Source organism: Natator depressus, chromosome 13 (assembly GCF_965152275.1).
Source record: "Natator depressus isolate rNatDep1 chromosome 13, rNatDep2.hap1, whole genome shotgun sequence".
NCBI lineage: Eukaryota > Metazoa > Chordata > Testudines > Cheloniidae > Natator > Natator depressus.
In genome coordinates, this window is record NC_134246.1 from 14,421,786 (window position 1) to 14,493,874 (window position 72,089).

General features: G+C 38.9%; 1 protein-coding gene across 1 annotated transcript; it reads left to right on the top strand.

The window, feature by feature from the left end:
* Window positions 1–17,609: 17,609 nt before the first annotated feature.
* Window positions 17,610–54,008, top strand: ZNF217 (zinc finger protein 217). Its single transcript, XM_074969949.1, has 6 exons — window positions 17,610–17,706; window positions 35,098–36,881; window positions 42,279–42,404; window positions 43,311–44,909; window positions 50,368–50,496; window positions 51,890–54,008. The coding sequence occupies exons 2-5, from the start codon at window positions 35,474–35,476 to the stop codon at window positions 50,475–50,477; spliced, it is 3,243 nt and encodes a 1,080-aa protein (XP_074826050.1). The 5' UTR covers window positions 17,610–17,706; window positions 35,098–35,473; the 3' UTR covers window positions 50,478–50,496; window positions 51,890–54,008.
* The last annotated feature ends 18,081 nt before the right edge of the window (window positions 54,009–72,089 follow it).

Consider the following 72,089-nt stretch of genomic DNA (forward strand, 5'->3'; position numbering starts at 1 on the left):
TGTGGTTAACTATAAGCTCATGCGCTGGATTGGGGCTCAGCAAACAAGAGTTCTATTCCCGGCTCTGCCACTGGTCTGCTAGATGACCTTAAGCAAACTTCTCTCGCTCTCTGCCTCAGTTTCCCCATCTGAAAAACTGGAGATAATGATACTGACCTCTTTTGTAAAGCCTTTTGAGATCTGCTGATCAAAAGTATTTTTATACTTAAAACTGAACATGTGCTTAGGTGCTGCCTTAACGGGGATGGGCTTAACCATGTGCTTAATTGCTTTCCTAAACTGCTTGTGTGCTGAGGTTATTGCATTATACAAATATATGTAATTAGCTATTTGCATGTATACCATGCAATGCAATTATGAAAATTTGGCTCCTTACTCTTAGTTATCTGTTAGTTTACAAAGAAAGGACCCTGATCCTACTCAGTACCAACTGCTTCCTGCAAGGTGCTCAGTGTCGTTGGCTCCCAATGGTTTCAATAGGAGTTAAGTATCTGGCTCATCAGGAGGTCTGGAAGTAATTAATATTTAGATAAAATGCACATTAGAACATAGGAAACATTAAGAGTATAACAATATTCCATGCTCATTTCAGTCTCTTAGATCCCCACCATTACAGCCACAGAGTATCCAGTGTTACTTTCAAGACTGATTTTGTTAGGTGAAATTTAGGTGAATCAGCACCCCAGATTTTATTGTTTTCACCATAGCATTGAGGGTTGGTATTTTAAATTTCACAAAGTAATTTTTAATTTTGACCAATTATTTTCTCCTTCCTCCCCAAGGTCTTTGCCGTGAGGTCTGGGAACATCATTACCTCAGGAAGACCATTTCCTTTCCACTGCTGCTCATAATTACAAAACAGTTAACTGAATACAGAAGAAGGGAACCAAACCTGCTACCCTAATTCACAGGAGTAACTGTCCAGTGAGTTATCCCAATGGACCAAATCTTGAGGTCCAGTTTGCCTCAGTGAAAGTTAAGAACTCGATCCTGCAAAGACATCCACATATGCATAAGCATGGGAAGTCAAAAGGGACTACATGAGTACTTACAGTTAAGCATGTACATAAGTCTTTGCAGAATTGGGGTATAAGGACATCAAGAGTCAATCCCACTGCCTTCAATAATATTAGTCACATGAGCATGGGTATGAGGACCAGGTTATCCAGTTGTACAAAGAAAGATTCATAGATGTGTGTGGGGGGGAAATATTATTCAAAATATAATGAAAGATGCAAAAACAGTGACTAATTATCACTGTTCCTGAAAGAAGCAACCTAGATGTCAAGTAAAAAGGAAGGTCTCTTCTTTCTTCTCTCTTTAATCTATAACAATGAATTTCCTTCCTGATGGCAAGAGAAGGGTGTAGGTAAGGACTGAGAGATGGGTGTATTTGCATATTCTGTGAGAGATGCAGGATATCACACAGAGGCAGAGAGAGTAAAGAATAGTGATTATGTGGAGACACTGACACATGAATGTTATTGCCCCTGCTACAGGATTTTTGATAGCTAGATCAATATAACATTGGCTGTCCTTGCAAAACAGAAACAGTCAATAAATAAATTTTCCTGTATTTTTCTAGCTTACTACAATGGAGAAATAATACAGGTTACTAAACAACTGTCACCTTTGATTAGCAAATCTAATTAAATGTGCATGTGTTTGTTTCTCTGAGATCATTAAGCAAATTAAAAGATAAAGGAAAGGAAAACACTACAAGTGAACTAGATCTGAATTTTTTCAGTTTGTGGAGACATTTGACCTGGGGGAGGGGGGGTTTTGGTGGGGTTTTTTTTGTTTGTTTTTTTGTAAATGCTTCTGTGGTGTTTACAGTTTGTCTATTGGGAAAATGTGTTATTTAAAATAAACCTGCACTGAGGCAATTCTAAATTGTCACTTGAGTTTCTAGGATTTCAATCAAACTAAAACTATCTTCACATAGTCTTGGATGAAGCAGGTCAACAGATATGTTGTTTCAGTGATTTTCTGGTTTTGCAGCACCATTATGCGTCTGATTTTTATTATTCTGTATCGTATTAAATGAGTAATGGCCAAGTCCATCCACTTGACTGGGACTAATTTCCTAAGCCATGTGAACAGGATTTGTCTCTATTCAGGTCAATCCACTGTCCTTTTAGCAGGTCAGATTTATTTAAAAATAATATTGTACAGATTGTTTGTCTTTTAAATTGCTGGTCTCTGCGAACTAAATGAAGAATCTAAGGGCTTTTTTTTAATGTGGAGAGGTGACATTTTTTAATGGATTTTCCTTCCAAAAAGACAGAAATTCCCCAGTGGGTTAAATCCGCCTCAATTTTCCATCTAAAATATGATCTTCTTTTGTACCCTATTTTTAAAAATTGAATTCTTTTGCTATTGCCAGAGCAGTGGGCCCAATTCTTGATTACACCCTGTACCTTCACTCAGGTAAGAAATGGCTTACTCTGCATTTCCTGGGTATACAGGGAACATTTTTCAGGATTAAAAAGAGTAATGAGCTGAATCATCCCCTGTTCTGTGCAAGCCTAGAGCAGTCAAACAGAGGCAGTGAAGTTCAGGATTGGTGACATTCCTGGGAAGGAAATCTCTACTAGGTTCCCCTGCAGCCTGATTGTTGCTTGGGGATTATGGGGTTTGCTCCAAGGCCATGGGATCCTCCCCCAAAGCCAACGGATCCCATGGATCTGTGTGGGTCATAGGGGCTCAGCAGAAGACCAGCGAGATTCTGTGCCTCTAACATATCTGGCCCCTGGTAATGCCACTCCCTGGAAGTTCAGTTTAATTGGAGTCATATTACCCTGCCCCTTAAAAAAGGAGATACCTGCACACAGAAGTGCAGAAAAGATACACTATATTGTCTGGGTAAACGATGCATATCTCCCTGACCCCAAACTATTTAGTACTTGCTTCCTTTTGTAGGGATGATCCCACTGTGCTGCTGCTCCAAACTCGATTCTTCCTGTGGCTTAACTGACATGAAGCTTGGGTTCCTTAGAAGGTTATAAATGTGCAAGGATTATGCAGTGCGCTTCAATGGGTTTCTATGCTCGGTTTACTGGCTCTGCCACTGATTTGATGAGAGACCTTAGTCAAGCCACACATCTCTCCAGACCTTAGATTCCTCATCTGTAAAACAGGGATAGAGATACTTGCCTACCTTTTGTAAAGCCCTTTGAACTCTAGGCACAAGTACTTCTACTGTTCAAGTTGTCCATGAATTTTATTTAAATGGTGTGGTATCTTAGTTAAGGTTTATCCCACAATAATTGAATTGTGGCTCTATAAATGGGCCACCCCTGCATAAAGCTAAAAGGCTCCACAAAACTTGCTTATTTTTTGGCCTGTTTTTAAATCCAACACTCTTTTTGTCTGTGTGTGTACAGTGCCCACCACAATGGGGTCCAGGGTCATGACTAGGGCTCCTAGCAGATAATAATAATAATTAATTAACAACACATAAGTCTAGAATATTGATCCAGTGTACTTGTCACTATTGTCCTACTGTTCAAATCTTGTTTAGATATACGCACACACACAAAACTCCGTTTAGTCCCTTGAAAGATTTCCAAATCAACAAAGGCTAGGTCAGTTCAGAGAAGTTTTCCTTGCTTATAAGCATTTTATTCAAGGAAAGTATTTATGAAACTTAAGTGATAGCTATCTGGGGTAGGTGTATCTTGAGCAGTGGTGGGCAACACGTGGGCCATGGTGGGCCGCCAGACAGTTTGTTTACATTTGCACGGCTGCCCGCAGCTCCCACTGGCCGTGGTTCACGGTTCCCAGCCAATGGGAGCTGTGGGAAGCAGCGTGGGCTGCAGGGACATGCTAGCCACCACTTCCCACAGCTCCCATTGGCCGGGAATGGCGAACCGCGGCCACTAGGATCTGTGGGTGGCTGTGCAAATGTAAACAAACCGGCAGCCCGCCAGCAAATTACTCTGATGGGCCACAGGTTGCCCACCACTGATCTTGAAACTAGTGCATTAACATGGATTTTACATAGCCATTTATTATTATTATATTCAATAAAAAACATATTTACTGAAGCAATTCCTTCACTATGTAGCATGTGGTTTAACCTCATTTTCTCAGAGCAATCCAGCCAGTGCCACTCGCTGTGAACCTTTGCATTTTTGCTGTGTTGAAAGGAGCACATGTCTGCAGGACAGATGGGATTTGTGACTTTCCTTACTAAGTTTTTTTTCCCCCTTCTCTCTCTCTCTCTTTTTGTTTTTAATTTTAACAAATTGTAGTTTTCTTTCTAAAGCAAAAAACAAACAAACCAAGGGAAGGCTGTACTCTGGAGTGCAGATGAGGAGCTTAGTGGTGACAGCTGGAGAACTGCACATGGCAGTTCTTTATTGCCAGTATTTTGTTGGGGCTATGGGAATTGAGACTACCATAAAATGGTTATTGACAATCATTAAATGCTCATGTATCCCATATTCTGTATACACACACACTCCTGCATACAAATAAAGTGTATTTACTGTAGCTCGTGATCAGAAATTACCCTCAATACACAACCAGAGAGAAACAGCGTGTGCTTCCTCTCTTCCCCTTACATAGGTGCAAAAAGACCCAAATAGTAGCAAACTGGAGGCACTGAGGGTGTGGAAAGGAAGTCTATAAAAACTCCAAAAGCAACAGAACTGGGAGTAAGGGTAGGAGTGGACAGAGGAGGACTGCAGAGAAACTGTGCTCCCTAAGGGCAGCACGAAAAGAGAATGGGGTCACGGAAAACTGGCATTGCAAAAGGGGTCTGAAAATTATATGATCTCCTTACTTCAAAGGGAAGTTCCGTATAGGAGTTAATAGCAGGATATAGAACCTTAGAATGTTTTGGAGATGGTGCAGGCACAAAATAAAGGAGAGAAGGGACCACATTTTCATAGTAAGTTGTTTGGCTGCACACTGATTTGATTGCACGGTTACCATAAGTACAGAACAGGTAATGGTGCATGCAGATATACCCAATTAGCTATTTCCATGTACAATTACCTGGTTTCCATTCACAATTACCTGGTTTCCATGCACAACTCTGACAGTTACATGCACAAAGTAGGTGTCCATGTACATATACATCTGGCATACTCAACTGCATTCACAACTTTGCTTGAAAGTCTGGCCTTGCATGTCCAATGTGTGAGTTGTGGCATCTCCCACTTTTGAACATATTACTTTGTTTCTCACACTTAATAAAACAGTCACATTTACTGTTAAGTCTCAATATTTGCCGGCGCTGTTATGTAAATGTACATACATAACACTGTTAAATGTTCCTATGTATTATCAATTTACCAGCTTTTCTAGGCTTCTGTGGTGCAGCTTCAAAGGGTTTAAATTTACCATACAGTATGAAAATGATATAATGCCTGTGACAAACTTTGCTGTGCTCCTCCTGCAGAAGAAGCAGGAAGTCTGAAGCAGGAAGCATTTTTTCACTCTCATGGCTTATAATGTCACTAGAAGCCCTTGATAAAGATATAGTTGCATCTGTTAGTCAAGGACATTGTCAGCACTAAAGTCTGATGTTAGCAGAACGATGGGCCCGATCTGCTTTCCAATAATACCAATAGCTGTTGCGTTACACAATACTTTTTATTTTTTCCCCCTGTAAGTATGCACGCACAAGTACTTTCCAGGTATTATATATAATCCAACTTTGGTGCCTTTGAATTGGATATTTTTTATAAATGACTTGCCTTCCTAGAGACAGTCACAGTCACAAGAACTGTGTGAATATAATACTGACTGACTTTTACATTATAACTATTTCTGTCCTGAAAGTCAATGCAGTTTTCTCTCAGGACGCTCCACCGTTTATGTGATATTTTCAGTTAAGCAACTGCAAGAGAAGTGTAGAGAAAAACAAATGCCACTGTACATAGCCTTCTTCAACCTCACAGAGGCCTTCAATGTGGTCAACAGAGAGGGCCTTTTTATTGTTCTGAAGAAATGGGGTTGTCCTCCACAAACTGTTGAACATCATTTGTTTTTTACATCAAGGTATGAGGGCAACTGTAGTGTATGGAAATATAGAACCAAATGCCTTTGAGATTAACAATGGGGTGAAAAAGGGATGTGTCTTAGCTCCTGGGCTCTTTGACATCTACCTTTCATTCCTGCTTCTTCATGCATTTAAGGACAGCAGTGATGGCATTCATCTTCGAACCAGACTAGATGGAGGCTTGTTCAATATTGCAAGGTTTAGAGCGAAAACCAAGGGGAAAGAGCTGGTTATGAGAGATTTCCTGTTTGCGGATGACGTGGCCTTGATTGCCCACAGTGAATCTTCCCTGCAAAATCTCTTGGGTAGATTTTCTGCATCATGCAAAAGCTTCCGGTTAACAATTAGTTTCAAGAAGACTATGATCATGTACCAAGGAGTGGAAAAACCAGTGCCTGATGTCACTCTGGAAGGTAAATCTCTTGCCATTGTTGACAGCTTTTGCTACCTGCTTTATATGATCAGAAGGAATCTAAGCTTCAGACTGAACTGACTAAGAGAATCGGAAAAGCAGCTAAGAATTTCAGGCTATTACAGAACCGTGCATGGAGTAACAGCAAATTATAGACAAAGGTGAAGATGTGAATCTATGAGACGTGTGCAGTCATCCCTGCTTTATGGTTCAAAAACCATGACTACATATCATTGCCACATCAGCAAACTGAACAGCTTCTACATGAAATAGCTGTGTAAGATTCTGAAAATAAAGTGAGATGACAAAATACCAAACACAGAGTGCTGGAGCGCACAAGATTGACACACTTAGAAACGACTATCAAGAAGAGGAGGTTGCGATGGCTCGCTCATGTCAGGAGAATGGGAGGAGACTGTATCCCCAAGAATATTTTGTACAGTGAGATTCGGGATGGCTCTAGAAAGCGGGGTTGCCCTTTATGGCTGTACTACTACGTGTAAAAACGATATGAAGTCGTTCAACATCAATACAGAAAGCTGTGAGGAGCGCACAGAATCCCATCCAATTTGGAGGGAATAGGTGGCACTGGGCGCAGCTCAACATGAAGTGGCTTTGTTCCAGAGGATGGAAGCAAAGTGAGAAAGAAGAAAGTAGAGTTCTGCAATCTTGGACTCTAACTCAGACAACACACGGAGCTGTGAAATTTGTAACATGATGTGTCACTCCTGAATTGTCAACCTTGGGGGCGGAGGGATAGCTCACCGGTTTGAGCATAGGCCTGCTAAACCCAGGGTTGTGAGCTCAATCCTTGAGGAGTCCATTTAGGGAGCTGAAGCAAAAATTGGGGATTGGTCCTGCTTAGAGCAGCGGGTTGGACTAGATAACCTCCTGAGGTCCCTTCCAACCCTGATATTCTATGAAATAAGAAGGTTCATCAGACACCTGATTAGACCTCTTACGCATATACCATGATCCAGTTTGGATTGACTGTGATATTGGAGGGATAAATATGATGTCAAAATCTCAAAGGAACACTTGTAGGCTAAAAAAAACCCATTTAGAAACATTTAAAATCCCTATGTAAGCTGTGACTAACAATATTTTAGATGAATAAACTGAAATAGGTTTGCATTTTAAATTTATTTTTCTCCATATATTCTGTATGCAGTGTTGTTCCTCGGATATTAAAGAGACAAGGTGGGTGAGGTCATATATTTTATTGTACCAATTTCTGTTGGTGAGAGAGACAAGCTTTCAAGCTTACACAGAGCTCTTCAGACAAGCTCTTCAGAAGTTGGTTCAATATAATATATTACCTCACTCACAGTACATGCTGTTTATTTATTTATTTTCATTTATCACCAGTTAGACAGGAAAATGTGTCACCTTCATCTTCGTATATAGTCAAAAATACATAATCCCTAGTATAAGTTTTAACTTTCTGGCTCTCACATATTAGTATAACACCTCAAGGTCTTCTCTGAAAAATTTTCTTCTTCCTGTTTTTTTGTTGTTGTTTTTTTTTAAATCATGGAAATATTTCTAATGTTGGGAAGTTTTGGAGAAAACCTATCTTAGGAAAAACCTGAATCTGAGATAATATTTGACATGGGTGTCCATTTAAAAATATGTTCATTTAACAGAAAAGGCTAAAAGAAGGCAAATCTGCCCATGGATTGTTCTGAATAACAGCCTAACGTGAGTAGGCTGAGGGCAGAATGTCATCCTATTCAGTATACCTACCAGATTTGCAGAAAATCCCTAAGAGCCCAATCCTGAAGCATGGAGACCATCCTTGTTGAAATATGCTAAGCCTCAGTCCTGGAATAAACTCCCCCTTGGAGGATCTCTGCAGTTGGGCATAGCCCCACTGACTCCAGTAAGCCTCCATGCAATGGGATTCTGCCCAACATTGCAGGACTGGGGCTCCCAACAACAGACACAGGTTTATGTTCACAAGAAAAAAAAAATCTCTCTAAGCATGCTAGAACCCGGAGTTAGATTCACAGCTGCTATAAATTAGTGTAGCTCCACGAAAGTCAATGGCACTGCGCTGCTTTGCAACAGCTGAAAATCTGGTCCATGCACATATCTAAACTGTTTCTTGCTGGCACCACTGCAACCATGTTTACACTAACATTTCCCTTCAAATTTCCCAGCCTCGGTCTCATGCTGACGCCACTGCTGATAGCAATAGTGGGAACAGATAAGTGTAGACAAGTTTCTGGTGGCATCTAGAGTTTTAAAGCCAGCAGTCAATCTACACTATTGTTCCTACTGTTTGTCTATACTAGAGCTCCTATTTTTGACACTACTGGTAGTCTTCTGCCAGTGGCAGGGTAACAGTGAGAAGTTTGAAGACAAATACTAGCGAAGACATAGCTATTGTGTAAAGAGGAACTAGTATTATGCTACACTTACTGTAATTTGGCAAGTTTTTCCTGTGCTATCTTTCTCTCATAAAGTATCTGCACATGATCTGGGGTAATAGAAATCAGCTGGGACCATTAACAACATCTGTGCAGATTTTGCCTCAAATCTGTGCAATTGTGTGGGAGATTTGAGCCCATATCTGTGAGATTTTGTCAGGCATTATGGCTAAAATCTGCAATTTCGGCCAAGAAACTGCATGTAGAACCTAATCTTTCAAGTTGCTGAGAGCTTCCTGGAGCAGCTAAGTGTGTTCAGAGCCCAAATAAAGTAATTTGATCGAAATGGCATTGCCGATGCTCAGCACTACTCAGACTCTTTATTGGAGATCTCTAGCTGTACAGCATTGCACATGCATGCCAGAGCATTATTCCTGCAACTACAGGGAAGGGAAAAAAAATCAAATAAACACAACAAAAGTACAGGAAAAGGTTCAGGTCACTAGTCAATCACCAAAGAAAACAACCAGTAATGTTCAGAAGCAAAGGGATGTGTGCCTAAGGTATATGAACATATATACAATCTTTTCAAAATGTGACATACATCCAATGTCTATGTGAAGTATATTTGAAGCTACTATCTCTGACTCTGATCAAGGAATACTTGTTCTCATTAACGAGCATTAGAAGCCAGTGGGATCCAACAATATACCATGCCTTTGTCAACTGTCATGCTAATGACCCATTTTAAACAGTCACTCATCTCTTTATATCCTTTCAAATGCACATTTTTATCATATCAACTGCAAGGCATTCAAAATGTTCAGAAGCACCAGGATTTTTGCTGCATTGGAGATCTGAGACAGAAGTGCTGATGAAGGGACAGCAGCGGCTGTAAGAAGAAAAATAATAATAATAATAATAAAAGATAGAGCTCAGGGAATTCTTTCTGCTATGAGACTATGGGGAGAAAGAATGTTGAAGACCTATGAGAATTATCATGCCTCTTCAGGACTGATCAATACCATCTTACATTTACATAGTATCTTTCATTCTGTAGGATCTCAGTGCAGTTTACAAATTAACACACGATAGGTACTTCTAGTTTATGAAAGACAGATTAATTTTTTTATATTGTGAAAGTTATTATTATTTTGGGGTTTTTTTTGTAAAAGTGCCTCTTGCATCCCATCCTCTTTGACCTAGAATCCTATCAATAAATACTGCAGTGGCACTTCAATTGAGCAAGAGGGCAGCTTCTAAGGTAAATATTTTTCTAGAGTAAGACTAAAAACCTCACCACATTGTGTCTAACTCTAAGGATTGCATCTCATATAGCCTTGTGTAATCTTACACCTAAAGAACCTTTACAAAATGAATACTTTCTTAACTCTAAATTAATATGCACACATAATCTTAAAAACAAAAGGAGGACCTGTGGCACCTTAGAGACTAACAAATTTATTTGAGCATAAGCTTTCGTAAGCTACAGCTCACTTCATCGGATGCGCTATTTTAAAGTAGATATATATTTGTTGCTTGTTTGAATTGGTGTCCTTGGTCCAGTTCCTAAAGATCTCACCCATATCACAAAAATACAATCACAATTAGCAGTAATTGTTGCTTTTCTTTTCTTTTTTTTTTTCTTGGGCAGTTTCAGCCTTTGAATGTAGAGTGAATGTACCATGAAATATAACTACAGCACCTTTTCATTTTCAGAGGTGGTTCCCCCAGAACTGGGGAGTTTTGTGAAATTTTGTGTGAATATTTCCATCATTTCTTCTTTTATGTTGTACATATTCTTGTAGATGTCGATAAAATTTTGACCAAAAAAAAATATCTCTTTTTAACATCAAAGCAGGCAAACAAAGCAAATTTTCACTTTTGCAGTGTAAGTCGTCAGTGCCCCAAAGGGAATACAGATTAAAAAAAGTTTAACTCAACAGGTTTTTTGGTGGAAACAAATCCATTTTCCAGTACATAATAAGACAGGAAAAAAAGAACTGATTTTAAGTAGTTTTATATTTCACTTAGAGAATGATATGAGCTGCAAAATTCAGATGTGGATCCAGATGCAAACTTCCCCATTATTCAGGGTTGTTCAGATCTGGAATTTTGGTATGGACTTCTTCACTACTACTCTTGTTATGAATATTACACATATATTGGTGGGATGTCATGAAGAACTCTGCACTGTGCTGTCTCTGTTCTGCAGACAAATAAAGAACTTCAGTGTACAGGCCCCTGAAACCAGTAACGTGTTAGGCCCTGATCCCATAACTACTTACACATGTGCTTACCTTTACGCATGTGAGTAGTCCCATAGTGACGCATGTGTTTTCAGGAATCGGGCCTTAATATTAAAAGAAAGAATTTTTAAAAGAAATGGACATATGTAATCATAAACATGTTTATGTTCTTGCTTTTCTATAGAGAAAAGAAAGGATTTTATAAACTAACAGCAAGAGTATTGTAAACCCCAAACTAATCAGACAAAAAGGAAGACCCGGGATTAATAGTCTGTTCCCTGATCTGACTCTTGATATCCAGAGTAAAGGCCATGTGATACTAGGAAAGAAAAGTCGGAACCTGACCAATAACAAAAGTTATCAGTGTCTCAGGTACTGATAGCTGAATGCATTCTGGGAAATAGCTGTGGTTTTATAATCTCCATTTAGCATATTTCCTCAGGCAGACTTTTTTGCATAATTTACATTTTACCAATTTATTTGTATTAATTGCACAGGTACTCTGTGGTGAATAAATAACAGACTCCTGACCCCAAATATCTTACAGTTTAAAAACACAACTCAGCAGAAAACAGAACATATGCAGACACAGTGGAGTGCTGCCATCATAGAAAGAAAGCTTTGGGGGAGAGGTGAGTGGTCAAAAGCTTGAGTTTGCAAGAATAGCAAATATTTTAAGAAGTATGACAGCTTGTAAATGTCTCAAAGTAAACATGTTTATCAAAGCTCTGCTTGCATTTGCTATATCATACATCATGTACATTGTGATAAGTAAACAAGGAAGTTAGAGGACACTTAATATTTCAATCTGTTAAATAAAATTCATCAGAAAAAAAAATCAAAGACAAATGTAAAGCTTCAGATATACAGTAAAGGTATTATAAACATACCTGCCTACACTTGAAATTATGCATTTTCATTCACAGCGTGTGTATATCACTGAAGGAAACACTACCGTTTATTTTGCATGATAAAAATAAGATGATTCATGTTAAATTCACTACACAATGTAATTGAACCTACACATTCTGGACAAGTATTAAAATACCTACAAAGTGCATTTTTAAAGACTGCAGTCCTTTTAGTCTACTAGAATGCCAAAAAAAAAAAAAAAAAAAAGCTGCTCCTGATTATAGAGGGAGACTGGTAACTGAATATGTGTTGAAGAGATAGTTACTAATGCAGCAGGGAGGCACATTCTTGGTGGGGGAGGGGACGTGTAACCTCATGTAAGGTTACCGATCAGTAAAGAGGTACAGCATAAAATCGCTTCTTGGATTAATTGATGTTGCAAAAGCCTGATTGCTTGCAAGTCTCTCATCACTGTGTCATCTGGGTCTTCACTTAGTAAACCTAATCATGTAAGCATGTTAGTCAAATCTGACACCACCTCTCTGTACAAAACTGTCTCTGTAGCAGGCATTTCCTGTAAACATAGTACTGTGTGAGGCAAAAACATAGAAGTCAGCTGACACATGATTGGCTTTTCTTTTACTCCTCGCTGAAATAAAAAAGCAATTTGTATAAGAGAGAGGTCAAAAGACAAGTACACAAAACATTGCAAAAGCCTTCATCACAAGAGTCTATGTATTTATACGGTCCCAATCATTATAGTATCTATCTGAGCACCTCACAAACTTAAGTGAATTTTAACACTTCTGGGAAGTAGGGAAGTATTATTATCCAATTTTACAAATGGGAAACTGGTGCACAGAGATGAAGAGCTGTCTTGCCAACCCCAAATGATCAAAAACATGAAGCAGGCCCCCAAAATCATGATGTTTTTAAAAAATACATGTCTTATTTTTTATTTGCCTTCTGATGTTTGAGCCTTTAAATTACATGAGTCACGTCTTCAAGCTTTTCTCCACAACCATGAGAGCTAGAAACAATACAGTTTTAAAAAAAATGAAAGCTGAGATTCTCATCACTTGCCTCCAAGAGCAGGGGCTTTAGGAAAACCACCAAATTGTGCGAGACTCACAATAACGTTGTAAGAATTGGCAACACTAACAACACATGTCTAATGTCATACAGGAAGTCTGTGGCAGAGTTGGGACTAAGCTCAAGTCTCCTAAATCAGTGTTTATCAAACTTTTGTACTGGTGACCCCTTTCACATAGCAAGCCTCTGAGTGTGACCCCTCTTATAAATTAAAAATACTTTTTTATATATTTAACACCATTATATATGCTGGAGACAAAGCAGGGTTTGGGGTAGAGGCTGACAGTTTGCGATCCCCACGTAATAACTTCACGACCCCCTGAGGGGTCCCAACCCCCAGTTTGAGAACCCCTGTCCTAAATCCATTCCACTTTATCAGCCACAAGATGGTACAGCTGCCTACATATGAATCTAAAGTAAGGGAGTTCCCATCCAAAAGAGTGATCAGGCAGGTTTCCTACTCTGAGGTACAGAGTGGATAATTTAATTAACCTATGACAGACTTAAGTTTGGTTAAAGGCTTCCTGTTGCTCAAGCAGCTCTGATGTCAAGTGTCTCTCGGACAGTGTTTTCCCTTTGATGCACACACCCAGATCTTTACCAAAAGCTTTAAAAAGTGTTGCAATGAATTTTTAAAAATAAATTTAAAAATGATTTGTATGGGGTGGGAAGTGGAAGGTTGAGGGAGGGAAAACAACTTTATTTTATTTCTCTGTTCTCTTCTGGGTTTGCTGCAGTTATTCTAGTTTGTGACTAAACTGAATTTTGTGAGCCTATATATCAACAAATAGCATGACACTACAAAGATTGTCCTATCAGTCCTCCCTGTGCATTAGACTAGAAGTTTTCACTTCACACATAACACATAAATGAAATGGTTGCAGTGATTGCAGAAAGACAGCAAATATCGTCAACATAAGACAAAAGGAAGGGAAGAAAATATGATTTTTACAAGTTGCCCCTTGCCTGATATCAAACATTTCCAGACCCACAAGTAAAAATCATAGAGGCCATAGTGGCTAATCTGTAAAAATAAATAATATTTTCATTTCAGATTTCTAATGTAATATTATATGTTGCATTTAACAAAAGTGTTAACTTGTTCTGGACTTCTTGATTTTCCTGAAACAATCTTTCTGTTTTCTTACTCATCACTATCTGCTGATGACCTGATCTCTCTGACCTGCATTTATTTCTATTTGTAATATTGATTAGCATGCTACAGTTTAGCCAGTCTCAAAAAAACCCAAACCAAAACAAACAAAAAACAGGCCAAGTTGTGCCAGAAGATACATGGACCCAAATCCACTGATTTGGCACTTATTTGTATTTACATTGACTTCAAATGCTCACATATCTCAAGGGCAGAAGTTGACCATACATTTTCATTCTGTGGTGCTCTTACACACATGTAGCAAAATTTGTTTCTTCAGCCTCGGGTTCTGTTCACATCAGCAGGAAGTGCATCTGCTTTATTGGACAGCGGAATGTGGTCCATAGTGGTATTCAAAATGTTAGGCCCCAATTCTGCAAACACATATATACAACTGCACAACTCATGTGAGTAGTGGCATTCATTTACAGAGGACTACTCATACCAACAAGTTATGCATGTGGTTGTAGGATCAGAGCCCAGGTCTGAAATTTATATAGAAACAAATATTGCACTGCAACAACACAACCTTTTCCCCAATTATCACATATCATAATGGACACAAATACATGCAGCTTCTGCATTTCCTCTTAAGTCATATTTACAGTCACTATAGGTGAAATCCTGATCCCAGTGAAGTCAATTGCAACATCCCCCTTCACGTCAATAAGGCAAGATTTCATCCCAAAAGAGTTAAAGCTTAAAAAAAAAAGAAAAGAAAAAAGAAAGAAATAAAAAACCCAACACGTGTTCATATGTCTCTACTGCAAGCAATGTTGCCAACTTTCGCAATTTTATTGTGTCTTATGACATATGGTATTTTTCTGAAACTTGCAAATATGAATGCTAAAAGCTTTAAAACATTTGGAGTTGGCACCACTGACATGTCACACACACAGCTTAAGGCTATAGTATGCTACTTAATGCTTTGCCATGCTTCTGCCATTTTGAAGTACAAGCAACATGCTACAAAATTCTACAAAGATGCACAAACACCTACCTCAGGCACATCACAAAATAAAATAAAGTTAAAAAAAACCCTAACATGCTGATCCAGCAATTAAGTCTGTATGGGTCAACCACTGCACCCACACAGAACTTCCAGTGAGACGCCTCACAAAGTCAATAGCAAGATTGAAGCTTGAAGTTGCAAAAAACACATAAACAAAACCCTGAATTAACAACCCAAAGGGCCTAAATCCTGTAAACTGATACACATGGGGAGATTTTGACTTCAAGGGGCTCCTTGTGGGCACGTGGGGTCCACCTATCTGACCAGTTTACAGGGCCAGACTGTAGGAATATAAATAAACTTTAAAGTTAGCCCTTGTTATCAAGTTATTGCCTTGGTTACACTAGAGGTCCCTCCCAGCTAGTGGCTAATGGAATATAGAACACAAGTAAGGAAAGTATGGTTCTTTAAGGATCATCCAGTAGTATAGCTCTCTGTTTGCCAGTGACCATCATTCCCTTTGCTCAGAGACACCTATGAGGTAAAAATCCAGGGAGGTGAGACAGCATATAAAACTTTGAAAAAGGTTTTTGCTTGATCCCATGTTTGTTTAATTTGCACAATTGTCAACTTTCATTTCCAGTTGAATATTGGGGCCCAGTTTAGACTAGGAAAACAAATTGTGGTTTAAAAACTGTTAGCTAACACACCAGTTTAAGTGCCTCCACATTAGGGATTTCCTCTGTTTAAACCAGAATAATTTAAAAATTGATTTAATTTAAAATGATGAAGACAGGGCCTAATAGTATCATGGGTCTGATCCAAAGCCCACTGAAGTGTGGGACTGATTTCAATGAGCTGCAACTCAAGTCTCTTAAACTGTCTCGAGGAAAACAAGAGAAGCAACATAACTGGGAACTCACCCCTCCCTTACACCATTCACTTCAATAAGGTGCTAACTTCAGGGTCTAACTGAGACTGCTAACTGCTTTGCTAACAGTATTATGCATTCTATTTAATTATAGCATCTAAACCACTCAGTTGGAGCTGAGACACTTAAAAATATTATTTTAAACTCCCCATTACTTGCTACTTTGCTGAGTTCATTCCGTTTTGGCATACATGCTAATATCTTTTTAAAGAAATGTAACAACCCACGAACTTCAGCAACTGAGCAAATATGTGAGCAACCATCACAACATGTTGCAAGAGTATGGAATAAGCTCATGTTCTCCCTCTCTCTTTTTTTAAGTGTTACCATTTCTTTCCACTAGGTATGTTCCAAAATCTTCTTTCTTTAATTTTTCATTAATTTTCCTAAGTAAGGCTATGACTGGCAACACATTGTCTATCTGCTGCCTTTTTTATGTATGTGTGTTTCTCTATTGTGGAAAATGTGAATTTGTTCTAAACTTTTATTTATGTAAACTATTCTGCAGTAGCTAGTGGTCAACTGGAGCGTACTAGCAAGACAGAAAAAATATCTCTAGCTGTTTTCCCAGAATGATCACAACAGGAAACTAATGAAAAATACTCATATGTATGTTATTTACATTTGCTAACTTCCATTAAAATATACCATAGTAATAGTCCAAAACAATGTGCCTTATAATACTGTTATTGTGGACTATTAGTCTAGAATATTGTGAGTGCATATTATATATAAAGCCTTACAGTATTCTAGAATAATAGTTCCTTTATATGTTTTGTAATTCAGGAAGTTAGCTATCTATCTTCCTGAATTACAAAACACATAAAAGAATGAAAACTAATTTGCCCTTGATTTCTTAGCTGTTTAAGAGAAATATAAAAGCAAGTAATCCCATTCTTACACAGCTCCTTCAAAATGGAGTTACTTGGTAGCACAAAGGAAACAACTCAAATGGTGTTAATGGTCCCCATTCATAGCAACATTAAAGACAATTGGTTTGATTTTTCAGAGGTGCTGAGCAGCACCCGTTGAAGTCAACAAGACTTGGAGCGGCTCAGCATCTCTGGGAATCAGGCCAAAAAGGAGCAATTAGATATTCCTTAGCACTTTAATGGTCTCAGGTCTGTTTCCATTGCCTCCTATTATTCAGTGTATTTACAATTTAAAAAACATTCCACTCTGCATCTGCTCTCGCCTGCTCTCCCCCTTATATTTCCTCCCTTTTCTGTGCCCCTGCATCCCTACTGTTCCCCATTTTACCCCCTCCACCTCCCCTGCTCCCCCCCAATCTACCCCCGCACCCCCTTCATCTCCCCTGCTCCATCTGTTCTGCCCCCTCCAGCTCACTCCTTGTTCTCCGCCCTACTCCAACACTTAGTGCCTTGGTTTTGACACCTCCCACTTGTCCAGCACGTTTCCCTAGCTCCGCCCCTGTTCGAGCGCTGCAAGGGGGCGGGTTCGGGGCCCCTGAGTGGGCGGGGCTATCGGGAGGGGGCGTGGCTCTAGGGGAGGGGGGAGCACGGCACAACAGCTGCGGACGGAGGGGAGTAGTTTATTACAAACAGTGGCCCGAGCGCGCTGGCGCAGCGGAGTCCGGGCTCCTTTCAGCAGCACCACAGCGGGGCGGCTAGACCCTCCCTCCCCCTCAGGATGCCGGCTGGGGAGGCGGCTCGCTCCCAGGTGAGGGCGGGAGTTCAGCTGAGGGCACCCCCAGAGGGGTCAGAGCTGCTCGGTTGCCTTGAGGAGACACAGCCCTCAACCCCCCCCCCCCCCCATGAGGAGAAAGGGGGGGGAGGGGCTCAGCCTATCTTGAGAGGGGGGCGAGCGTTTTGGAGGGGGACTAACCGCCTCTTGAGACGGGGACAGAGCCCCCACCGTGAGAAGAGGCAGGTGGGGAGGGGGGTGTTTTGCATCTTAAATCAGCAAGGTGGCCCATCACCGTAGTATCTTGGCACCTTCTTTCCGGTGGAGGTGGGGTAGGGGGATTGGCCCCTCCCCAGGTGGGGGGGGCAGATATGTCTGTGGGGGGACATAACCCTCCCCTCCACCCCACAGATATGACGCCTGAGCAGAGGCGTAAAGAGGGTCAGGTGTGTGGAAGTAAAGCACAGCAGCCACCAATCCTCCCTGCCTGCCTCCCTCTCCTTCTTTCTTTCTCATTCAAGCCCCAACTCGTGTGTGTGTGTGTGTGTGTGTGTGTGTGTGTGTGTGTGTGTGTGTGAGAGAGAGAGAGAGAGAGTTTCATCCTCCACCAGGCAATGGAAGAGAAGGAGCAGCAGCAGGTAAAGAAACCGCTTCTCCTCTCCCCCCCCTCCCCCATACACTCTCCAGGGTCTGATCTTCATCCCAGAACCCCCTGGGAGGGAGGAAGAGGAGAAAAAAGAAAAGGCAGATGAAGAATGAGCATATCTTCTTTCGTCTCTTCCCTCCCACCTATAAAGTTGTCGCTCTCTCTGATTTCCCTCTTTGCTGCCTGGGATCACCTCTTCCCCGCCCCCCATTCTCTCTCTCCCTCTGTGTAAGTAGGTGCTTCAAACTTCCATTATATACCTAGGTATTTGTTTTAAATATTCAAAATGTCGACCTTTTTAATCGGGGCGGGGGGAGAGAACATTTCTTTGTGAGTCAGGGATGTTCCTGGAAGAAGGGTTTGGTTTGTAGTGAGTGTGGCTTATCGGGGGGTGGAGGAGAAGAGATTTGGTAATGAAAAGTTTATTGATCAGTCTTGTCAGTTTCCTTTTGTTTCATCTTACTGCCTGATATGTGAAGTCTAAGAGCCTCCAGATCACTTATTTGGTATTTTTTTCTCTTTCTTTAAACTAGGGGAAATAGGAAGTTTTAAAAATAAATAAATAAACCCCATCTGGTTTCTACAACAACAAAAGACGTTTCCAAACGAGGACAATACAATTCCTTAAGTGTTTGGAGATTTGATTTCACTCCCGATTTTTAATATTTGTTGGGAGGTATTGGATTTTTTTAAAAAAAAGTTATATACCGTTCTATTCCTGGGCATGTGTGATGTTTGTTTGTTTTGACATATAGAAATTCTAAAGCCAAAGCAAGCTCTTCTGTGTGCGCTCTGGTGAGCCATCCCATAAAATATGGTGTGTGACTTCTTGTAAGTGTTTGAACTGAAGTGTAATAGTTTTGAAGTGGTGGCCAACAAAATCTCTGTTGGGTTATTGATCTACTGATGAAAGGCGTTTGAATTTGAAAAGGGTTTAGTTTAGGGTTTAGTGTGTGTGAAGTTTTTTATTATTATTTTTAATGTATTGGTAGTTTTTTATTTCTAAAATGACCTTGAGGGTTTAAAAGTTACATCAGTTTCTACTCGGTGGGTTTGAGGGGAGGCAGCACTAGAAGGATCTATTGCAAAGCGAAAATAGAAATAGGAACTAAAGTAGATGCAGTGAAATGTTTTCTCATAGAAGTATGTGAAAAGGGAAGTTTCTGTAAGTCTGAATGAGAAAGAACGGGGAAATAACGCAGTTTCAAATGCAATGAGAGGATATCATTCTTCACATTTTATTAGGCCTTTAATGCAGGACTGATATGATCTCGGAGACACAGAAATTAAAACGCCTAACTACAAGTTGAATAGCAGGCATTGACTTGCTGACCAATGCTTACATTGTTGGGGGCTGGTTTTGTCTGCAAAGGTAGCAGAGCACAGGGCTATGACAATAGCTTGCAAATGCTTTCACGCCATGTTTTATTACTCTTATGAGCTCTTTTATTAACTGTACTTTGATTCCCAAACCTAATACTCTAATTTGTGATGTATTTAAGCATTTTCTCTGATAATGTGAAGGGGCTGTTCCAAATAAGTAAGATAAACTGCATTCTTCAGCAAAGGGGGAAGGGTGAATTCCCCCCCCCACTAGTTTTGTGAACTGATGAGTCAATATTTAATATCTGCGGTAGCAATGCTAGTGCGTGATGGATCATTAATGACTTAGTTAATCTAATATTAACGGTTCTTCTAAATTATAGAGAATACTAAATCTCTGATTTAATGCTTGAAATTCATTAAATCTTTTGGCCTTTTCTTTAAATCACTTGAAATTTCAGGTTGTGTTGTAAGTTTTAATACTTATAAGGAGGAATAGCAAATAACTTCAGAAACGTGGCTATTACAGTCATTGATTGATTTGACTTACAGCCAGGAAACTTCTGCATATACTGGAGTTGCTGATTTTTTTTAAAATATATATTATTTTTTGGGGGTAGGGAAGTTGGGGTTTTTTTTTTTTGGAATCATTAAAGTGTACATAACCATTTTAAAAACAGTAGATCTGATTTTAGTTAAGGTTGATTCAGTTATGTCTTCATCACTTTGGAGTTGGTTGAATGACTTGACGTGAGATTAAGCACAACAAAAGAAAAGGCAGAGGAACAACAGCTGCCTTCTAGTACTGGAGCACTAGTGCTCTTAGCAGGAAGGCATTTTACCTTTTAGTATTGTGTGGTGTCAAGTAAGTTTAAATGTTAATGTTTATATTCATGATATATCATATGAACATTCTAACAATAGATTTCATACTTAAGTTCTGTATGTTTAAAAACAAAATCTTTTAAAATCTGATATTAACTACTGGATCTATCTCATTAACTTTTCAGACAAAAAGTAACAAACGTTCACCACTAGTTTGTACTTGCTTAGTTACTGTGTGGTAAGAACTTTAAGGTGTGTCATTAATGGCAGCTGACGATTCTTGCAGAGAAGTCTTGTTTGTTTTAGGTAGGTGTTTTATACAGAATTTCCAGTGAGACAAATATTAGTACATTGACTGGACTCATTCTTTCTGAAAACTTACTGCAAGGCCTAGAAGAATAATTTTACCATGCTGTAATCAGAGTTTATTTTTAAATAAGTCATTAAGGATCACTGCACATTTTGAGGGCTTTTTCACTTTCTTCATTAAACATATATTCTCAGGTAGTACGTATCATATTTGCTTTTTTTTTTTAAATTATATTCTTGACCTACATTCTTATTTGTCAAAATGAAAACACACTTTTGTTGTAAATAAGTGGGTGTGAAATTGTTTTCTGGGTTTGTTTACATTAAGTGGCCTATATTTGTTTCTTGAAAACAAGGCTACTATAACAGGCTTTATAGAATAGCTTCTAGGTTTTAGAAGTTTGGGTCAGGAATACTTGTTTTAGATTCTAAATGGATAGCTCTGGGGTTTTTGCTTTGTTTTGGTAAGGAAGGAGGAGGGTGGGGGGGGTGAGGGCGGGTAGAAAGAGGAAGCTAATAAACTTCAGCACCTTTATCAGACCATCTGACAAAAGGTTACTTCATTTTGGCTTCTAGATTCCTTTAAACCCCATAATTACCTTCTGAACACTTCTTACTAATCTTCAAGATATTTGACTAGAGTATCTCCTTATTCATAATCTTGTGAATTTAGAGTTGAATTGATAGACGATTAATTGCTTGGTTTTTATATAAACGAAATCAAGTGCTAAGTTATCGCTGTTTTGCAGAGAAAGTGGTTTAAAAGAAAACTGGATTTCACTTGACTTTCAAAATGGTGATTACTGTAAACTTTGAGTTACAAGAATCGGAAGCTTTGTAATTAAGAAGCTCTGGGGGAATGATAAGTAAGATTTAACCTTTTTATGTCTAGTCTTTCCTGCCCTAATTTTTGTTGCAGTGATTAATGTCTTAGTACAAGACTCCTATACAAGATATAGAACACTCTCTATACTTAAAAACAAAACAAAAACATTAACACTATTGCTAATGTGTGGGAAGAACTGCTTTTTCTCCTTATCCCTTAGAGGTAAAGTTCCTTTCTTTAGGGGAATCTGGAAGAGGAGTTTGACCTTTGAACTTGCATGCACACTTCCACACTGCTTTTAGGATGATGAAATAACTAAGGATATTTGCCAGTGTCTTACACTTATTTTGTTTCATCTTTTTTAATACCTAACTGTTCAGTTTTTAAATATAGTAAATGTAGCACATTTCTGCCACAGTGGGGCTGCCATTAGCCAGGCTTACCACCCTGTGTTTGTTTTTGAGACTCCTGATTAGAAGGTCAGGTGTCTAATAAGATACTTGTTTCTGCTTCACATAATTACATTTGTTACTCCAAATTGTCTCAAACATGCCATTTACTTGGAATGAACTCCTGAGCATTTCTAAGGACTCTAACTTTTTAAAAATAACTTCCGTGAGAAAAAGTGAGAGAGTTTCTATTTCTATTGCACTAGCAGGATTAGGGCCCCATTGTGCTTGGTACTGTACAAACACTTAAAAGGACATGGTTCATGCCCCAAGAGCTTTACAACCTGAGATACAATGTGGGGAAGAGGATATATACCTAGTTTAAGTCTAAAATATGTTATATAAATAAAAATTGCACATCAACTATACCCAACTGCTTCTCAGCCTGTATTTAGTTGTGTAATTTCTTGTAGGTGTCATAGAAGGAAGTGGCTCTTGAAGGGTTTGGAATCAAGTTGACTTTACAAAACAAACTGCTTTAATTTCATTTTTGAAGTGAAAGAAAATATTTAAATTTTCACTTAGTTGCTGCTCAAAACACAATCACATGACAAGTTTGGTACCCATTAAATGGGTGGCTGCAATCTGTCTTGGGAAAACTTTCATTGTGGTCATATGACTTGATTAAGGACTAAGTTACTAATCTATTATGTATTCATACCATGTTTTATTCCTTGTTGGTATATTTGTTGATGAGCCTAGAAAGTGATGTGAAGTACCCTTTTGATTTGAAATTAAACTGGTGATAAGGTGTTTGCAGCATATGTGTTGGGTGAGGAATCCTATAAGAATGAATACAGGTGAGAAACAGGTTAAAAAGATTAAATTGTTATCAAATGGCCTTTAAGTGGCTATTTCAAGAAAAAGCATAAGAGAAAACGGCACAATTGGATATAATATGTAGAATATTTGGGGAAAGCCTATTTTGATAAGTCATGCTTAGTGGCTTGGGTGGATTTCTAAATATGGGATGTAAGTGAATAAATGACTGGATAACTACTTTCCTAATAGGTATTGTAGATTTTGTGCAACTAAACTAAAGTTCAAAATCTAATTTTGTTTATGCACAATGGGCACTCTAACATTTTATTACATAGAAAAATGTTTAAGTGCAATTCATCGCTTATCACATCATATAAACTGCATGTGGAAAACTGAAGACTCATCATTGTCCTTGTATCCAAACTTTACTTTAACTATAGTCATATTTGCCTAAAACAGGTGTTGGAGAAATTCCTAATTTATGCCAAGCTTTTTTTGAGGTGTGGTGGTTTGGGGGGAGGGGATGTACTAAAATCCACAATCTCATTTTGAGTATGGTGTCGGGGGGGGGGGGCGGGGAATAGTATAAGCTAGAGCTGAGGAAACATGGTTTTAACTGGTTGTTGCGATATTCATTCCTCTCTCCCCTTCCCCCCCCCCCAAGTAAGATAGAACTTTAAATCTTAAATTGCTGTCTAATGCTTTTAAAGGTCTACATTTTTGGGGCCTTTCTTTAAAATCATGCTCTTGGAAAATAGTAGACAATGTAGTTTAGCTTTGTAAGCTTGACTTCATAATATAAAACTGAGAACTGCTACTATTCTTTTATTGCATATATCCATCAGTTTGACACTAGTAAATTGATGCCTCTGATATGAGGGGCAGTTCAGAATTGTCACATCTATATCTCTGTAGAACAAGGACAATCCATGAGTTTCTGCTATAAGATCTACTTCCTGGGTAGAAAAAGGCAGCTACTAGATGTGTGTCTTCTAGCTACATTTCTAGCATGTTTCTGTTTTCTTAACATCATCAGTCTCTCACCCTGTGGCTGATTTGTGAGGGAGAAAGTGTCTGCCTTAGAGACCATGCACTTTTTTTATGGTGTAGCCAGAACACCATTTTGGATAAGCCTTGAAATCCATAGGTCCAAATTCAGGTGGTGGTTGAAAAATGATCCCCACTTAAAGCTTCTTGTTTGAGTGCATATTCTGCCTCTTCTCAGATTTCTGTTGAGGAAGGGGTCTGAGTTGCAGTCAGATGGCAGTATTGGGAGGAGATTAGTCTCTGCCAACAGTGGTTCCTCCACAGGCGAAAAGTAGTTTCCCAAGGCAAAGAGTAACTCTGGATACTCCTATGACCTCTTTAGCTGTACAGTCTAATGGTGTGCAAGTTGCCCCATACTAGGAGCTCTGGAGAAGCTCTTGGATACCCTTGGCAGGAAAGCAGTTGTCTCTCAATAGAGTAGTAAGTCTTTGAGCCCAACTCAGGGACCTGCAGCTTACCAGCTCTATCCACTGAGTGAGACTAAACGGGGCTAACATCTTATGGCTAAGAAGCAGAGAAGTCCAATCCTGTTACATCCTTGTAAAGGATATTTCTCCAGTTGAATGAAGTGAATAAATATAATACTCTCTATGAAAGATCAGATTTAAATTCTCTTGCTTCATCAAGGCTGCCTTGCGTGGAGAGAACAATATAGCTATTTTGAAAGGTAAAGTCTTGGTGCTGGTTTAAATGTGTGAAATTTTTTGACTTAATGGAATTGCATCATCTCATGGCAGCAGTGAAATGTATCGTAGGACTTATAAACAGTGATCAGTATAGTGCTTTCTGATGATTCTTAGTACATGTATTTGCTTCTTCATGATGCCTAAAGTATGTTTGGTTTCATGGACTATAAGAAATCCTTCCATCGTTCTGCCCAAATCTGAGAGAAGGAAAAGTTGGCAGTCGGAACAACACTTGTGAACTTTAAAAACAAATCCTTAACTTGTATAATTTTAGCCAGAATACCAAGAAGTGGACATTGACATTCAGTATTGCTCAGTGGATACTTGGATGCAGAAGAGAAGTTTGTGCAAACCTGTAACTTCTGATCTTCCTGGTTAAGAGTCATTTCATCCATTGGGTTGCAGAAGTTCTGTTGTCTCTCAAAACATTAAAAAGAGATTCCACACAGAGGTCTCTGTTGGGAATACCTTCAGAGATCAAATACTTGTTTCTATAGTATAGACCCCAAATTGGGTGGGGGAACTCATTCTCTGCTAGTTATTTCCAATTGGAGGACACGGCTACCTATAGGAAAATGTCTTTGACTTGCATTTATGCAGTCTGGTATACCCATGAACTTCATGTAAAATTATAGTATAAAAAAAGTAGAGAAGTTCACTAACTGTGTTCACCAGTATTAAGAGATGTTTGAATATTCTTTATCCTCCCTCACCCTCAGGTGCCTAGGTATCCACCAGTTTCCACCATGTCTTTGCTGGTTTGTTCAGGCTTCTGAGTGTCATGTTGATGGATTTGGCTTCTTTCTCTATTCTTGAGTATCACGTTTCATTTTCCTCTTTTCAGGTGGTGTCTGTATTATTTCTTGCCTTGGAAACCATGTTAGTGGAATCCTTAAAGCATGTCCTAAATATGTCCATTGTTTTCTTATCATATTTGATGTTTTAGATTGGTTTGTTCTACTTAGTTTCTGATGTTGCAAAAAATTCTTTCCAATAGACTCCAAAGATCTTGCATGAGCATTTACTTTTGAATGAATTGATCTTATCAATTTCTGATGTAGATTTCCATGACTCTGCCCTATAAAGGAGGGACAGACATGATACTGGTGTTAAAATTTCATATCAGCTCTTGTATAATGCATACTGTGGTGAAAACGTGTGTGGGTTGGCTTCTGCTCCCTCATATCCATATTAATATTGTTGTGGCAACCCAATGGTGTCAGACTGGACAATCTAATCATAGCTGATTTTCTAACAGTTCTTGCAAAAAAGAAAAACTTGAACCACTCTTAAGGGGGTTGGTTTAGTTAACGAGCTTTTAAATTTTGTTTCTAGAGAAACTTACACATGGAGGATTAATTGTAAGACCAATAAATAAAATTTCTCCAACTGTCCATGAAGCTTAATTTTATAGTTCATTAGGGCTGTGTCTACACTACACAGCTTTTAGCAACTTGGCTGTGTCGCCATAGCCGTGCCACTAAAAGTCGCATAGTGTAGCTGTTAGCTCTCCTGCCAACAAAAAACTTGTATCCCCAAAGAGCAGTGTTTGCGTTGTCAACGGGGGCGCACTGTTTGAATTTAAATTGGGGTCATATGTTGGGGTCATATGTTGTAACTTTTAGGTTGAAAAGATAGTCTTTTATTGTGATGTCTTCTGCAGCTGAACCACCCCCTATCCCCAAATACCCTCTTTCCTCTACAAGTGCTCATATTGTTCTTTATCAACAAACTGATCTGTAAAGAGCTTTTTATTTAAAAGGACTTTTGTGGAATTAAACACATGGCTTATTTGAAAATCACCTTTTTATGTAGGTGAGAAGAATGTGTCAGAAATTAATGAATGAATTCATTACACAAAGATGGGGTTGGAGTGTGTGAGCAATACTGTTTACCATGAAAAGAGAGCCTACATCTTCTCCCATTATAAGCCCAAATTTTTGTAAATACTAACATTTGAGTAAGACAGACTCAAATGTTACTTTCAATCTTACTTATTTAATACTATTTTAATAAATACTCATATTAAATAGAAAAGTTTATATCTTTCCTTCTGCAAAGTCAGTTTTAAAATATACTGACCTCCTGAGTCTAACTTTCAAGACATTTGCTTAAGTCATGCTGCTGGTGTCAAGTTGACTGCATGGGTTATGACCTTTGTCCTTGATACAGTAAGTGTATGCCATTCTAGAGATTTGTGCTGCTGCTGTTAATGCTTACAAGATGAAGAAAGGATAACATTATATCCAAAATGCATGAAGTTTTTTTTAATGTTTTGTGGTATGGGAGATGGTTGATTTCTGTTTATCTGGAGTTTTACTGCAGAAAGCAGGTTGTGGATTTGCCATCAGGATCCAAAGAGTGAAGAGACAAACTTGGAATTAAGTGCCAGATAGACATTTGGTTTAATGTTCTGCTTGACGGTGTGATTACTTTCTAAATGTAGAATGCCAAAATCTTCTTCTGCCTAACTCCTTGGACTATAAATGAAATGCCTATGAGCATTCAATATGATATGCATACAGTCCCTTGAACAATGGACTCTGTATTGTGTAGTGCCAGGACCTCCTGGCACTACACAATACAAATAATATACCCTTTTTTTCTTGCCCGTTTTGAATTCTTTAAATATTAGTTTTGGCTACTATTTGGGGATACTTTATAAACTTAATGATCCTTTAATAAGTAGTAGTGTGGCACAACTGGCTTTATAACAATCATGTACAAGTACAGTAAACAACATTCTCAGAGGTACTCTAGAAATGTAGGACCAAACTGAGCCTTGGCCTAATCGGGTACAGTTCCATTGATTTCAGTGGAGTTGCATTTACTCATGCCTGGGCTGTATTTGGTCCATTTGTACTTGAATATCTATGTAGCATAAAGCAAAGTTTAAGTAGGGTTACCATATTTGAACATTCAAAAAAGAGGACACTCCAACCGGAGGGGGGTGGGGGGCTGGGAAGGTTTGCTCATGCCCCCCGGTCCCTGCCCCAACTCCGCCCCCTCCCTGCCCCATTGGACCCCTTCCCCAAAGGCCAATCAGCATCTCCCTGCACCTTCCAATCAGCTGTTTTGTGGCATGCAGGAGGCTCTGGGGGGAAGGGGGAATAGCGAGGGCATGGTAGGCTCAGGGGAGGGGGTGGAGTGGAGGCAGGGCCTGCGGCAGACCCACGGGTTGAGGAGTGATCACCTCCCAGCACATTGGAAAGTTGGCACCTGTAGCTCCAGCCCCGGAACCAGTGCCTATGCAAGGAGCCACTTATTAACTTCTGAAGAGCCACAGGTTGGCCACCCCTGCTCTTAAGATCAACTGGTTGGTGACCGCTGCTCTAGAAGGTGGATTAATTCTGTCGACAATGGAGAAGCTTTCCTTCACTTAAGTGCAACAGCAGGCACCAATGCACCCTTTTAAGCATAGACCTGTTGTGAGTGTCACAGCTAAATACAAGATGAAACAGATTGCTTAGCATAAATAGTTAATACATTTCAAGTGACTGTTTAAGGTGAAGTGGCCCGTTAACACCCTGATGAGAGTATTAGGCTGTTTAGGCTTTCCAAGTTGTATCCAATAAACAACTGATTGTAATAAAATAGAGCACCGGCGATGGAATAAGGTGATATCAGTAGTTTATCTGTGGATTCATATTAGTAGCCAGTAACACACATGGTACTGTTTCAGTAGTGCCAAAAACATTCAGTTGCTTCAGATTACTAACAGGATTTTTGTTCAATGCTGGCATTATAGAGGACTTTTGAAGCCCTCTAAGTCCGTATTAAGATAGCAAAACAAGCTCAGCATATCAAAGAAATAGAAGACAGAATAGCTTTGAATCCAGCTCTTGGATTTAAGGGTCTGTTAATTTTAACTGTTTTTGAGGCAATCTCCTGTATCTCCGCTGGGAAAAACTAGAAGTGCTGGTATGGTCTTGGTTTTTAAACAGCTGTTGCGGTGTTTGTGGGATAAATAAAACTTTAATAGGGCTATTGATTGTTACTCCTGCTTTAACTTATGTTGAACAATACATAACTTTACTAGTAGCATAGTATAACAACTACTTTAGTACTAGGCACATAGTCATGCCTCCTTTTCTTCAGCTAATCTTTGGTGTGTGTTAAACTATAACAGAAAACTCAAAGGATGGTCTTATTTGACATGTCTCTTGCGGTGGGGGAGAAAGCATGTTGACTTATAGATAGAGAATTTTGAAGCAGAAAGGAGTAACAAGTGAAATGAAATTAGTCCCAGTAGGTCATCTCTAAAAGAACCTTTTTGAATACAGTATAAATAGTTTGTGTAATTTAATAAAAGGAAATCAAGCCTCTTCACTAGTCTTTCGGAAATGCTTTGAATGTCGTCTTAATGCATTTTTATGTAGCGGCCTTTGTTGTTTTATCTAGGTTAGGTAACAACAACTAAAGTGAAAACACACTGATCTCAGCCATTCATAACCATAATCCTAGAATATTCATCACCATAGAATCCAGAAATCACTATAAACCTGTAGACCTGATTTGTTTGTCTAAGGGTCACATAAGCAAATGTGTTGTGCACTAAAGTTTGCTAAACTCAGTCTCTGGTGGACTTTTGAAGGGATCAAGTTCAGTAGGGAGCATCCCTCAGGTGAGAGTAACTTGCTGCTTCTTTTGGTCAGTAAAACTGTTTTCACTGACCATTCCAAGAATCTTGCATAGCACATCCCATCTTCTGGGATGGATGGGTGATGGAGGCGGTATCAGTCTATAAGGCGTTTGAGCTCTGACTGGATCTTGAGACACTTACTAGGGTTTGTTTAGAAGCTGATGGGAAGGGATGTCAAGAAGCCCAGATTCCCTTTGCCACTCTGCTGTGAAGGTAGGAAAATACACATTTATCAGCTTTGAACTCAGGTTTCAAACGTGTAACTTTTCTCCCCCACCTATTAAAAGTAAAAACTTCCATTTCCCCACTCCAGAGACTTCTGCTCTGAGGCTGCTAGGTCATTATCACTTCTTCCCCAGCCTCTTGGCTGCAGTGAGGAACAGAAATAGTGAAGAGAACTTAGCTACTGTATCCTTTTCTTAGGACAGGTCTACACTACCGCTTATGTTGCTCAAACTTATGTTGCTCAGGGATGTGAAAAAGCCACCTACTGAGTGACGCAAGTTACAGCGACCTAAGCACTGAGTAACTTATGCTGACAGCAGCATTCTCTCCTGTAGGCATAGAGCATCATCACCTGTTGTGCTGCAGCTGTGTTGATGTAGCGCTCCTAGTGCAGGCTAGCCCTTAGTCTGCATTTTGGCATTCCAGTCAAGAGCAACTCCTGTGCATATCTAAACTGCAGCTCATAGCTTTCCCAGGTAGCACTGGTTTTAAACTGATGTGATTCTTGACAGTTTAACTGCTGCCCAAAGGATTCTGAAGAGCTGCAGTGCAGGGAAACAGCATTTTTGGTCCTTGACTCTAAGACCTTATCTTCACTAGGGGAAAAACTTTTTTTTTTTTAAATCACACATTAGCTCACAAGTGGTTAAAAATCCTACCCTGGCCAAGGCAGTTTGTAGTTTTCACCTGTGTTAGCAGGTTACAGCAGACAACCGTTTACCATGCCCAGCGAACCCAGGTGAAAACTACAAACTGCCTCGGCCAGGGTAGGATTTTAACCACTTGTGAGCTAACTTGTAGTCAGCTCTTCCTCGGTGCTTCTGCTGGTGGAGTCAGCCATTTGGGGTTTCCTCCTGAGGAATGGCAGGTTGTGCTATTGGCCCTTTTTGTTATCAATGTTCTGTTGTATCAATGTAGTCTTATTCTGAAAGTAAGTACTTGTAAACAGATTCCATGTTTGTCCCTCACTGACTTCCCAATTTACTTAGTTCAGTTTAGAAGTAAAAATGTTTTCATCACTGCCACTTCTGTTAAACTCAAACTGTATTCTTTTCTGTCTCATCTATCATCACAAGTATTAATACTATTGCCAACCAGATTCTACCTTGGGTTAATGTTGTTTCCAGTGGAATTGCCCAGTTGTAGCTGCAGGATTGGCCTTGCATTTGGAGTTCATATAATTTTGTTGATTGAACCAAAATGGATCCCAATTCAGTCTCTCTGCAGTGCTCACAAGAGTAAAAAGTAGTAATTGTATAACTAAATTAGATGGACAGTATTCTGAATGTGTCCATGGACCATGAGTTGTGTGTCAGTTCTAGATAGAGTAAAACAATGCTTTAATTCTGATTTTAAAAGTACATTTTTATTTTATTTAATAATTGAATAATTTTTAATATTTTGATTCCTTGGGGAAAGGATTTCCTTCACTGCAGTAGGAAATTGGTGCTGCTATTTATCTGAATTAAACCCTTGTCTAGTATTGATTTATTAATACTTGGTTTCCAAACATAAAAGGCATGCCTTACTTTTAAGATCTTTCTGACTGATGAAGGAAGTCTGAAATGTATCAGCCGGAAAACTCAGTCTTGTTTTAAAGATCACCTTTCAACTTTTTACTCTATTTATTTATTTTTTTTAACATTTACGGTTCACTTATCTTTTCCAGGTAGATTTGAATTAGATTCAAACTACCAGAGTCCATGTCTTGTTTTTTTACCAAAAATGTTATCTGTGACTAGATTTCATGATCTAAAAATTACAGGTGAGAGACTCTTTTCTAAAAGTAGCTCTTGTCATATTGAACCACATCTCTTTTGACAGCAATAATTGCCCTGGTGGTAGAGAAATATTTCAGACACTGAAATAGTAAGGCATGCTATATTTCCTCAGAATGATGTGTTGAGGGTTAGTAATGGCCAGATTTTCAGAAGTGCTCACATGGAAGCGCCCATTAAGAAAAATGGAAGCGACTAGGTGCTAAGAACTTCTAAAAATCTGGCCTAAATGTGTAAATTACTTTGAAAATCACATCTTAAATCTTCAAAGGAGCCAGGTGCCATGGCAGTGAGTCTGAGCCTATAGACTTGGGCTTGTGCTACAGCGCTTAAAAAAGTGGTATAGATATTCCAGCTTTTGCTTGGAGCTTGGATTCTGAAGAGTGAATTATTAAACTTGTGTTCGTGAAACTTCAAAAATTCAGTCCACTATTTCCCAACACATCCAGAGAATTCATTGTCTCTAAATGTTTCCAATCTGCAAGGAGTTTTTGGTTATCTTGTTGGATGGAAGTTGGGACTAAAATTGGCCCTGGAATTTGGTATGGAGGCCTTCACTTTCTACAAGAAAGTATTTTTTGCAGTTGGTGAAAGCAGGTTTTGGTCTGCTACTAGTTTCATGTTGGTATTTCTCAGTTACGTAGTACACTGCAAGAAGGATCAAAGGCAAGATGGAAGGAATATCCTTGTCTTCTGAATATTTGCTAAAATGACATGTAGATGAAACTACATGGAAAAGATGCTTTCCCTGTAACTGAGTGCTTCTAGAATTTCATTGCTACACAACAAATTGAGACTGTCTAGATGAAGTAGGTTCTTAACCCGTCTCTGGCACTGACGGCTTGACCTAGAACATATGTCAGTATGCGGCAGTTGCTGTTTAGAATGATTCTCTCATACACTTCAGAGGAACTTAATGTGTACACAGTATTAATGAATGGCAACTGTTTCTAAAATGGGCCAGTTTCTATATCTTGCCTGAATATTCACTAAAGAATTAGGGTTAAACTTATTTTTTAAAATATGTTTAACCCTAATTCTTAAGTAAAAAATCCACACCTGATGATAGCCCTCTTACCTAAGTGGCTTGCTGATATTGTGCTTCTAGCTGCTCAGATTTTCAAGCTGCCTATTCATCTGTCTGACAAATAACATATCTTCATTTAGGCAGCTTCCATTATACAACAAAGATCACATCTGAGCTCTGCCACAGAATACCGTTCTGTCCTGTTTCTAATAACAGTCCAGGGATGTTGCTGTGTGTGTCACTCCAAAGCCTAAAATGTCCGAGTCCGTGTGAAGTGATAGAAGCAGCTATAAGCATAGCTGAGAGCTTTTTTGTGTGTGTTCAGAATATCACCAGGTTGAATCATCACTGAATTTCATGGTCTGTTACCACCCAATTTTCAAGTTCTTGACCATTTTATCTTATGAATTACACTTGTGTGGCATACAGTTGCAGTAAGGCCTGTACCAAGTAACTATACCATGCAAAGAGTCTTAGACCACTGATATCAGTTAACCCCACCAAAGGCCTTTATTCTACGGCTAATTTGCATGCAACAGTCCCATTGGTTGTATGAAGGAGACAGCACAAATGGTGAATTACTTTGCCCAACTGCCACACCCGTGCACTCAGTTGCCACCTGCGCAAATCCCCTACATACAGATCAACACAACCACCTGCACAACACCACAAGCAGCAAACAAAATTGCCCCTCACAACAGCACATGCCACCCCCCACAGATCTACACAACCAATGCACACAGTTACCCCAAACACACACAGCCCCTCACTGCAGCAGACACTACTCATTTGAGATCCACGCAAATCCACACTTCTCCCATCACAACATACGCGTTCACTCACCCTTCCTCATACTTACCATAAAACGATAAACTTGAATGGCAAAACTGTGGATCCATCACTAGTATGTAAATACAGCTTAAATTACTGAAGACACTGAACAAAGCAACAAGTGGAAATATGAAATAAAAAGTTACTGGTGAGTTCACTTGTTTGTAATATATTTCAATATTTTATCTCCATGGAGAAATTTTGCGCATAGCACCAAAATTTTCTAAAAACAAAGCTGGCCCTATGTTACTATTGTTAGTGGACCTGACTTTTAACTAGAGTCAAAATTAATAAATGAAATCTTTATGACTGAAGTTCACTCTCAGAAAAGAAAGAGAATTAAAATTTAAGTTTACCATGTCATAGGTTCAACCTGCTTAGTTATTACAAGAATTCCAAAACTGTATTTAGACAGGAAGAGTTGCCTCGTGGCAGTGATGGACTGAGAATTGGGACCTCTGAATTCTATTTGAGGCTCTGGAGCCATCTTAGGCAAATAACTTAGTCTTTCTTACCTCAATTTCACAAGCTATAAAAAGCGTAAAATATTTAATTTACAGGAGTATGTTAAGGCTCATTGTTTATGAAAGTGTTTTTTGAGTTTTTCAGATGAATGATGGCACAGTAAAGAATGTTACAAACAGCATGTGCTAGAACACTGAAGGTCAAGTACATTTGGGGAAAAAATGATTAAATACAGTGTAAGTTTAGGTTGGATTTAGGTAGTGCATTAGTTAAGCCCAACCTAAATTTGACCACTTCTCCTCATCCAGATAAACTCCTGGAAGTGTAAACTCAAAAAAACTATTTTCAGGATACCGTTATGAGAACTGACATTATGTGGGGCATAATAATGTGCCACGCACAAACTGTCTGCTTTGAAGCATAGTAATTCAAGTTGTAACTTCTGAATCTCCTGTGGGAAATTCTTGATAAATAGTGGTAACTTGTGAAACTTCATGGTTTAAGGCAAACAAAATAATTCCAGAACTCCACACATCTGAAGAAAGCAGTGCATTCAAAATAAGTAGGTGGTGTGTATTAGTTTCTTTAAAAAAAAAAAAGAGTGCTTTGGACTCCGCTATATCATTTTTATTTTGACTGTTCAAAGAAGGTGACTTATTGCAGTGAATAGATTTAATTTGGTATGTAATTATGTTTACAAACTTATAGTAAGTATAACTGGTTACATCAAAAATTTTAAATACTATTTAAATGGTAAATGAGATTAAAAACATACAAATTATTTTAAGCACTTCTAAATTGGAAGCATTTGCGTTTACATTTAGAAGTTGCTGAGGTTTGTGTGTGTAATCTAAAATAGATATGTAAAATGGGATTCAAAATGAAGTGTCTGCAGTTTATGCACTTAAACACAATACCTAGTTCATTTTTGTGTACAATCTAATTCTTTAAGATTTTTGCAACAGAGTGACAGACTTTTAAATAGTGGCATTAGTGAGGCTATTGTTAGTACAGGAATTTATACTATCTGCCAGTAATGTGAAAATAACTTCAAGCTGATTTAAGTTTGGAAAAGTTTAGAATTCTCCTCCTTCCTTTTCATAGGCGATAAGGATAAAATCCAAAGTGTCTGTGTCTCTGTCAAAGGCAGTTTTCACAGCACTAATGTGTAACTACTTCAGCTTGTTGCATCACTTAAAAATGCATTAATATATTCACTGAAATATGGATTCAGCAGACTTGTAATCTGAAATATGGGACATTGTGAGTTTTTAATGTAGCTGGGTAAAATGCTTTTTATATAACAATTTAGTATAGAAATTAGCAGAAAAAAATGAGTTGGTGTTCAAGATTATGCAGCTTATTCCCAGTAGGTCAGGGAAGAGATGTAATCAGGTATTTCCCTAACCCTTCTTTATGGCATATTGGAAACATAGCTTGTATTTTGAATGAGTGCTAAAGACTTCTTCAATATAAAACTTATCTGTGTATTTGAGATATGATGTTTAATGTCTCTTTAAAAAGTCTTGTTTCATTTTTTGTTGTTTGTTAAATTTTAAAAGCTAGCTGTGGTTCTGTTTCTATAGGTGCCAGAGTTCTCTGTTCTGTTGAGCCTCTTGAATCTGTCCTGCACAATAGAAGTATTTGAAATATTACAAAGGGAGAAATAAGTACAACTGATGACTTCTACAGACTCTCTTTAAAGTTAAGTGAACTTAAACAGCAGAAAAAGTAGCTCAAGGAAACAAATCAATGGCTATACTTTGATTTTTATCTGTATTCATACACCATTAAATCTCCTTCGACGTGTGGCAAGACTTCCATGCAGTAGTCTTCTAGCCTAGCATATCTGCATGCATATGTGAGGAGAAGCTTACAAGTGTCCTTACTGTGATGGGAGAACGTCCCAGGAAGAACTGAGACATCACGTTAATACATGATAGGGAACGAAACCCAGGAAATATGCCAACTCAACCCCTTTTAGTATATATGGATGGACCGGATGGGATAGCCAGTACTGTTGGTGTGCAGATGGAGAACAATGATGCCTCGATGCTGATAAAAGGGACCAACACAATTTCTTACAAAAACGTGCAAGAGAAGTTCTTGACGCAAGCGGAAGGGTGTATGCCTTTGGATTGCATGTTTTGTGATCAGACTTTTAAACACCCTGAAGAACTTGGTAAGCATGTCTTAACTCAACATAGAACTACGCTTTGTGAACCAGCAGTTCTGCGTGTCGAAGCAGAGTATATTAGTCCTCTCGATAAATGTCAAGTTAGAACAGACTTGCCATCACCAAACAACGAGAAGGACAATGAAGAATTTAGCTGTGAAGTTTGTGGGCAAACATTTGATGAAGCTTTTGATGTTGAGACTCACATGAAAAAGCATAAGGACTCTTTCACATATTGGTGTAATGTATGTGGAAGAAGATTTAAAGAGCCTTGGTTCCTCAAAAATCACATGAGAACACATACTGGTAAACCTGGTTCAAGAAATAAGCTTCAACAAGGTTCTGAAAGCCCAGTAACAATAAATGAGGTGGTACAGGAGCATGTAACTGAAAATGTAACATCACCTTACAAAATCTGCATGGTTTGTGGTTTCCTATTTCTCAATAAAGAGAACTTAATTGAGCACAGTAAAGTGCACACCAAAGAGTCAGCATCCAATGGTGACAGCCCACAAGTCACTGATGGAGCCAATAAAGGACGACTGGCTCAGAGAGAAGAATTTTTGCAATTTTTGAACTTAAGACCAAATGTGACTTCAGAAAAGAGTAGATCAGAAAAACCTGTGAAATGGATAGCTGAACTGGATCCATTCAATACATATCAAGCATGGCAGCTCGCTACCAAAGGTAAAGTTGCTGTTGGCCATGGACAGATTAAAGAACCAGGGCAAGAAGGAAGTACAGACAATGATGATTCATCATCTGATAAAGAAGAACTTGGTGAAATTTGGAATACAAATAAAGGTAGCCAGGTTAGTCAGACTGAAAGTACTGGGAGGTCAAAAGTAAATAAAAGTAGCAGTTGTCCAGGAAATGGTACCCTGTCCCAAGACAAACTGAAACATCCCAATGTTGAAGTGCCTTCTATGGAGATGGATCCTAAATTGTCACAAAACAAAGAGAAACCAACACACTGCTCAGAGTGTGGCAAAGCCTTTAGAACATACCACCAGCTAGTTCTTCATTCAAGAGTACATAAGAGAGATAGGAGGACTGATACAGAGACTTCAGCCACTTCTAGAACATACTGTGCAGACTTAATTGTAACCCTACATGAAAATGGAGTAGTAGATCGAACAGAGGGAGGTTCTGAAGATGGATCTGAAGATGGACTACCAGACACCCTTCATTTGGGTAAGAAGTATATATGAACATTTTAGATTAAAATAGCATAGATATCTTTGTTTTGTTTTTTTGTACTAAGCAAGGAAATGTTAAATTATCTGCCTAATTTGTCCATCATAAACGATGACCAGATGATGATATAAAATGCTAGGGGGGTGGTATCTCCATTTTGAGATCTCATTAACATATATAAAATATTTAATGTCCTTCTATTTATGCTTTGGGTTTAGGAAATTATGATGGTAAATTAATTTACCAAACTGGATAGCAAGTGCAGGTAATGGTTAGGGAAAAAATTTACTAAAATAACTGGTTTAAAATTTTTTTTAAAAAAATAGACTTTTAAATAGTTGATTGCCACCGGAAAAAGAACTAGTTGTCACTACAGGCTTAAAATGAAATGCAGTGTAATGTACAAGCTTAAATTAGTGCAAAAAAAAAAAAAGTACTATCTAGGAAGAAAAGGAGTACTTGTGGAACCTTAGACTAACAAATTTATTAGAGCATAAGCTTTCGTGGGCTACAGCCCACTTCATCGGATGCATAGAATGGAACATATAGTAAGAAGGTAGGGGTGTGTGTGTGTATCTACATATACACATACAGAGAAGGTGGAAGTTGCCATACAAACTGTACAAAAGAGGCTAATATTTAATTAGCCTCTTACAGTTTGTATGGCAACTTCCACCTTCTCTGTATGTATATATATCTTCTTACTATATGTTGCATTCTATGCATCTGAAGTGGGCTGTAGCCCACGAAAGCTTATGCTCTAATAAACTTGTCAGTCTCTAAGGTGCCACAAGTACTCCTGTTCTTTTTGTGGATACAGACTAACACAGCTACTACTCTGAAACCTATCTAGGAAGAGAATTCTTCTTGAGAAACTGCTTAGCAACTATAGTCCAAATATAGTGACGTTCTTTTGAAAAATAATCATAGAAATGTAAGGCTAGAAGGGACCTCAGGAGGTCATCTAGACAATCCCTGAAAGGTGTTTGTCCAGTTTTTAAGAACATGCAATAATGGGGATTCCACAACCTCCCTTTGTAACTTACTTCAGTGTTTATCTATCACTATAGTTAGAATGTCTTTTTCAATATCAAACCTAAATCAGCCTGTTTTACAGATTAAACCAATTACTTGTTCTGCCTTCAGTGGACATAGAGAACAGTTGATCGCTATCCTGTTTATAACAACCATTAACATATTTGAAAACAATTATCAAGCCCCCAACCCCCCCCCCCCCCCGTGTCGTCTTGTCTCAAGACTAAACCTACCCACTTTTTTAACGGTTAATCATAGGTCAGGTTTTCTAAACTTCTCATTTTTGTTGCTCTCATCTGGATTATCTCTCCAATTTTTTCACAATTTAGTGTGATGCCCAGAACAGGACACAATATTCCAGCTGAGGCCTCACCTCTACTGAGTTGAGAGGGACAATTACCTCCTGTGTCTTACTTGCAACACTCCTGTTTTTACGCCCCAGAATATTAATCTTTTTTGCAACTACATCACATAGTTGGCTCAGTCAATATGTGATGCTCTGTAACCCCCCAAATTCTTTTCAGCAGTACTACTGCTACTACTAGCCAGTTAAACCTATTAAACCCTGCACTTGTCTTTGCTGAATTTCATCTTGTTGATTTCAGACCACTTCTCCAATTTGTCAAAGCTGTTCTGAATTCTAATCCAGTCCCCCAAAGTGCTTGCAACCTCTCTCACCTGGTGTCATTCTCAAATTTATTCAGCATATGCTCCACTCCTTTATCCATGTCATTTAATGAAAATATTGAATAGTGCTGGGCCCAGGACAGACCCCTGTAGGACCCTACTCAATACAATTCCACTGTTTGATAGCGAACCACTGACAACTACTCTTTGAGTATGGCCTTTCACCCACCTTATAGTAACTTCAACTAGACCACATTTCTCTTGTTTGTTTATGAGAATATCACATTGGACTGCCAAAAGCCTTACTAAACTCAAGATATATCACATCTACAACTTCCCTAATCTACCAGGCCAGTAACCCTATCAAAGAAGGAAATGCCATGGTTTGGCATGATTTGTTGTTGACAAATCCATATTGGCCATTCTTTATAACTTTCTTATCCCTTAGGTGATTGCAAATTGATTGTTTAATCATTTGTTCCAGTATCTTCTCAAGTATTGAAGATAGCTTGACTGGTCTACAATTCCCAAGTTCTTTGTTACCCATTTTAAAGATAGGTATTATGTTTACCCTTCTTCAATCTTATGGGACGTCACCTGTGCTCCATGAGTTCCGAAAGATAATCGCTTATGGTTCCAGTATTCCTTCAGGTAGTTCCTGACGTACTCTAGGGTGCATTCAGTCAGGCCCTGCCAACTTGAGTGCATCTAACTAAAGTGTTCTTTAACCTGTTTTCCTATTTTAGCTTGTGTTCCTTCCCCCTTGTTAACGTTAATTGTGTTAAGTGTCTGATCACAATTTACCCTTTTAGTGAAGCCTGAAGCAAAATAGGAACACCTCAGCCATCTGTTGTTCACTCTTCTTCCCTGCTAAGTATAGGACCTACACTTTCCTTCATCCTTCTCTTGTTACGTACGTGTGTGTGTGTCATTTCTTACTGCTTGTTGTGTCCCTTGCTAGGTGTAACTTACGTTGTGCCTTAATCTTTCTGATTTTGTCCCTACATGCTTGTACTATTCTTTTGTACATACCCTTAACAATGTGTCCGTGTTTCCACTTTCTGTAGGTTTCCTCTGGTTTTTTTTTTCCTCCAGGTTGTTAAAGTTCCTAATGAGTCCTATTGGCCTCTTTCCTCTATGTGGGAATAGTTTGCTTTGGTGTGTCTGTCTCTTTGAGAGCTGGCAGTTTCTCCTGAACTTCTTTTCCCCTTAAATTTTCTTTCCATGGGACCTTAACTACCAGTTCTCTGGGCTTGTTAGTTTTTTGTTTTTAAGTCCGTTGTCCTTATTTTGGTGTTCTCACTCCTTCCTTTCCTTAGAATCAATTTCACGATCACTTTCACTCAAATTGCCTTCCACTTTCAGCTTTACAACCAATTCTTCCTTGTTAGTCAGAATGAAGTCTACTTAATTACTACTTCCACCTTTAGAAACAAAAAGTTGTCCAAGAATGTACTGGGCATTTTGTATTTTGACACATTACTTTTCCAACAGATGTCTGGGCAATCAGTCCTCCCTTACTATCAGATCTAGTGGTTTTTTGGATATTTCTATTGATTGATCTAGAAATGTCTCATACAACTCCTCCTCCTGATTTGGTGGTCTATACTAGACTCTGACCATGACACAGCCCCTCTTTATGTTTTTGTTTTTGTTTTGTTCTCATATCTTCCTCAGACTTTCAAATGGTCTGCCTTTAATCTCCTTCTGGACCTCCAAACAAATGTGTATTTCTGTTGTCTAATGCAACACCTCCTTTTTTCCCCCACCCATCCTTCCTGAGCAACCCATATTCTAGCCATGAGATTTCTCACCCAGTCTCAGTGATGCAGTTAAGTAATAATTTAGCTTATGGGTTAATATGTCCAGTTTTTCTTCCCCATATGGCCTTGCCATATTGTAAAGTGAAAGTTATTCTTCATTTTCTGCTTTTATTGTGGAGGCAGGCAGAACAGTCTAATGTTTAGTATCTGCAGATATTAGAACTTTAAAAACTGAAGAGTTAACTCTAAACAATTTGGTCACTGCTCTTGTGTGTCACATATTCCCTTGAATGATGTGAAGTTAGCAAAATTCAATGTTATGGACCAACATCCTTAAATTACCAGAAAGAGGAAAGGTAGGCAAGTTACTGGCATGTGAATTGACTAAGAGACCGGTATGCTTAAATACCCTACTTGGAAGAAAAGTGCTAACACAGTTTCCTTGGCCAGAGTAGTCAGGATCAAACTGTTTGTTACTGCTGAAATTCAAAGTTCTAATCCTGTGTAGGACAGGAATATATGGAACATTAAAACTTTAACAATTTCTCTAGAGTTAACATTTATTGTACTCTTTTGGAGATTAGGGTAAAAAAAATAGCAAAGATGGTATTTTAACTGGTTAGAATTTCTAACTGTGGTCTTGCATCTTCATCTTACATGTGACATACTTTGTGTCTGCATTTAAAGAAAGGATACTTGCATAACCTCAAGACACAGTGTACAGAATGTCCTGGCACACACTATTGCATTTTTTCCAATTTTAGCAATGTACAACCCTTAGTTTGGCTGCTGTGATACTGATTCAATTAAATGCTAAAAGTGCTTCTTGTTGCTCCTTCTCAGTTGCTGTTATCTTCCTGCATTAAAACAGTTATCATGAGATGCTGAGTCATAGTTCCAATGCATATATCAGTTTGAATGGGTGTGTTTTAAAACTGCTATCACAATTTTCTACTAAATATAAATATAAATTTAAAAAATAAAAATAAAATACTTTCAGCACAAGTTTGAGCCATTTGAAGCCACTTCGGTATTTGACAAACTAAGTGATTAACCAAGTAAAAGGATGAATTTACTAAAAACAAAATCCTTTCTAGTCCATTTTGATCTGAGTGGTGACGGTGTCCTCAAAGGTGTACTTAATGCAGCCTGATTTTAAAAAAAAAAAAGTTGACTTTTATAGTATTCATGAATAAAACTTTCTCCTCGTCCTTGTTAGACATTATGCTGCACTTGCTACCCTCTAGTGGTAACTATTGGTGCTTACACTTACAGAAAGAGACCAAGTTTCTCTAACTGCGAACTTGAAAAAAATGTTAAATTCTGTGAAACACTAGTCATGTCACTTCCTTTCCCCTGTATGTTTGCCAGATCTCAACTTAAGTATTAATAATTCCCAGGGACAAAAAATGAAGACCATTTTACCAAGACCTGTTAATACTAAATGGTCTCCCCCAGCCACGATATTCCATTGATTAGTGCAAACTAATTTCTGCAGCAGTGTACTATAAGCCTGTATCTTATCTTGTCTAGTTTAAATTTCTGTCTTAAAGAAAACATTTGGTCTGTTTGTGGGCCGTAAAGGATTTATAAGATATGGTATACACAATGGAGAGAGGCATACGTGATTAAAGTTAATGAAATCTATTTGTTCAACTCTTAGGGCCTAGCTTTTGATTTTGTTTCAAACCCAATGGATCCTTCATCAGTCACAAACCACAATACTATCTGACGCACAACTGGAAGTCTCTTAAAACTCTCTTGACAGTCAGATAGCAGGAGTGTGCAGTAAAGTAGATCAGAGGGGTTTTTGTCAATCTATATTGGGAGCTAGCCTCCCCTAATTAAATGGGGGTGGGGGGAAGGTGATTTCTAGCAGACACTTGTGCTTTTGAGGTTGAAACAAATGGAGCCCAGATTTACATTTACTCCTCATAATGTGGGTTTGCATGTTTTTTTTCTTACAAAGATAAAAATGAAGATGGCTTGGAAAGAGCAAAAGTTAAAAACCTTGGGGCCTCGAGAGAATGCAGCTATTGTGGAAAATATTTCCGCTCAAATTATTACCTCAATATTCATCTCAGAACTCATACAGGTAAAGGATTTTAAATTCTTCAGGAGAAGGTCTGCTTAAGCAAGATCAGAGGGAACTTTAGATTCCTGTTAAGAACAAATTAAAACTATCTACAAAATTGCTGAAATTAGGATCTAAAATCTCCAATGTTGCAATTGAAGTGTAAATGAAACATAGCCTTAAACAGCTATGCATATTAATTTCCTAAACTCAAATCTACTGTAAATTAGACTCACGCTAGACTTATGTCTCTGCTACACTTTGATTTGTAACATTGTATCCTGCCTTTCACCCTTGTCTAATTATCACACTGCTTTTAAAAATCCAGAATACAACTCCCAAGTATGTGCCGCTGCTGTGTCAGAGCCTGTTGTCCCTGTTTTCAGTAAAGCTTCTTTTCCATACCCCTACATACTCCTCCTCCAAAGAAACTGTCAGTGTATTTAATGAACGGAAGTGTCCCTATTTTTTCTCAAAGGACTGTTTATACATTTGGCTAATATTATTCCCATTTGCTGACCAGCCCGTGTTGTCTTTGGCCATGCCGACATGTGGCTGCAATTGATCAAACGGGGTCCCTTTAATTATGCTTATTTCCTTTATCTGTGCTCAACAGATTGCTAACTGCCATCCGTTCACCTTCTGAACACGTAGGAAAAACTCTCATCCTAACCAGAAGATGTCACTGTAGTTAACAAAAAGACAAACAAACCACCCACAAACAACCACTAGGTATAGTTCTTAGGGGTCATGGATCAATTTGGAGCCTGCATAAGAAATGTGTGTGTTTTTGAGCAGGGGGAGGAGAAAAGAAGAACACTATATTTTCTTAGTCTTTTGAATTCTAAAACTCATTGAATCATTTAATTATGTTGAAGATTTTAAATCAATATGCATCAAACTTTTTCTCTGATGAAACTGTTTCAGGTGAAAAACCATACAAATGTGAATTTTGTGAGTATGCAGCAGCCCAGAAAACATCATTGAGGTATCATTTAGAGAGGCATCACAAGGAGAAGCAGGCTGATATCGCAACAGATGTGAAAAGTGACAGCAAAGTTTTGTTACAGAGTCAGGGGATGGACCTCCTGCAAGCCACTGATGGTGCTCAAGAAACCAAAAACTTGAAAAAGTTTTTTGACGGTGCCAAAGATGCAAAGGGCTGCCCACCTGTAAAGCAACAAAAAGAGATATTGTCTTCCTTTCAGAGCATATTGGGTGGTCCAGTCATCTTGACCATGAAAAATGATACTCAGGACTTAAAGAAGGGTGCAGTTGGTAATAGCTCAAATCAAATGAATGAGAACTCAGACGCTCCTTACCTGGATAAGCTAAAAGCAGAGGGAAAAGCAATGGAGTCTCAGGCAAATGATCCCATTGATAAAAAAGAGAGAGATGCTTTAGTGACATTGGAGGGAGATGATATCCAGTTGACTGGTGCCTTAAAGGACATAAATAATGTGGAAGAAATGAGAGAGAGCGCCGAAAAATGCAAACACAAGCATATAATGGGCTCTCAAGAAAAGCCGTTAAATTTATCTACTGGGACAGTGCAAGAATGTTCAGTGATCTCAACTGCTAAAGGCTTGTTAGCAACCAGCACCTGCCCATTTTGTACTTATAGAACGTTTTATCCAGAAGTCCTTATGATACACCAGAGGTTGATGCATAAATACAATCCCGACACTGTTAACAAAAATGGTTACAGAAACAAGGCTTTGGCTAAAGCCAGGCGTACTGGATGCCCACCAGCTCTTCTTGGTAAAGATGTGCTTCCCCTGTCTCTTAACCCTAATAAAAGCAAGGCTTCCCTCTCTATGCAACCAAAACAGTTGCATACAGAGAAGACTAAACAGTGTCCCCCTCTACAGAGCAAAGTCCCTGTTTTTTCTACTGTAGATCCTAGCAGTTCAGCGCCAAGTAACTTGAAGTCTTACAAACCACAAAGCATTGGCGCTCAGGCGAGTAGCTGTCGGCAACCACAGCAAGATATGCACTCAAATCCTAGTATTTCTTCAGTAATGGATAGAGTAAAAAAAGCTGAACCTAAAGCAAAAATTCTAAATATATCAGCTTCTCAACCTGGTGTAGTCAGTAGCAGCATCAATAGCTCCTATGATTCTCCCCTTAATGAATCTGCCTGGTTCAGTAATCGAGGAAGAGAATATCTCTGCAATAGATCTGTGGGTCACATAAACTTAGAATTTGGTGAACCATCTTCTAAAAGAGTGAAACCTAATCTGTTAGCTCTTGAACACATTGACTCTGCAAGGATTAATTACAGAAGATATGACATGAGCAGATCTCGTGTTGCAAACAGATATGCAAATCTGTTACCTCAGGAATGTTCACATGCCAAACCTGCATCCTCTGTTTTGCCAACCAAACAAGGGCTTCTGAATTCAGATGAAGTTGATTCTCGAAATGTACTAACTATTCTGAAAACCTATGAGCCATATAGCCCTGGACCGCTTTATGGTTCTTTTGGACCTAGCAATGGCCAAGCAACCAGCTCTCCAATAGAAGGTACTGTATTTTCTCTGTTTATACTCAACTATAACTCTGGTAAAACTTAAATTTTTGCTCTAATTTTAAGGCAAATGATTCAAATCAGATATTTAAATGCCCAAAACTGTCTCTGCATCACTAGTAGCTACTGGTGCAAACGATGGTTTGTCAGCAGTTTATTATCTTATTCAATGGCTTATGATAAATTTAAGGTCACAGCAAGTATTCAGACTTCAAATTCAATCAGTGTAACTTGTTGCTTCATATACACAGTAACAAACATCTGTTGCAGGAAGTCGAAGTTTTCTAAAAGGTTAATATTTAAGTGTTACTATGACAGCTATTCTGATTCGTTGATGTCAAATATGTGCTACTGTTAGTACTCCCAACCTTCATTGCAGAGGGTCAGTTAATGTTTCTAGAGTATATTAAAGAATTATAATGCTAAATGTTAAACATTTAGCATCTCATGCAAAGAAACCTTGGACCCCATGGAATGTTTCACATTTCTTCCAAAGAGAGCATTTTAAAAAAAAAAGTCCAACCTCCAAAATATATTAAATCCTGTAAAACTTACTTCAGGTCTGCCTTAAACCTGTATATTCTACATCTGAACTAAAAACTTCAGTGGATTACATTAATGCGTAATTTTTAACAGAAGCTGAACACTTCATTAGAAATGTGTCTGTCTAAATGTGTCTGTTTTAATATTCAAATTGAAAAGTCCCATCACTAATCAATAGTATTAACATTTTACTGTAGTAACTTCATTTGGTAAATATCCCTCTTAACCAAGATTTTCAAAACCAGGAGCCTAAAGCAAAATGCATGAATCCATTTTTAGGCACCTGCCTAATTTTACAAAATGTTGAACATCTGAGAGCTCCCACTGAGGTCAACATGGACTTAAGAGACTAAATTTACTTATGGGGAAAAAAAACTTGAACTTGGGATCTTGCCATTTCTATCTTCACCTGTTTTTATTTGTACCCTTGTACTGCAGTCTAACACAGCCACCAAAGTTGAAATGCTGTACTATGTAGAACTCAGTGGCTTTCTATTTATAGTTTGACATACAATTTAAAAGATGTATCTTTGCAGCTTATCTGTATCAATTGCTTTTTACAAAAACTCTCAATGTTGTAGACATAGAAAGAATTTGTTAACTTTAATTGTGCCTCATAACCACTGAGCGTACGCATGCTTCCATGGTGGTTATGAAGTACTTTTTAAACTTTGTCAGCAACTTGTCCTCTGTGAAAATAAGGTAATACGTTTATAGTATATTGTGGTGTGTAACCAATATTGCTGAACCAGTTCGGGTCATAGAAGATGTGGTGATGGCAACATATTAAACCTGCATTTGGAAGTTGAAAGGTATAGTGGGTGTTGGTGTGGGTGTTTTGGGTGGAGATGTGTAAACCTAGTCTCCACTAGTGGGAATATGGGAGGAAGAGTGACAGCTTTATTTCTCATCTGATGGATGAGAGGTGGAATGCAGTATCTGATTCATTTCTGAGTGTTTGAAATTATATTTGTGGTTCCTAGTCACATGGGCAGTCCTCTGCCATGTGTAGGCTACAGCAGCACAGCTAAGGTGTTGGATATTTCTACACTACACTACATCGATGGAAGGGGTTTCTCCATCAATGTACCTAATCCACATCTCTGAGAGGCAGTAGCCAGGTTGAAAAAGGATTCTTCCATTAAGTTGACCTAACTGTGGTGCTCAGGGCATGACATTTTTTTCACAGCCCTGAGCAACATAGCTAGGTTAATCTAATTTTTAAGCATTCAAGCCCAGGCCTTGAATGTTAACATTGGCTGCTAGGGTATGTGACTTGCTTTGGAGACACATGAAATAGTGAGTTGGGTATGGGTTCTCTGGGTTGGGAGGGTGTATGTCTTCATTCTTATATAAATAACAATAAAGGGAGTAAAAGGGGGGAAATAGTCTGATGGATGGGCTTTTTGAAAAGAGAAATATATCAAAATACCTTAAGTAACCTGGCTTTTCGCAGAAGTTATTGATAAAATCTTAACTTTAGCTGAGTACTGAAGTTTTTTAATGTGGGAGTTTGCTTTTAGAAAGCATTTAAGCCTTAATTTGATGTGGACGTTACCTGTCTGTAAACGTTACTTTGCTACCGTTATGTAGTTTCAGTAAAACACAAGACAGCATTGGCAGCAGAGGTAGAGCCTGTAACTTCTTTGACCGGCTGACGGCTAGACACAAACAGCCATCCACTAGTCACATTTATAAACTCTGAAACAGTCTCGGCCTTTCATCTTTTGGTTAAACTGCTTATTGTGAATAATGTTCAGTTTACATGCTCAGAAGAAACTGATGGTCTGTCCTTCAGTCTAAATGAGGGCCTTCTGTGGATCTTGAAGCCATTATTGGCCATGCAACACAAGGCCTACATGCAATAATCCAAAATTTCAAGAAATGTTCTAGGTATTAATGAATAGAACCCTATTGATTCTGGTGAAATCCAGGAGTAGGAAATTGAGGGGAACACATCAAGCCCCTTGCTTGCATCTAGTAGCGCATGCGTGCGCACACATCTGTATATATCTATCTCAGGTCTGCCAATCCTCTCAGTTTAAAATATTGACAACCTGAATGGCTTTTTCTGCCTGAGAGATAGTAATAAGAATAGTGACATGGAGTAGAGGATGGGAAGGGAGGCCACATGGCAGAATGGGGTACAATGGTATGGCAGCAGAAGTTATGGAGGTGAGACACACAGCCAGAGACAAAGGGAAATGAGGGAATTTCAGGGAGTCCCTGAAATAAAGGGATGGGAATTTACAGGGGGTGGGAATGCAACAAACCCTTTTTGTGTGATTGAGTTCAACTTACAGAAGCAACAAAGCATGAGAAACTCTATCTAGATTCCTGTAATGCCTATGTTGGAGTTCACCTGGATTTTCTCCTTCCTTTATGCTTCTTAAAAACATCCGCAAACCTAGCCCTCTTCCTATGCTAAAACTTTATGGCATCTGATGGAAATTCTGCTTCTGAAATCTGAGCTTGTGGACATCATAATACACACATTGCAGCATGTGGCAATTATTATATCTATAGGAACAGTCCTACAGGTGCAGTTTTCTGCACCTCGAGGCAGTAAGGTCTGTAGCTTGCAGCTGAGAATGTAAACTTCATCAAATAAGTTCTGTAGTTCCCACTTCTTAGTCATCTAAACCACCATTTTCCCCCATAAATGGTCATAAGGCCTCAATTAGATACTACATTGAAGAAGGCCTTAGAAGTACCTAGATAGAAACCAAAGGTAGACTTTCTAGGCCAATACATTTTTGAGATGACATTCAAAAATAATTTAAAAACCTCTTGCAAACTCTCATCTCATTGACTTGTCCCATTAGCCTCCAACTCTCAGATAATCCTCTTGATGGTGCCCCATACATGAGTAAATTCAGATGGATTTGTTTTGGGGGCTGAGGGGGAAGGGGGAGGGTTGGGAAGAGGAGACAGCCAAATTGTGCAAGTATTAGACACTTAATGGACAGGGTGGAGATTGAAAAGAAGTCTAATGTTGTTCTGTGGTATAAGTTACAGAGAAACTTTCTTACACATTAGAAGTATGCAGGTGTACCTTAAAGTAGTAACAACTAGCAACTCTTAAGGGATATGTTTTATAAGATAGCATATGCAAATAGTTTGCAGGTATACAGCTGCAAGTTCTGGTACCCTTATTTCTCCCTGATGTTCTAAAACATGATGTTAAACCCCTTTTTATGACCTGTTTTGTCTTGTGGAAACATTTAGGTCCTATGTACATGTTATATCACGTTAAATGCTGGATCAAATTGTCATGAGAATATGTTCCACTTGGCAAACTTGATTAAACCACGTTTATTGCTCGTAAACTGTGCCAGTTTGCATTGCCCTGAAGAGACAGAAACATTCTGAAACCGCTCAGTTTGTGTTACTCTCAAATTAGTCATCCTTTGCAGTGGCTACACTCTATCAAGTGTAACCTGTTGGCTGATTGATCTGGCCGAGACTGAAAATTGAAGACAATTGCTCAGACACATTCCAGCAATTTTGTAGATTGTTGAAATTAATTTAGCTTTGCCATTTAAATTTAATTAAAGCCTTACTGGTTTTTTTCACAGTGCATTTAAGGCTTTCATGGAATATAGACAGTAGTTTAGCTTTTGTATCCTAATGGAGTATTGGTTCTTGAAACAGACATGACCTTTTTCTAAGTTTTATTAGCTTAGGTGAAAAACATTGCATAAGATTTAATATGATCAAGTATTGATTTAAACCTGTATTTAGAAATCTTAAGTGATCCCTTTAGTAATTAATCAATAAGCACAATACTGCCTTGGTAACGGCATTACAAAGTCTGTCCATGTAAATACATACAAAGATTTAAAAAAAAAACTAAAGCTTTTTGTACACTTACTATCACGTTGAAAAGAAACTTAAACTTGAAATGCAGCCTGTTATCATGGCATAGTAAATTATCAAAAACTTCTGTTTGAAAGTGATGCATATAGAGGAGGTAGAAATCCTGTACTAGCACCACATCATTTAGACAGATGACTTCAGTTTTAAAATAAATTAAATTGAACACGTCTGTAAAGTAGTTTACAATGCAAGCCCAATAAAAGTTGTTGTGATAGACATAAGGCAATGTAGATTCTAGTTCATTGAAAATATTCACTTTTAGGCTAGTATACTGGTCTTTTAATAAATAATAAAGCTATTTTGAAAAAACTTGTGTTATATTGTGCTTACATGTTGCTGATCTGTGTAAGAGGAAAACTTTAAGCCCTGGTCTACATGGGAGGGGTGGGGAGTGGAGGGGGAATTAACTAAGTTACACAACTTCAGTTATGTGAATAACGTAGCTGAAGTCGACGTACTTAGATCGACTTACTGTGGTGTCTCCGCTGCAGTGAGTCGACTCTCCCTGCGGCACTGGAGTACAAGAGTCGACGGGAGAACGCTTAGGGGTCGATTTATCACGTCTAGACTAGACGCGATATATCGATCCCCTTTGGATCAATCGCTGCCCGCCTATCCAGTGGGTAGTGACTAATACCCTTAGTAGAATGAAAGGGTGATGGAACCTTTATGTGTATATGGGACTGATGTTTCATATAAGGCCTTAATATTAAGTTTTTATTTTTTCTTAGATGCCTAAAATTCCATACCACTTTTTTTAGGATTGTTCTTCTGCAATATGTCTTTATTGTACCTCTAAAATTGTTGTGCTGTGCATTGGTTTGAGTGCTGTCTTCCACTCCATAGCGGTCTGCACTTCAGTGGCAAAGCGTACCTACATAAGTAGTTTGTGTAAAGCACTTTTGAATCATTGGGTGAAAAGGCACTGTAAAATCACTTCACTTGCAAATGAAAAGGACATTGAGTAAATTGTATGATGAGGCTTGTTTTCCAACTAATCTTGTTAATACCTCTTAAAATTTACTTTATCAGGAAAAAGGCCGGTGTCATACCAACACTTATCTAACAGCATGCTACAAAAGCGAAGTTATGAGAGTTTTATTGGCAATGCACGTTTTCGACCAAATGACAAGAAAACTTGATTATTTACTTCAAGAAATGGTAAACAATCCTGTTAATAAATGACTTTACTTTTGATATTTGTTAAGTCTGGCATCAAATATAGTGGTACGTGAAATTATTAGAAGAGTTATGGAAAATAATTGTGGAATTAGGTCAGTGAGAAGAATGCAAAAGTCCCCTTTACTATGAAAAATTAACTAAGTATCATGGTCAGTGTTTAGGATTGTATTTTGAAAAGTCCAAATGACTTGGTTTAGAACCTTCACCCTTGATAGTAAATGTGGAGGAGCTTGTTTTCCAAAATAAATGGGAGCATTAACAATATTTAAATTAAATCTATTAAACTAGATTTAAAGTGTTCAAGGGGAGGATCTACACAAAGTTAAAATGTGAGTTTAAAAACTACATGGAGAATTAACTTACAAATTAGGAGGCAGCTGATATTAGCTAGGATTCATGCACTTACGAAAACTTGATCTCTAAACTTGATATCTAAGCTATCATGTCCGATCATGACTTGAGTCGAGCTTTAACTATTTTTCTGGGTAGAGATTGCACGACATCCTGTATATCGTTCCTCTGGAAACACTTCCTGGTGTTCAACTCCTTGGCATTGACACCTCAGGTATTACATGTGCTTGGAGTTATATAACCTTGTTAGTTAGTTCCCCAAGAGAGGTAGGGGGAAGTCTTTTGTAATCAAGGCAGTCAGCTGTAACTCTGGAGTTGGGACTTCTATGTAACCTTGGTCAAGTCACATAATCCACCTGTCTCAAATCACTAAAATCTAGGGTAGTTCTTACCATATCCTCAACAGTGAGAGGGAACTGTTTTTGACATGTTTATATGCTCAGTTGATGAACATAAACAGTTCTGTATCTAGTTTTTACTCTTGCTTTATATATATATTCTCTCTAGTCTCTGTTTTTGTTCCTCTTTCTGGAATTCCTTCCAGTTCAGGTAGATGCTGCTTGAATGCTGCAGTGTCCAGACCTATACAATTTACATATTCTACATGTTCTAGAGATCTGAACTATCACCTCTAGTCCATAAAGCAAAGCTTTTATATCTACAGCACGTTAGATTGTTTTGCTACAGCTCTGTCTCTTGGGTCTCTTTTGACCATTTTTTTGCTAAATACCTCCCACTCAAGTTTCTCTTCCTCCCCCCGGCCCGGATATCTGTCTGTCTAACTTATTTCCTGCTTATATTTCTATTCATGATTTGAATGTCTTGAAAAGCTGATTTAATTGCCAATTTTTAATCTACCAAATAGATGCCACATTTCATGTGAAAACATTAATGTGTCTAAATATGCCTATTAAAGAACGTGTATATAAATTTCAATTTTAATATTTAAACATCTTTCTCTAGCTGCATTATTTGAATTTTATTAGTTTATAGCACAAAACTGTTTTTTGGTTTGTTCTAGGTCTGAGGACGCAAATGCAATTTTTGTGGAGTTATTACTTGCAGTTCATCCCTTGAGAGAAATGAATGGTGAAAGCTACTGAACTAAGCTGTGATTGTACTGTATATAAAAACACTACAGTTTTATAATATTGGTTCTGTTAACATTTGTACCAAATAGCCATAAAAAATTGTAGTCTGAACAGTTGGGTTATAAAGGTGTGGAGAATGTATATCTCAATGTTGGTCTTGAATAATATTTTTCTTTAGAATTAATTGACCAAATATTAGCTAGGAATTATATTTTTACATACTTGAGTGCTGCTGAAAAGAGATCCTCTTTGAAATAGTATATAATCCTTGCACCTCAGGTAAACTCTGTAAATATCTAAGCATGTTGGTTTAACTACTGTTCCTTTTTCATAGAGGTGGCAGTTTCTCATTTTGCGTTTTTCTGCTATTACTGTTAGTTTTTAAATAACTTTTTCAAATGAACTATGACATTAAATTGTTCAGTTTAGAAGTATTGTGATCATCCTAGCTAAGGTGCTAACTCTTTGCTGTTCAATCTTGCACATACTAGGACCATAATTTGTTGAAGCAAACTCTCTGCTTCTGTTGAATTGATGTTTCCAGCAACTTATCTTAAAAAGCAAAAGAGAGAAGCAGTTCTTGTCACATCCTGTGCAGGATCTTTCATAGTGTTCCTGGGACAGTCAGAATTCTCTCCTTATGTTAATTTCATAGTCTCTGAAATGAACATCTCCACCAACAGTTAAAAACTCTAGTGGCAGAATGTACGGAGGACTCACAGGACAAACAGGAAATATTTGAATACTTCAGGTGTTTAGGTTTTTACCAAATGTAATACACTTTCATTTAGGAAAAACATAGTATCCTTATTTTTGCATCATTTTGTCCAGACTCAAAAATAACATAAATATGTAACAGGCTTACAATAAAAACCCTATGGAACTGCAAAGTTTTCTTAAGGGGATGTGGCTTATCATGGTTTGGCCTGCTTGACTGTGCTCGGAAGCTTCTTGAAATCCCTCCTAGCATCTTAATTACAAACTGAAGTGTTGGAAGTATACTAAGGAACAGTCTGCTATGGGAGAACTGTGGTCCCTCTATTTTTATGAAGACAGCAGGAGTTTTTTCTAATGCACAGGCAACTAAACTTGTTAGAGGATGGCCAGATATCTGCCAGTTGAGCTGTTGCATATTTTGACTTTTTGTTTCTACGTAAAGCCTGTAATTGAGACTTGATTCTTCTGTACCTAATTTTGAATTCCATATATTTTAGTAAAAATTTTTTTTTGCACTGTTCGTTTTGCTCTTTGCTCTTCATATAGCAATTGTAAAATAGCCAAGCATAGAAATTCTTGTTTTCATTATGCAAATTACGACTTTCTAGTTGTATGGCTTAGTTCCTGTAATTTAAATGGAACCTAATTTTAATGTCTCTGTAAACTGGCAATGTAATGAAGTGCTGTGTATCAGGAAATTGTACACTATTTACTTTTTTTCCTGTTCATAAGCTGAGCCATATGTACATAATCTAGATTGTTTCCCTAGTTTTGCACTTTTATAGCTTATTTTTTTGAAGATTAATTCACTTGGAAGATGGCTAATCTATTTTTTTGTCTGATCTTTCAATGAATCTTATAGAATGCATGCTGGAACCATCTTTATACGTTTTAAGGGGATATGTGATTAAAAATTCCACAGGGCTGCATTAAGAATGAAATCTGAATTGCCAAATCTGTCTTTAAAAATCTTTTTTTCATGCTGGTACACTTTCAAGTTTTATTTTTTGGCCTCTTCCTAAATCTCTTGGGAATGGATTAGAGAACAATGTACCTAAAGATTTGCCCATTTCATGGAGTTACAGCCCTGTACTTCAAAGTATACTTTTGCCCATCAGTATTAACTATTGGGATACTACTGGTTTTTATGTTTCTTTGGAGAGAACAGTGCATGTATAGAGGTACAAGTTGTTGATTTTGTTTTGTTATATTTATTTCATTCTATTTTGTCTGATTTTTTTTAAGATTGTTGAAACCTTAAGTTGTCAAGCAGTAGACACATTACTCATTTAATTTATAATGTATTTCACTTTAGTTGAGTATGTTATTACATGTGGATGTAAATATATATTTGGTGTTTTGCAAATCTGGCTTTTTGTCTTTTGTTTTATAAACTTCCAAATATTTTAATCTTCACTTGAGTGACTCTGGATAGTGAGTATAATATATATTTAAATGATCGAAGGTTAGTTGAATACAAGATTCCAGACAACTAATTTGAAGAATGTCTATTTAGTTGTCTTTCTAGAAAGATTGCAAAAGAAGCCCATGCTCCCCTTCAGTTATCTCCACTTGATTACGTCTCCTAGATTTACACTCTATGCAATGCATTCTTAACGGTGGATGGAAGAGATCAGAACCCTCCATAGATAATTCAGATAATAAGGGGTGATCTTTTAAGCTTCAGACTTGCCATGGACTTAGTGTTCACTGAGGACAAATGCCTTCTGAAATAATTGTGAAAACTGGATTTGGGTGTATGGGGGGAAGAGGGGCAGGAGTTGGAAATATGATGTGTTTAAGTGCCTGACTCCCTCTGAAATCAATGTGAAGTAAGTGCCTAAACTCATTTGAGGATCTTGGCTTTAATAGTCAATGAAGGGGAAGTCCATGGAAAGCCTGGAGCTTAAAAATAAGCATTGGAATCAGAGGAAAAAATGACTTTCTTTAAAGTAGTATGTGTAGGGACTAGGACTGTTTCTCACTCATAACTAAAATGTTTGAAAATGAGAACCTCAGCTGTGTGGTTAAGGCTTGTCTACACTGGTTTTAAGGTGTTTTTAAGGTGACTGTGTCATTCACTCTAGCAAAGGAGGTCTGCAGTAGATCCTGTAGTCTGCTACTGAAGCACAAATGGGATCTACCCTAAGCCCTGCTGTACAGTCATTAAGATGTAATTACTATCCTCCTTTAATATCAACAGCAAAATAAACCCACCCTGGTGTATGAAGTGGATAATATATATGGAATGACTAAAATGATTAATTTAGGGTCTCTTGCTGCTTCTAAAGTCTGAGATTTTTGCAAGTCTGTGGTTTTGCTATTCTTCCATTCTCTCTCTCCTGCCCCACCCTGCATTGCTAACTGGAGTGAGATCTTCCACAGGTTTTAGTTCCACATAGGGATACACTAACTTTCTGTGAAATAGTATATATGAACTAAGACCCCAGGTCAGGTGTAATTCCAGTGCCCGGGCACAAAGTGCCCAATGTATTTCTAAGATCTCCATTTTAAGGGATAGTGAGCTGGGACTTGTCAAATACAGCGGAAGATTTAAATTGACCAGGAAGGGAAGCAAATATGGAGATTCTGCAGTCTGATGGTGTGCAGCCTGTGGTCCAGGAGTCACGTGTGCCTCTTTGGGGATCTAAATTGTGGCCCTCAAAAGTATGTGAATTTAATTATGATGTAAGGGACCAGACACCAGCTATAGGTGAAGTGAATAAAACTGCACCAACCATTCCTCCTTCCTGACCCTAAACTTGCCTCTTTGCTGGGGATTGTGGGGAAGGAGGTACCGGAAATAGCTATGCTTGCTGGGAATCAAAGCATGGGAATTTCTGTGGCTGGTTTCTATTCCCTTTGTAGCACCTGAATTGAACAAAGGCAGTTGACCAATGCTGAGAATCTGCCCCTAAATAATGATTGTGGTCCTCTGACCTTTTGATGTATTCATTCCTCAAGTTGAAATGACTGGACTGCTATGGTACCACTTAGTGTTTTGGTGATTGTCGCTGGCAGCTGTATGGGGTGATAGCTCTTGCTTTTAGATGTGGGTAAAATCCTTACAAGACATACCAGAAAAATATAATGGATTTAAACTGGTCAGATTCAGGGGACTCCTTTCCAGTGAAGGACTAGAGCTCTTTGTTCACATACAGGTACTCACAGTGGGGAGGGATGTTGATGCATTCTCCTTTGCACATGGTTTGACAAATCTTGTATGCAGTTTCACTGCTTTAATTGTTTGTTTTTGCTTTCTGGTCTGCGAGGGCCTGCTGCCATCGAATAAGTATCAGACCCTTATTGGGCTGGCCAGACGAGAATTTCCTTTTGTGAAAAATAGAAATTTTTTACATTTGGCAACACAACAAAAGAGACCTTTCAAATTTTTTCTTGAAAAAACACTGGACACCAGTCATTCTCTTCTCAGTCTTTCCTGTGGGCCCTGCTCCATTTTGTGTAAATAAATATTTATGGGACCAGAAAGAAGTAGTAATTAGGGAACTTGCCTGTTCTTTTCTCCACCTCAGAAATTCCATGTTGCACCTGAAACCTTCCAAGCACACTTTGTCAAATTAAGTTTCCACAAAACATTTTAGTTTTGACAAAATACTGTTTTCCAAGGCAGCTGTACTTATTAATTTTGTGTATATTCACCATGGCTTGCTTATGTATTTGTATCACTAGAGCACATAGACGTCTTGACTAAGATCAGGAGCTCCTTCAGCTGGCACTGAAAATACATAATAGGCTGTGCTTATCCCAAAGATTTGTCTAATAAATAGGGAAAAATTGAAGTATTAACCCCATTTTTCAGATAGAACTGAGGTAGAGATTAAATGGTTTACCTTTTGTCATACATGAACTCCATGTCATAGCTGGGATTAGAACTCTGCATCTCAGTTCAGTGCATTAAGCACAAAATCACCCTTTCTCTCCAGGTAAGAACTTTTTTTCAGTTATTTTCAGCCTTTAAATATTGCTTCCACCATTACTGAAAATTATCATGACCCTGAGACTAATATCACTGTAGTGATGATGGGAGTAGGCTCGGAAAGTGTGTGAGATTGTGCCAGCTGATATAAAATGTATACTAGGTACAATTTTGGTTAGAAAATACCATAAGCAAGAGGACAAATGTCAATGGAATTTTCAGGTTATAAACACGCCTTTTAAAATGGCCTTGTTAAGCTTTTTGTATTATAAATCAGTGATTAAAGTAAACGGCAAGAAATGTGCTGAATTGGGGAAAAGATTTCAAACTGTTTTTCTAGATTATTATATAGTAGGCATCCATTTTAGCACTTAAATACTGTATGTGCTGCACTGTTTTAGTCCTTAAGGCATTTCTTGTGTCCATGAAATGTACTAATATACAGATAAAGCTGGCCTGGACTCTTCTGATTGAAACTTGTGGGAGGATGAGAGGGTTTGTTTTGACAAATTCCTTATTTTGTCTTTTTTCTTCAAAATAAATTGTCCCACTTTGACATTTTTTAAATGAAATTCCACTTTGGCATTTGAAATAACTTTATTTTCAAATTTTAATAAAACTTGAATAGAAATGTAAAAGTCCCTTTGAGATTAAACATTTTAACTGACCCATTCCGAAATATTTTGATATTTAGTTCATGAAAGCTTTTCAGATTTTTGACTCAGATTTTGGTACAGGATTTTTTTTTAAGGTCTGTCTCATGATACAGGAAAACAGTTTCTCACCCAGCTCTCTACATACAGACACTGAATTAGACCACTTCAGTGTGTGCAGCCTATGATTTCAAATCACTGATACATACCAATTCAACTCATTTAGCAAATTGTTTTTTCTAAAGATGGAACATTTGAATGAGGGATTATATTCAAGGGATGCAGTGGACAATACGGTCCAGAAGAGAATGTGGGGGTGTTTGATTATCATTACAGTAAATCAAAGCCAGATCTTTGGTGTTCTGGAATTTATTAATATTGCAGTGTAAGCCCTTCAGTTTTAACTGTGGTGAGTTAATATATTTTTACTTTACACTAACTGTTACTTGATGACCTCCAAGGTCTTTTATCAATATTATTTAAGCCTTTCCACTGTCCTATGAGAAGTGAGCACTATCCCAGGAGAGAGCTGAGGAAGCAAAGGAGTAAAGAACAGGGTCACTAAGGGTGCGGCTACACTAGAGAGTTTACAGTGATGCAGCTGCACCGATTCAACTGCACTGCTGTAAGTTCTCTAATGTAGCTGCTCTATGCCGATGGGGGACAGCTCTCCCAGTGGGTTAAATACTCTTGCCCCTACAAGCCACGCTAGCTATGTTGGCAAAAGAAGCTCTCACGGACATAGCACTGTCCACAACGGAGCTTATGTCAGTGTAACTTTATATCACTCAAGTGGTTTATTCACACCCCTTAGCAATATAAGTTATGCAGACATAAGCTGTATGTAGATATAGCCTTAGTCAGGAGCAAAAATAGAACAGACTTGTTCACTGTGCTCCATTTGTTACACCAAGATAAATCTGGAATGGCTTTATTGCCTGCTATGAAGTTCTTCTGGCTCTACGGAGAACAGGAACTAGATTCAGGACTTCCTGCTTTAGCCACTAAACTAGCCACAGTGTAAACTAAGAATTTATATGTAAACAAAATTAAGCCTTCTGAGTTCTCATAGTAACTGTTTTTCCTTTTATGCAAAGCACTATGTTCTGTTCCACCTACAAGCAGAGTATCATTACAGGGCTTTGAGTAATGTCTAAAATGCTGGAATATAGAACAAAAATGTATGATTTCACTACTGTAATTATAACTGTCAGATCATATGGGTGATAGCATTAATAGTAATATTTTGTTTGGAGAAATTCACCCCTGTGCTTTTTAATAAAATTGTATAATCAAAGAAAATGTTCTATTCTTTGATTTACAATTATAAGGAAGGAACATTCATTTTCTCTTACTAGGAGGGTTTAGTACTGACTTACAAAGCTTAACACCCTTGCCCCCCCCCTTCTTAACAGTAAAAGAAAAACATGGGGGAAATTGGCAATATAGTACACTGCAGCTCAATCTTTCCAAGATATAAAGTATTTATTCACTAATTTGTGCACACTTAAACATACTACATTTAATTAGGATTAGCAGCTTTTTTAATTGCAGGTGATTCATGGGGAAAAGTCACTTACTTCTGAATGCATTCATGCATAATGACATTAAAATATTAAACTAAAATAGGTTTAAAAACTAGTGAACTTCATTCATACTTCATTGCACCTAAGAAAAATTAGAAAGTGGATCATATATAGTAAAATCCTTTTATTAGGGAAAAGATGGTCCACATTTTCAGATAGGAATGCCACTGCAAATGTATAATTTGTACATCCAATTATGCAAATTGAGTGCACAGTAATCAGGCATGCTCATATGCACTTTTCGAATCTGTAATGTCACTGCAATCACAGCAGTGATGTATGTGACTTAAGTGTGAAATTGTTTATACACTTCTTGTATGTATGTGTTTCTCACTGACAAATTTAGTGGGACTTAATCTCTGAGAATTCCTCATGCGACGGAACATAGGCCTTGAACATAATTTTTTTTTTTTTAATGGGGCCGGGCAATGTGAAAGAACGGGAATATTTTTTTAATTCACTAGTTGTGGATTCCTCTAGTGTAGTGTCATGTCCATGCTCCCCACAGGCACCACAGTCTACTGAATCGCGCACACGACTGGGAATTAGCCCCTAGTATGTTGTCAGCTTGGTCTCCATTTGAAAACACTGCCCCCAAATTATGATATATGAAAGTACTGTAAAAAGGAGTTAAAGGTAGATTAAAAATAATGGCATAGCTCCTGATTATGGATTGACCTGTGTTCTTCCCTATCACCATCCATTCATGTCATGCTTTGCTGTTGAGTCTAATTTACAGTAAGCTCCTGGGGATAAGGACCTGCCAGTTTTATGTATCTATTCATCTATGTACACATCTGTTACTATATAAATAATGGGCCAAATTGTGTCCCTATGCAGGAAAAATCCCTATATTGGTCCAGGAAACTCCATTAGATTCCTCCAGTCTTCCATTAGTGATTCTCTCCCTGCATCCACCCCCCGCCCTTCATGGATGAGACAGGGCAAAGCTGCAGATCCCTCACAATCACGAGAGGCCAGGCCTTCAGCTCAGAGTGCTTGTGGCTAATGAACCTGTTTTGATCTATCCCTGAATGTGGCTTAAGTGGAGCCAGACTGACAGGTCTTCTTCTGATGGAGCAACCTCTGGGACTTGTGAGGGGCTGCAGTGGTTCTCCTGACTGAAGGGGGTTCTGGTTAAGAGTTAATGCAACTTCTGGATTCTCCGTATAGTTGGGGGGATGGTGCACAGTTCAGCCACCCTCAGTCTGGCAAATCGCTATCCCTGAAGACGGCCACCCAGGCAGAAATGGAATGACAATAGATGTTCAGCCCAGCTGTGAATAGGCTTCTACTTTTGTGAGCACAAGTAACTGCAAATGTAATTTTGTTCTGGCAATTATTTGTACCCCTACGTTAGGTTCCTTGTACTTTTAAGTACCTTATTTGCAGGTGGTGCCCCAGAGTATTTATGGGTGTGATTTTCAAAAGTGCTCAGCATCAGTCTAACAGCTGCAAAAGAAGTTAATGGCAAAACTCTTAATTTCAATGGGATAGATGAACACTCGGCATATTTGCAAATCCCGCTTTAGATGCCCAAGTGGCTTAAATGGTGTGTACAAATACATAGGGCAGAAAAATTGGAGGCCTTCTGATGATGATCCAGTCCTAACTGATTTGGCTGACTGTCAAAGGAAGTCTGTCAAAACCCATGTTAGTACCTGGGGTCCTTACTAATGCCTAAACTACTTTAGATTAAGTGCTAAACATAATAGTCTGTTACCTTGTACCATTACCACCTGTTTGTTGATCCACCTTAAATGATCCAATCTTTGGGACAGGGACCATCTTTTCATTCTAAAGTGTATACTACCTAACACAATGGGGCCCTAATCTCTGACTGGGGCCTCCAAGTCCTACCATAATACAAATATAACAGACAATGTAATAGAAATAATATCAGATGAGAATGGGAAAGAACTCAAGTGTTCCCAGTTCTGAGCTCAGTCTTTTTAACTGTCTGATGTCTTAGGGCTCTCTCTACAGTGTGGAAATTTCCTAAAAATTACCTGCCATTAATTCAGCAGTTCACCGGTGTTAGTGGTGGAAGCATGAGAGGAGACAAACTGATAATTGCCAACATCATTTCAATCACTGGGTCAAGTAGATAGGGCTGAAGGGGAACTCTCCCTTTCATTTCATTCACTTGAAGTTGTATCCTAACTACCATAAGTAACACATTGGGATTTCCTATTTTCCAGTAAAGGCTGAGAATGTGTTTGAGCATTAGGTGGCAGTGCTAGCATGCAATAATTATCTGGAACAGATGCTAAATGAAGAAAGATTGGGACTAAAAATGTTGAAGGTACTATATATCTGAAGGCCAAGTTTATGCTATGTTCCTAAATTAATCGGGAGCTGCATGAGTCTTGGTAAAAAAAAACAGATAACCATAAAGCCAACCCAGAACATACCATACACACACAGCTTTTGATCTATTTGACTGACTTGTGTTTAAAGGAATCACAATACATAACCAGACACCCTCACTTACAAGTGAGATGAACCAAAAAGGAAGCCCGCAGAGACAGTAATGTTCTCTGATTTAATCTCTTCAGCTTTTCAATATTTACTGAAATGTGTTGCTGCAGAACACACTTAGTGCACAATTTAGCTCCTGGCTACCATTATTTTTGGCTGTTCGAGACATGTAAGATTAATTAAAAGTATTATCTAACAATACATATCACTTTGTGACACACATCCCTCTGACTGGATTTTAATGAAAGCTCTCCCTGTTCATTGGCAGAGCTGGTCAAATTAACTGCAAGTAATAATTGTGGTGTACTCAGACATTAAAAAATCAAAGAATTATTCACAAATGTTTTCATTCGTAAGCCAGCTGTCAAGATTGTCTAAATGTTCTGCAAATAACATGTGATGCATTTTTTTCTTCATTGAATAAATTTTGCAAATACTTTCCATGATTCCAGCTCTTCTCTTGTGACTTCCAGATCACTGGAAGGGGAGGAGAAAAGGTTGAGTGGGGAGAAAGGAGGAGTGGACTATGCATGTTTGTAAATGTGTGCTATTTTCTGGGCTCTGTTAAGAAGTAGTAGCTGTGCACTTTGTTTGAAGATGAAGAAAAACAAACATTATTACCTGTACTGAAAATGCCACCTTAAATGACTAGAGATGCAACAATTTTACAACTGCACTTTATTTTTCACTATTAATACTGTTGGTTTTATTCTCTGCATTTTACTCTGCGTGGACGGAAAAATTAGGCTGGCCAGTATTTGTTCTCTTGCATTAACGCAAAACTGTTGGTTTTGGGTTCAAATCCTCTGTCAGAAAGTATTTAATTGAAAATTTAAAAAGTAACTGAACAAAACATTCCTATTCAAATGAAGGCATGTCATGTAAAATGACTGACTTTTCCCATGGGCAGCTAATCCGTATTGCAGTTCTTCTAAAAGCTGTTGCTTTTCTAATTTGATTTAACCAAAATGCATTCAGTACCACAATGATAGTGTTCACGCCCAAGCCTATTGATATAAACTTAGCTGCATCAGTTAAACAAACAAACAACTTGTTATGCTGCTCGACTATTGTTAATAGGAATTTTCAAATCACTCATTACAAATATGGACCTACAATTAGTTTCAAAACTGACAGGTGATTTTCAGTGCCTCAGTTTTGAGTTCCCAGCTTGACACCTGAAAGAGGCCTGCTGTTCAGAAAGTGTAGAGCACGTGCCCTTTTAATATGTCTGAGCTGGGCACTCAAACTATTAAGTCTGGAGATTTCAGCCCATGTATTTAGTCTGAGAATATATTTTGTGAATGTTATAAAATAGAGATCAATGATACTTGCACACTATCCCAGATTGCTTAAGTTAATGCCTGTTCATTGAGGAACCATGGCAATGTTAATATGATAGTAATAAATATGTAGGTGTTGATTGTTTTAAAGTATCTGCTAAAAAAAAGAAAAGGATTTGTGTATACGTTCATAGATATTTAGGTCAGAAGGGACCGTTATCATCATCCAGTCTGACCTGCACAACGCAGGCCACAGAATTTCACCCACCACTCCTGCAAAAAAACCTCACACCTATATCTGTGCTATTGAAGTCCTCAAATCGTGGTTTAAAGACGTCAAGGAGCAGAGAATCCTCCAGCAAGTGACCTGTGCCCCATGCTACAGAGGAAGGCGAATAAACCTCCAGGGCCTCTTCTAATCTGCCCTGGAGGAAAATTCTTTCCCGACCCCAAATATGGCGATCGGCTAAACCCTGAGCATCTGGGCAAGATTCATCAGCCAGATACTATCTGGACATTGCTGTTTTGTCTAATTATTTTTGACTGTGTATCACAGAGCTCGTAAAGCCTCTGAGCATGCTAATCATGTAGGAGATATTCCTTGCACCAAAGAGGTTAAATACTAATACCCTTTTTATAGCACCTTTTGGATTAAAAATAAATAGTGCGACTAAGGCCAGGTTTACACTGCTTAAGGACTGCCAGTTTAGCTATAATAGTTTAGCTAGACCGGCAAACGCTCTTAGCGTAGACAGAGCTTCCACAGACAAAAAAGGGCTTTTCTTGGTATAACTTTTGCCATTTCCCTGAATTCAATAAGCTAAGCTGTCTAAAGCAATTTTATTTAGATTGTCTAACTGCATCTGCACTAGAGCTTTTTTCTGGTATAGAAATGTTATTAAAAAATCACACCCCACCAGCCATTACCATACTGGCAAAAATTTCTATTGTAGACCTGGCATCAGGCTCCTAAGTCACTTAGTTGTGTTTGAAAATGTTGCCCTTCATCTGTAAATCTCAAGGAGCTTCACAAAGGAGGTAAGTATTATCCATTTTACTGATGGGTAAATTGAGGTACATAGGGATGAAGTCACTTGCCTAAAGTCACCCAGCAGGCCCGTGGAAGAGCTGGCAGTTGAACCCAGTTCAGTTAGACAAGATAGACATATGTTCAGAGGAAAGGAAATAGTATCTCAATTTTAGGGATGCAAAATTAGGATACAGAAGGAGTATGAGAGTAAAAGTCTCAAAGGGACTGGGGCATTGCAACTCTGAGCTTCAGAGCACCTAGCGTTTAGGCACCTAGAAAATCACAGGAACATCACTGCAATCCACAAAGCCGAGTTAGGTGCCTAGGATCCCTATACAATGAATGGGGAGAGAGAGAGGCACCTAGGTCCAGGCTGCAGGGAGGCACCTAGCTCTGCTTAGCAATCCACGAATCCTGCTGCTTGGAATTTGGTGACTTAGGCATTTCTTGCAGGGCTGCATTAGGTGCTCCATACAAGCAGTGGCTGGAAGTAGTGCTGCCAACCTTATAACCTGTAGCCCAGTAGTTAGAGTGCTCAGTGGGGCTACAGGCGATGCAGGTTCAACTCCCCCATCTGCCAGAGGAGAGGAGAGGATTTGAGCAGAGGTCTCCTACCTCTCTAAATACTGCTTCAATTACAGACCTATGGGGTATTCTGCCATGGGGGTTCCCTTCAGCCTCTCCCATTGAAGCTGTTGCACTCTGGTTAAATAATGATAGAGTGACTGGAGCATGGTGATGATTGGACCCAAATTCTTCCACCTCCTAGACAGATGCTCTAAGCACTGGACTACAGAGTCTGTCTTTCTATTGATCTCTTCCATTGACTAGTTAAGCGGATACCTGGGTAAATGGCACAGAGGCCGCTCAGCAGATAGGGCCCCTCATGTGGCTTAGGCACTAAATACACTTGTGAATCACTCGGACTTAGGTACAAGATAGGTATCTAGATGCTTACAGTGAGGCAGGGGCCGTGTGCATGCCCTGAGGCAAAAGAGTAGGTACCAACAGAACTTTTACTCTGAAAATTTAGGCGCTGAGTTTAGAGTTTTAGGGGATTGCAGGGAAACCAAAACTGGGACTTACATTCCTAGGTACCTTTGTGGATCCCACCCTAAGGTCACAGAGTCTGTAGCAGAAGTGGATGAATTGAGTTAAATTCCTAAGACCTAGTTTAGTTCCTTAACCTCAAGATTACCATACCATTCTAATTTGGTATTAGCTTGTGCATTTTAGGCATATCCCAGAGTCAGGGGTGGTATGATGTAGGCTGCTTCTCCAAACCTCTCCATAGGCAGCGAGTTATATGGGCCCGTGGTGTCCGCCTTCCACCAATATTCAGGAACGTGGGCCCGGCTCCACCAGTGTTTGGGCTTATATTTTCAGAGCCATCCCATCATAGGACAGACCGGGGCAACCGCCCCGGGCCCTGCGCTTTGGGGGGCCCTGCACTTCAGGGAGACGAGGGTTCTGAGGGTTAGCAGGGGGCCTGGCATCGGTAGCAGTGAGCAACCCAGCCCATCCTGCTCCACCTTTTCCTACCCCTGCTCCACCCTGCCCCGCCCCATCTCTTCCCACCCCTGATCCGCACACTTCCTGCTTCTTCCCACCCCTGCTCTGCCCCTCCCCACCCCCATTTCAGCCTTTCCGCCAATCCCCTTTGCCCCAATCCCCTGCCCCTCTTTCTGGCTTCTGTCCCCTCCCCCAAGCAACACCAGGAGCTGGCAGGACAGGGTGGGTCGGGCTGGGAACGGGTCTCTCGCTGCTGCTGGTGCGAGGCCCCCCGCATATCTCCCAGGCTGCCCTGGACCCTGCATCCCACTGAAGTGCGGGGCCCTGCAAAGCACTAGGCCTGGGGTGGTTGCCCCGGTCTGTCCTATGGATGGGATGGCTCTGCTTGGATGCATTCTGGGCACCATCAAAAATTATACAAACCTGGCGCCCATGCCAGGGAGCGCTGTGGGGAGTGTACTTGGGACAATATCCCTTTATGGGGGTCCAGCTTGCTCCCCTTGCCGAATCCCCTGCTCTCCCTTTTGCACCACTGCACTCCTCCAGATCAGTGGGGAGTCTGTGAGCTCTTCAAGGCAGGGACGTACCTAGCCCATGTGGGCATTTCCTTCTCTCACATTATGCCTCCATGTTAGGGCCAGGCTTTTAAGTCCCTTGAAGCTGCAAGCACATCCTCCTCCTTGTTTGGTACAGTGCTGCGTATACTGCTGAGGAGCAAATGTTTAATTGAAAATCACGTAAGTTATTTGCACAGCCCCTCTGCTCAGCCTTCAGGGACACTTGTCCTAAATTTCCAAGCTTATTTGCTTTAGCTGAAGGTACTTACATCATGTTGAAAATCATGGCTCACTGAGTTGCTGAGGATATATAATGATCCTCCTGTCTGATACATAATCTGGCTATGAGGCAGCATGTGAAGCAGGAAGACAATGTGGGTAAGGCACCGTGTGACCTATAAAATCCCAGCCACTCCTCATTCTAAACTGGGAAATTCCAGAGTAGGGAGCCTGTCGCTAAAATTGGTTCTGCTGACAAGCAGGCCCAAAAGCAGAGTCCAAAGTGCTGAGTAACCACAATTCCAGTTAAAACCCATAGGGTGCGAGGGTGTGCAGCATCCCTGAAAATCAGGTCCTTGTGACTCATTCCCCAAAACTCTGTTCTGTCCACAAGGAGGAACCTCCCACAAATGGGCAAGAACAGGAAGCTCCACGTAGCACTGAAAGACTGAAACTTGTGGTAATACTTTGTTCCAACACACAGCAGACTGTAACTTCCATACTTGGCATTGGATTTTTTTTCTTGCTCTGTTATTTCTTCTTCGGGGGGGGGGGGGGTGCGCGGGAGGTGGAATCTAGTAAAACACACTCAAAATTGGTTTGTATTAAAACTTCCTCTGTACTTTGGCAGTAAATTATCAGCACAGGATTCAATGTAGGACATAAATGGAATATTTTAGTGTAAGTGGAGTAGCATCCTGTATTCCTTTTTGGATTAGAGTTTATTTCCCAAATTTGTTTTCCCCCAAACATAAATCTTTTCAACTAAGTGGTCTAGCTGCTTGACAGCAAAACACAAACCCTTTCAAGGCTGCAAGCTGTTTTTAAGGTTGTGGTTCGCTCATCAGCTATGAACGGATGCTAATTTTTTTACCAGACCTTGATGACTGTTCTGTGTAATCCAGTTAAAATTTCAGAGCAACTGGAGAGAATGCTGGTTAATAGGGTTTGTGAAATGTAAAGCCAAGTCTCAGAGTAACAGCCGTGTTAGTCTGTATTCGCAAAAAGAAAAGGAGTACTTGTGGCACCTTAGAGACTAACCAATTTATTTGAGCATAAGCTTTCGTGAGCTACAGCTCACTTCATCAGTATGCATCCGATGAAGTGAGCTGTAGCTCACGAAAGCTTATGCTCAGATAAATTGGTTAGTCTCTAAGGTGCCACAGGTACTCCTTTTCTTAAAGCCAAGTCTCACGCTCTTGAGTCCAGTGAAGTTTCACTGGAGTATCTGAAAGTACAATCTGGCCCTCTTTTTAAAAAAAATTTGCACATGATCTAAAGATGTTATAAACTATTGGAATTAGTGATGCAGTCTTCACCTCTTGTGTTTAGATAGGGCAGATCACATATGGTTCCTATGGAAATGTTTTTCCTGTTGGCTGTTACTGAAGTTAGTTCCAGATGCACATGCTTATTGTGTAGGCATCTGCTATGTTGTAGTTAGTTTGCAAAGAAGAAGAAAGACTTGTGGATCAGTGAACCTCACCCAGTTGTTTAATTCAGTTTGCATATGTTAGCTTCCATATGTGCAGATGCTTATGTCAACTTCCCAATCTTTTGAGGTGTCATTCTCATCTTTGGAGGTTGGCAAAGGGCCTGACAAATGTTCTTCCTTCAGAGGTCCCATGGACTTTTCCATGGCCTCCCACCCACTGACCCACAATCCCCTGATCTTGGAGACATCCCTGAGCTATACAGTCTGTCAGCTATGCCTGGAGTTTGTTTGAGCTTCAGATTTTTATGGCTAATATATAAGCCCTTCAGGATAGGTAGATATGAATGAAATGATCCCTAATCAGGGAGGGTACTTGCATGGTATAATAATACTGGTGTAATGTTAGTGTTGTATATGGAAGAATCACAAAACACCGAGCTGGATTGCCTTAAGAAAATACTTAACGTTTATTAAACAAAGACAATTTTAAGGAGTAACAGAAATCAAAACCAGCAATCAAACTCTCTCTCAGAAATTGCCCTTCAGCAGAACTGTTATCCAAAGTTCTCAAGTTTCTCTTTTGCCAAGGCTTATCTCCAATACATTTCTTAAATACAGGGGCAGATTAGAACATTATTGCAAGAGTGTATCACCTTTTTGCCTTTCCTAGACTCTTTTTGTCAATAAGAACACAAGAACTTCACTGGATGCTGTATTAGATGGATGTGTGAAGCATACACATTGCTTCCTAAATACATGATCATAAGTATCTAAACAGAAAGCAGAAATAAAATTTCCACTTGATCAAGAGCCAAATTTTCAAGTATGGTCACAAAAGGTGCAAATACTTAAATGAGTAGACAGGCAGGTACAAAATTGGGGCTGGTTTGACCCCACAACTGGCTGTTGCGTTTTGTGGGTGCACATACATTTTTTCAGGTATTCAATTTTCAAAAATTTGGTCCAGAATATATATTTAGACGGTTTGGTCTTGACTACAGCCCTTCTTGCAATAGTTGAGGTCAGTTGGATCGCTGTTGCAAACAATCTCTATCTTTGTATACCTGGGTTGGAAATAGGTTGTTTCCTGTTGAAGCAACTCTGGATATTGTTGAACTTGTTGAACTTTATGGAATGGCTGCAAGGCCCAGGATCTATCCTCTCAGACTTTTGCCTCAGGAAGTGGGGAAGAGTAGATTATGAATATTGTTGAATTTATGGAACAAATCGATTTCTTCTGCTCTTGCTCAATGTATTGGCATTCACCAACATTTTTAAAAAAAATTCTCTGACATCGAGTGCCTCAGTGTTTTGTGTGCCTCATGGGTTCCTCGATTTTCAGAAAAGCTGAGCACCACAACTCCCATTACTCAACATCTTGGAAAATCAGGTCCTGGTTGGCTCAGGTAGAGCCACTAACAATGAACAACTAACAATGAAGACGCCCATACTTGAAAATGTGACTCATAATTTTCTTTTTAAATATATTCAGGTAGAAATGATGTAATGTTTATAAATTAAATGAGAAAGTATAATAATAGCTCCATTCAAGTTTTTAGCTCAAAGAAGCAAAAAAGTTATTAAACGAAGATGTCAGATATTTTTGGTGTTATAAACTTTAGGCCATCCCCATTAAAAAGGAAGTCACGTGAATAAAAATAAAGGTTTTCTTTATACCTTCCAACCTGATATTTTACACTTTTAGTGAAGGGAACTGGGAAATATGCTGTAAGGCCACCCTATACTAATGGCCATGAACTGAAACTATGAAACCTTGTTAGTTGTCACCTGATGAAACTTTAATAGCATCTTCTAGAAATGATGGTTTGAAACATTTTATTTTGGAGCAATATTTTTGCCAACATGTCTGAATTTCTTAACTACTTTTTTCTTTCTTTTTTATAGAACCAGGGGGAAGAGATGCTGTCTGAGATGTCAGGAGGAACAGCCTAAGGGGAGGGGGTGCAAAGGTGGTTTTAAGCAACTTTTGAGACTCCTAATGTAGATTAGAGCTGCCTCCACAGTGCTCTAGTTTGCAGCAGGCTTCTAATGGCGGCTTATGGGCTACTCTACAGTCTGGAGTAATCCAGACTCTATAGCAGTGTGTGCTACATAGACTCCTGCTGTCCCTGGGCTAACCCTGACATGCAGCCTTGCAGCAGGACTCAGAGAAGCAGTGTAGGGGTTCTTGTGACACACTTACAATTGTGGCACCCCACATGCTTTGCGGGTGGAGAACACAATTCGTCTCTTGGTCTACAAATGGAGAACATGGCAGTAGGTTAGCCTGTAGGAGGTTCTTTCTTTTCATAGAATCCGTACAAAATATGTTGGGTCAAACCCTATAGTTTAGTTCATATACTGGTGACACTCCCATTAACTTCAATGGGAATCTCACCTGAATAACAGCTACAGGATTTAGCTCTGTGTTTATAAACCATAAGACTCGGAAATAGTTTTCCAAGTTAAGTGACGCAGAAACCCCACTGCTGGAGTAAAGGCTAGACAAAGCCATGGGGACTGTTCTATAGGGAACACTCCTGTATAGGTAGACAGCAAGATGAACTGAATGATCTAATAGTCCTTTTCCATCTCCAAGTTCAATGAGTCATTTGTTATTTTAATCATCTACACCTATATCAAATTGCCTTGGAATGATACAGAACTTAATTTTTCAACTGTATCATTCCGAGGCAATTTCACCCAATCACAGGATTACCAATTACATATAAAATTATACTATTATCCTTAGATATATATTTTGAAAAGATGACTTACTGGCCAGGTTTTTGTGGCTGCACTTTGCACTGCCCCACAAGGGGGAGAGAGGTTCCAGAGTAGCCTTGGGATCTTTTACTCCTTGAGATGGTATAGTTTTGTCATAGGAATGGGAAGTTTGTGCTCTAGGTATTAACATCTCCAGCACTCTAGATCACTAGAGCAGTGCTGGCCACATCCGTCATCCTGGCTGGAAGATGTTACATGTGGTCTCATGGGTGGCAGGCATTCAGACTGAAGGATGAAGAAGGGGAGTGTGGTAGGTCCCAGAATGAAGGCAAAAGAAGATTCCTTCATGGGATCCTAACCTGACTGATGTTTGATTTGGATCAGGTCTATCTGTAGGACTGGCCTTATGAAATGAAAGTCTCCAACATGCCAGAGATGATGTGTCATGAGTTGCCTCTTCTGATTTCACTGCTGTAAGGGGAAATCATGTGGTATCTTTCCACCCCTCTGGTCCCACTGCCAGGAGGGCTGGAGTATGCAGTGAGTGGCCTCCCCTTTGTCCCTGTGACTGCAGGGAGAGATTATTACCTTAGTCTATCAGATGCAAGTCTGTGCAGTGCCCCATGCAGTTACTTGCATTATGTGTGTGTAAGACTGGCCCTGCGTTATCTCCCTCAGGACTTCTGCTTCCTGTTACCATCAAGAATACTGGGTTGGATCCTGCTTTTCTTATATTTTATTACCCAGATGCAGAGCAGTGGCAATTAAATATAGCTAACAGGTGATACTGTATCCATCATAATTTAATGAGTACAAGGCTTGGGAATCTCTGCCACTGATAGCTTCAACTCATCTGCAGTAAATAACAAATCATTTTCTTGTGTGGTATCAGCTTCTGCTCCTGAACTCCAGAATGTGAAACATCACCCAATTCAGAGAGAACATTAAGGGAAACGAGGGAGTACTTAGGGAAACTAAGTGTTAAACAGAACCATCCGTCTGAGGTGGAGCACTTGAGAGCTGGTATTTGGTATTTGGTATCTCAATCATGCCTGGTTTATGGCGAGCAATCCTTGAATTTGTGTGACAGCAGCCCAATGCCTTTCAGTAGATTACATCATAAATAACCCAAGCGTGAAGTGGTCAGAGAATCCAGATGAGAGAAAGCAAAAGATATATAGAAACAAATGAGGGGTGGTGTAGTTTGATTTAAAAAAAAAATTATTAAGAGAAGAGGGGATGCTGGAAATGGGTCATTGAGTTTTACTCAAACAGGCACATTCCTGTGATTTTACTCCCACAATCTCTCCAGGTCAGACTTTTTCTCTCTCTGTTGAAAGAAAGGAGGAAAAAAAAAAAGAACCCACACAGAAATCAATCCATCAAATGTCATTACAGATTTATTAAGCCTGATGTAGAAAGACTTTTAACAGTAACATCTTCAGAAAGCATAAAAAGAGCACTTCTGTTCAGTCTTGTGCTTTGAAAATCTAAATATATTTTTATCATATAAATAATTCTTTTCATGTTTTAAGTGCATCTGTTTTTTTCCCTTTTTAAATTTCCATTTTACAATTGGCCAAAACTGAAGTCTGCATTGACTGAAATGAAGCCATTTGCAAAGCTAATGATGTTGTGAAGCATGTCTATGGTGAACCATATCAGCTAGATTTCAGAAAGGTGGTTCAATGAGTGCAGCATTAAAATGAGGGGCAGCCTCCAGCAAAATCATAATTGAACACACCCAGTCCTTAATGTCTGTAGTTCGGTTTCCTGATGCAAATTACGATAACGTTTCAGATGTGAACAGTTGCTTTCCAATAACTGCAGTGAGAAAGAGACATTTTCTGCCACAAAGGAAAGAATTACCATGTTTAAAAATGTAAATAATATATGTATAGCAACCTTTTTTATGGAAATGAGGCATTCAGGATTATATGAACAGTTTGGGATTTTTTTTCTTTTAAGCACAACAGATAAAGATGCATCATCT

Coding starts and splice junctions, on each gene's coding strand:
- ZNF217 (XM_074969949.1), top strand. CDS start 35,474: ATGCCAACTCAACCCCTTTTAGTATATATGGATGGACCGGATGGGATA. Junction 36,882..42,278: donor ACCAGACACCCTTCATTTGG/GTAAGAAGTATA, acceptor TTTCTTACAAAG/ATAAAAATGAAGATGGCTTG. Junction 42,405..43,310: donor TCATCTCAGAACTCATACAG/GTAAAGGATTTT, acceptor AAACTGTTTCAG/GTGAAAAACCATACAAATGT.